The following is a 72089-nucleotide window of genomic DNA, read 5'->3' as shown; positions in this document are numbered from 1 at the left end:
GCCCAAGCCTCTCTTTTTCTGTGTATCCCTTTTCTTTCTTCTTTCAATCATGTAAAAATATATATACGAAATTGCAATCATGATTGAAAGATTTTTTTGGAAAGCATGATTGAAAGATTAATTCTGCTTGCTTGTTATGAGAGTCTAATATCTTGTCTAAATTCAATTTCGCCAGCCTCTCATAATCAGCATTGCCAAAACTGTACTACTCCCTCCGTCCCAAAATAAGTGTCACATTTACTTTTTAGGTTCATTGAATATTTAATGTATCTAGTCTGTATAGAGACCAGATACATTAAATATTCAATGAATCTAAAAAGTAAATGTGACACTTATTTTGGGACAGAGAGAGTAGTGTGTAATTTTCTGTGTGAGTACAATGTCAGGGTTTGGCATGTAACCTTATACCTAATTATTCAATTTATTACTTTGATTTTTTTTAAAGAAACAATTAAGTGTACTTGTGAGAAAACTGAATTAAATTATTGTAAAAATTCATTCGAATTTGAACCATATCAATTTATTAAAAATCAAATTGAATTAAAATTATTAGTTTAATATACTGTTTTAAAATTTTGAATGTACTGAATCATTAGAAGTTTTTTTTTAAACCGAACCATTAAATTATTTTTAATCTTAATTTTTTGGGTTGGGTTCAGTGTCAATTCGGTTTAGTTTTAATTTCGATTCAGTTTTAAAATTGTTTGTGCATTATAGTTAGATTCACTAGTTCGATTTGGTTCAGTTCAACATGTTCTTGAATTTTTTGAACAGTTCTAATTAAACAATAATAATAAATAAATAATAGTAAATGTGACATTTTTTCCTAATCAAAACTTAACAAATTAATTCATATTATAATATTGAGTGTGACATTTTTTCCTAATCAAAACTAAACAGATTAATTCATACTATAATATTGAGTGTGACATTTTTTCCTTATCAAAACTAATAATTATCTAGCCCCAACAAAGATTGAACCCAATACAAATTTCTATCCACTAGGCCAAACATCTATTTTTGTTTGTACATTGCAACAATAATATATATATATATATATATATATATATATATATATATATATATATATATATATATATATTGAAATTTCAACTATTAAAAATTAAATAACTAATAAATATAATTGAAACTTTAAATAATTTAGCTATTGTTGACACAATAAATAGTTGTAATATTTAATAAATAAATTATTTTATAAACTAAATAATTAAAATATTAATAATTGAAATATTAATGACATAATTATTTGTTCAAATAAATAGTTAAAATATTAATAGTTTAAATAATATAAAATAATTATTTAATACTTAATAAACCTGTTTAATCATTAATAGTTTTAATATTAAATATTAATAGTTGAAATAATTTTTTTTTGGGAAATAAGATATTATATATATATATATATATATATATATATATATATATATATATATATATATATATATATATATATATATATATATATATCCAAAAACAATCAAGTACAACGCGACCCCGAGGGTCCAGCAAAAAACCACAGTAACTAGATCAAATACGGAGCAACATGCTTCCGCAACTTAGGTTTCCTCCAAACTCTATGGACTATTCTATCTATAATCTCCTTTTCTATATTCATGTCATCGTCAGGATACACTATATTCTTCTCTCTATACACTCTAGAGTTCCTATACAACCAGCACTTGTAAAGCGTTTCCGCAAAAGCAGTTTTCAACAAAACAGTGCGCCAACCTTTAGTAGTATTCTCAATCATCCAATCCATCTCTTGATCCCAACCAAGGGGGGAGAGAGCAATATCCAACCAATTCAACACACCAAGCCAAATCCTTTTCATTATGCTGCACTCAAAAAACAGATGATGCAAGTTCTCTTTGCCTAGACAGAATTCACACTTATCCTCTTGAATGAAACCGAGATTACTCAACCTATCTTTAGTGGCAAGACGTCTATTACACGACATCCACAAAATAAACAAAGCTCTTGGAGAAGCTTCATTGTCATACAACAGCTTCCTCCACGGCACTTTCGGTTTCTCGTCATCAAGGTTATAGTAAATCTTTTTAGTTTTGAACAGACCTTGATTAACCATCTGCTGCCAGTGATTCCAACCATTAGCCACCTTCCTTGCTCTCAAAATTTTCCTCAGGTTCCACGAACAAGACGCTTTAATAGGGACATTCATCACTTGATCAGTTTTTACATAGTAGGTGTGGACCCACCTAACCCACAAACTATCGAATTTCCTGCACAGATTCCACAGCAGCTTGAGGATGCACGCCTTATTCCAACTAGCCAGGTTAATCACATTCAAACCCCCTTGGCTTTTAGGCTCACACACTTTACTCCAAGCAATTGGAGCTTTTCGGAACAGCACCCCCTTGCCAGTCCATAAGAAGGTTCTACATAAGGCTTCAACCCTCTTGATAACTCCTTTGGGCAATGGAATACATTGCAGCCAGAAGTTAGAGATGTTGAAAATCACACTATTTATTAGCTGGAGCCGACCAGCATAGCTAAGAAGGTGTGCGCTCCAATGATTAATACTTGCTCATATCTTCTCCACAAGGGCGAGACATTGGTTATTATTTAGCTTTTAGCTAGACAGAGGCAGACCCAAGTACCTGAAAGGAAGAGTGCCAATACTGAAACCGGTAATGTTAGTAAGTTGCAGCATAGTGTTATCATCAATATTGCCACAGTATAATTTGCACTTAGCCGGATTAACAAACAGCCCTGTGGCCTCCGAGAACGCACAAAATCTGTCCATGAGAAGCTGAACACAAACCGCATCACCTCTAGAGAACAATAACAGGTCATCGGCAAAACTCATGTCAACAAGGCTTAACTTCTCACATTTACTATGAAAATTGAAATTTGGAATCCTTTTGAGATCATCCAAACTCCGATGCAAATACTTCATTACGATTACAAAGAGCATAGGGGAAATGGGGTCCCCTTGCCATAGACCACGCCTAGCCTTCATGCTATTAGTATGAGAACCATTGACACTAAATTGGTAAGTGACAGAGGTGATAACCTGCATAGTCCAAAAAATGAACCTCCTAGGAAACCCCAACTCCACCAAAATAGTTTGCAGTGCATGCCATTCGACTGTATCGTAAGCCTTCTGGATGTCCATCTGAAGCATACACCGCGGCATGCCACTTTTCCTATTGTACCCTTTGATCAGTTCGTAAGCCAGCAGCATGTGGTCTTGAATTTTCTGACCAGGGACAAAGGCAACCTGATTCCTACTCACTATGTAATTCAGCACTTTGCCTAACCTGTTCGACATAATTCTGGATATAATTTTGTAAACAGTAGTGCAACATGAAATAGGCCTAAAATCACGTATGGTTTTGGCATTCTCCTTTTTAGGGATCAAAGTGACCAAAGTTCTATTGAACCTTTTATCCAACTTCCCCTCCTGGAAAAAATCCATCACCACCTTAATCACATCCCCTTTCACAATGTGCCAGGCCTGCTTAAAAAATTTAGAGCCAAAACCATCAACTCTAGGAGCAGTCAAATCACCAATGCCTTTTAGAGCAGTTTCAATTTTGCCAACTGCCACAGGCCTCACCAGCATCTCCCTTTGGCCCATATTCAATTGACTACCCCTCTTGAGAACAGTGATATCCATTCCTGTAGTAGAGCTCATAGCAGCCCCCATGAGACTACCATAAAAACTCAACACCTCCAAGACAATTTCTTCCTGAGTTGAGGCAATACTCCCATCATCCCTATAAAGTCTTGTGATAAAATTCGGCTTCTGCTTGCTCTTTAACATAGCATGGAAAAAAGCGTTGTTTTCATCACCAAGTCTAATCCAAGAAATCTTTGATCTCTGTTTCAATATGGCTTCATCAACAACTCTCAAGGACAACAGTCTTTCATAGCAAACCTTTTCCTGCATAAGATAGTGAGCATTAAGTCTGTTCCGAGCCACATTCCTCTGAGCATCTAAAAGGTTCTGTCTAGCATTCTCAATCTGGCTATGCATACTCATCAGCGGTTTACTCAGACTTATAATGACAGGAATGGTTCTCATAAGTTTCTCCCATAACCCATCATTGTTACTGAAATTGTGCCAGCAATTAGCCATAGCATCACTATACCCCTCCATATCAATGACTGAGTTAATAAATTTGAATTTTCGCTTTGGAATCATGCAGTTATCATTCCTCAAACACAACAAGGCATGGTCAGAAATACCCGGTTCTAACACATGAAGACTCATATTGGCATTTTGTTGCAACCAGGCAGCATTAGCAATTACCCAATCAATCCTAAAGTAAATAGCCCCATCAACATGTTTATTCCACCAAGTATACTTGTCCCCAGTGCTATCAACCTCAAACAGCCCATTAGCATCCATCATCTTCCTAAGGTCCACAAATTCAAATTCTTTGACAGGTTTAACACCAAAACGATCCTGAGTACCAAGGACATTATTGAAATCTCCTATACTAGCCGTCTACCCGTGCAATGCACGGTAAAATTTTATATATATATATATATATATATATATATATATATATATATATATATATATATATATATATATATGATTTAAGTATTTTCTAAAAAGTATATATTTTACTAAAAAAAACAATTTAATAGTTTGAATTAAATGAAAAATAAAATATATACTTATTTATAAGATAATTAAAAAATGTAAATTGTATATAAAAAAAGTTGATATATTAATTAATTTTTAGAAATCAACTTATTATCTTACATATGTAAATAATAAAAATCAAAATTAAGCTATAATAATTAGAAAAACTATGATAAACAAAATAAAAAAAGAATAATAAAAAAATGAAAAGAAATTTTGGATTAGTTGGATAACTAAAGACGTATTGTAATAGAAGGTGGAATTCCTTATTTTTCATGTGTGAGAGTTTCGTTCTATTTGTTTTAATGGATTATGATAGTTTATTTTATTTTAAATAGTTTAAATTAAATGAAAAAATAAAATCCATATTTATAAGATAATTAAAAAAATGAAAATTGTATATAAATAAAAATTCATATACTAATCAATTTTTAGAAGTCAAGTTATTATCTTACATACGTAAGTAAATTTTGGAGTGAGATAGCTAGAGACATTGCATTGTGATAGAAGGTGGATTATGATAATTTTTTTGTCTTAATGAATTATGATAATTATTTTAATTAATTAATTAATTAATTATTTATCTTTTTTATATAAATTTAGAAAATTTTTGAATTAGGAAATAGAAATATAAAATAGATCAAAAATTAAAAAAATAAAATAAAAACCATATATTAAAAAATAAAAAATGTTTCTAAGTTACTTTCTCATACAACTCGACTTCTTCAATATTAATAAAAACATTAATAAACAACAGTAAAATATTAATAAGATATTAATTAAAAAAAATAAAACTATGAAAAGAACACTACAAAATAAAACATAACCAAAATTAGACAATAAATTAGAAAATAATATTAAAGTAAGAAATAAGAATAGAAATCATTAATTTAGAATAATTTGTAAAGATCAATAAGATCATTTACAACCTATTTGATAAAATACAAAAAAAATAATAATAATAAAACCGTAGTAAATATTAGAAAACAATAATAAAACTAAGAGAACCCAACAAAATAAAACATAACCAAAAATTTTAAAAAATTATTAAAATTAGAAAGAAAAATAAAAATCATTAATTTAAATTAATTTGAAAATTTCATTTACAACCTATTAGATTAACCAAATATATCAACTAATAAAACAAAATATTTTTGAAAATTTGTGATAAGTCTATACCTAGAAAGTGAATTAGCTAGCGACCATCAATAAAATTAGAAGAAAGTAAAATAATATAATGTTAAATAATAATTAATAAATAATAATAAAATAAATAAAGAGTAAAATTCTCTTTACATGACAAAAAATATATTTTAATTCATCTTGAAACTCATTCTATTTCACAACTTGATTTATTAAAAAAGAACCTTTACTAAGAAAATGTATTTTAGAATGCTTCAAAATCACCTGCAAATAAACACAACTAAAATTAGTAAAAAAAGTAAAATTAAAAATAAAATAAAATAAAATAATATTTAAACAAATAAAAATAAGTAAATAATAGAAATATAAAATAGAGAATACAAAATTACCTTAATATAAAGTGAAACAAATAAAAATAAATAAATAATAACAGTTACCTTAATACAAACTGAAATCTAGTCACCTAAACAAAAGAAAAAATGAAGTAAAATGAAGTGAGGTTGAGATTATCATAATCTAAACAACTGTAATGGAATAAACATACACATTCATATTCATATAAAGAATGACAAATTGTATCTATAAGTGTTGAAAGACATAATAAATATGCAGTTGTATTCGCAGAATGTGTTGATAGTCTTTGTTTAGCAGAAGATTACTTAGATTTCACCAAATTTGTATCTTTAAAAAAAATATGAAATAAGATATGATGTGGTCTACGTAAATAAGTAGAAGAAGTTTTGAAATAGAATTAAAAGACATGAGTGTGTAGAAGGAAGAGTTCTGGAAATTGATACATAAATTTAAATCCATCATAGCTCATTTGAATGATAATGCATCCGAACATGTGAGTAATGCATCCCCACGTTCTATATACATTGTTATGACATGGGAGATGGAGAGAAGTGGTTTTTTGTTAGTGGGTTATGATATGGTTATGTTTAATGTTTTAATGGGTTTATTTAAATTCAGTTATTAATTAATTAATAAGTAAAATTAATAAAATGAAATTATTTCAATTCAATATTTAATGTGAGGGTTAATTTAACGTGATGGTTAGTTGAAAAGTGAGAGTTAATATTTTATATATTAATAATTAATTTAATAATTAATAGAAACATTGGTGAATGGGGCAAAAAGAAGAGAGTAAATGAATAGTTTTTTTTTTGTTTTTTGTTAATTTTAATATTTTTAGTTAATTAATTTATTATAGATTTTGGCGGGAAATTTTTTGGGGAAGAAGTTGTAGGATTATAATTTAGTATGATATGATACCACAATGAATCAATGAATCAATTGGGCTGTGCTACGAATCATCTTAAGGATAACATGATTATTATCCCAAAGAATCCAAATTCTACCATTATCATGGTCTTTGTAATTGTCAATAAAGGATCATTTATTACCAAAAAGATTCCTAATATTAACAGCATTTTTCTTTTTCACACGAGTTTCAACAAGAATAGCAATGTTTGGGTTAAGCCTAAAGAGACAGGAGTTAATCTCTCTACACCTGGCCACCTTATTTAACCCCCTAGTGTTCCAAGAAATCATCATGTGATACCCTTAGAAGTAACCACAGGGTCAGTTCCAAAACCTAAGTTACCAAACCCATTAGAGCAGAAAGAGAATGTTTGCCAGAACCTGTCTCAGACTTCTTGCCACTCCGTCTGCACTTTCTTTCCACTTCAGTCCACTTTTCATCATATGTTGGAGTAGCCAACACAACATCAGCATTTGGATTGTCTTCTATGCCACCCACACCATCAGTTTCACCTTGCACAACCTCAGTCACCACTGCACTGGTACCTTCATTGTGGGGATCATGAGTTGGTTTAGGTTGCCATTTCTTCACAACAACCTTGTTCTCTTTGTTGCAAACATGACCAATTTTCTAACATCTCTCACAGAATTGGGGCCTCCACTCATACTCCACTTTCTGAGTCTTTAGAATACCTTCATGATCTCGTATTAAGATCTCTTCACATAACTTCTGAGTCACGTCAACCTCAACAAGGATGCGAGCATACATGACGCGTAATTTCCCTGTTGTGCATTCATCAGTGTACAGAGGATTACCAATTACACTCCCAATTTTCTCTAAGCTCTTACCCCCCTGAGGTATAGAGGCAATTGTGGAAGTTTGACCCAAATTGGAATTGTTCTAAGCATATCTCTCTCTATTGAGAAATCCTTCCTCCATTCTAAAATCACCATTGGCAAGTTGAAATATTTAATAGACTAAATATTTAATAAATTAAATAGTTGAAATATTTAATAGGCAAAATATTAAATAAACTAAATAGTTAAAATATTAGTAGTAAACATATTAAATAGTTGAAATATCTACCATATAAGAAAAGTTATAGGTGTGGAAAAGCCTTTTCTAACCTTTGCTCATTTTGTAACACATACTCATTTTCTTGGTTATTAGGTCTTTGTGCATTAAATTGACTCATTATATTATTAAACAATTCTACCCCTCTTATTATATCTTTCTTTCACACATTTTGACTTAATTTTCCCTACTTTTTTCTCTCATTCTTTTTGTTTTACTCCTTTTCTTTGCCGATTCTCGCTCCGTTCATTGCTTTCCCGTTCATTTTGCATATCGTTCTTGAGTTTGAACATTGTTGTTGAATGTTTGATGAACACGGTTTGTTGTGTTGAGCACTGAGGAAGATGATGAACACGATGATGGTGATGGTGATGTTGTTGGGTTCGTGATGAACGGTGTTTAACGATTTTGGACGAATGAGTTGAGTTGGTTGAAGATCTATGAAGATGATGACGAAAGCTGCGATTCTGAATCTCAGGTGAGGTATTTCTGGTTTTTGTTCTTGATCTATCTTCCTCTCTCACGATTCTGAATGGTTTTGATTTTAAGGAAAATGATAAAGAAATTGTTTGAAGATCTATGAAGATGATGACGAAAGCTGCGATTCTGAATCTCGGGTGAGGTATTTCTGGTTTTTATTGTTGATCTATCTTCCTCTCTCACGATTCTGAATGGTTTTGATTTTAAGGAAAATGATAAAGAAGTTGTTTGAAGATCTATGAAGATGATGACGAAAGCTGCGATTCTGAATATCGGGTGAGGTATTTCTGGTTTTTGTTGTTGATCTATCTTCCTCTCTCACTATTCTGCATGGTTTTGATTTTAAGGAAAATGATAAAGAAATTGTTTGAAGATCTATGAAGATGATGACGAAAGCTGCGATTCTGAATCTCGGGTGAGGTATTTCTGGTTTTTGTTGTTGATCTATCTTCCTCTCTCACGATTCTGCATGGTTTTGATTTTAAGGAAAATGATAAAGAAATTGTTTGAAGATCTATGAAGATGATGACGAAAGCTGCGATTCTGAATCTCGGGTGAGGTATTTCTGGTTTTTGTTCTGAAGGGTTTGTAAAATTGGAAAAATTGTGAACTAGGGTTTTGGTTGTTTTTGCTCTGCGGCTGTTTTCTGAAAAGTACTCTCTCTTGAAATTTGTGCTATGATTGTTTATATACTGCAGAAATAGTGTTTGTTTCTGACTTGGTTAGAAGGCCTTTGATAAATTCTGTATTGGGCTTTCAATTCTCATTTTCTGAATCGTGATTTGGTAAGTGATATCACAATTTACATCTGCTCCCAGTTGTACTAACATTGATCTCAAATTTGTGCTTTCAAATTTTTTCAGGAAAGTTCTATTCCAATAGCAAAGGATGATGCAAATTAACCTCCTGATGCACAATGTGTTTATTAAGGTCTGACAGATGCAAATTAACCTATTCTATGATGCTTTCTATCCCTTTTGGTTTGAAAATCCAAACAATAAAAACTAACAAAGCCATCTTAAACTGGTGAATAATTGAAACAAGCTATGCACACAACACATGACTTAAAAGCACTCTTTTATGCTGCTAATATCATAAGCTTTATCACAGGAAATGTTTTTCTTTTAGAGAATTGAGAGCTTTAACAGGTGCGGGAAAGTTCGGCTACCTGAAGATTTACCGGCGGGCTACAAAAAACTATTATCAATTTCATTACTTCAGGAGAAGCTAATAGGTTGAAGAATTCCTTTTCAGATGTTACAGATAATGACTTTCTCAGTGAGACATTGCATAAAGGTGAGATTTACCATACTCCAAAATATAAACTTGTTTTCAATTATTATGGTTTATGGTTTTATGGCTTCTTTCAAGTCACCATAAATTCCATTATTTATTACATTTCACCTTTCCACTTTCCTTATTATAGCACATTCCAAGGTATAATCATTGGATAGTGCAACTGTCATTAATTGTGACCTTTCCACTTTCCAAATCCTATAGCCTTAAAACACTACCATTATATATACATGCTGGATGTCAATTCGTTTTTACACTATCCTCACACAAACCCTTATCACATACTTCACATTCCACCTATTACCAGAATGGAGCACATGCAAAATCCTCCTGTCAATGTAACTGTTAACCGCGTCGAGGGTACTGGGAATGTGAAAGTGGACGTTCCTGAAAGTTCAAATGGAAATTTAGTTGTTCAGCCTGATGTGAAGCCATCGGGAATTGGTCATCTCCTACATGGAGTCGCGGTGGCTGCTCAAAGTAGGAGAAATAGGAAGAGGAGGAGACGGAGATCTAAGAGAGTGTTTGTTTCACATCCAATCTTTGCTTCTTCTGATGAAGATGAAGCACCGTGGGATTGGTCAAACTTCATGTCAGCCAGGGCCTATCGATTTGATGCTTAGGGTGGTGTCTCAGATTATATTTCATTTTCATTGTAATGGTCGTAGTATTTTTATTGATAAAACTTCTTTTATGTGTTAAAACTTAAGTATTGTGTGGCCCTATTTGTTTGGGTGTGTTGTTACTATTTTGACAGACTATGGCTTAACTCATTTTCTATTGAAACAGTTAAAGAAGCTTCTGCTGGAGTTACAAAGTTATATGACTTATGAATATTATTTATAGGTTATCTTATAATTATATTGTTCTACTAATTATTTCTGTTTTATAGGTTATACATGTATGATCAATTCAAGTCCCTATGAGCCTTAGAATTAATGAACTGATTTCCTATTCTGTTTAATGATTTTCTTTACGATACCGTTGTTCCGACTTCCTTTAATACGTTGACACTAATAAAGGCAATTTTCCACTGTGACTTGGATAATAAGGAAAGTTTTTGCATGACCATTGCCACATGTTTCCTGTAAATTATCATGTTGTTGTCACTTAACTGTATGTAGTTAGGGTTCAGTCAACTACTCGACAGTTACACGGGACACCAACAAACAGACTATTTCAGGTAAGAGTTTATCATATTCTTTTGGTATCTATTCTTTATGTTCTTCACATTGCTCAAAGAAAATTTATATTTGCACTTAATTGATAAATTCTGAAAGGTTGAAGAAGAGGAAGAAGAGGGAAGAGGAAGAAGAGGGAAGAGGAAGAAGTTTGACAAAGCGTGTCTGGGGAAAGGAAAGGAGGAGGACCAACGAAGAAAGCTGTGTGAATCTAATTTGCATCAATGCAAAATTCCAATTCCATTTTTGACAATTCAAAATGTTTGTTGGCCACTGTGGTGTCGTTTTTTTTACCTCCCCGTTTCACTTGGGAGGACGGCACGCTAGACCCTTCACGCAGAATTTGGAAGGAGAATGCGTCCGGTGCGGGATGAATTTTGTTTCAGTTCTTCCTACGATATCACACGAACTTTTTAATTATCCTACAAGTAGGAAAGGGGAAAAAGATCTCAAATAAACCCTAGGAGTTTGCTAAGTGTGGGGATTCACCTAGACTAGAAATTTTGGAGTCCGGGAGGTCGGTTATACATAGGGAAGAGTTTAAGCACCCTACATATCCGTAGTACTCTACGGGAACCTTCTCTGTGTCTATGTGATTGTGTTTGTTGCTTATTATTGGGAAAGTTTCTCCTTTGTGTTAGGAGAAGGAATTGAATTGAATTAAAAAGAAGACAGACAGACTGACTATTTTTGATTTTTTATTAGCTCGCTGAGATTCCTTGTGAACCTCATGCCTACATATCCCTAATAGAAGTCAGAGCTTTTTGTAGTTCGGAGAACTAATTAGGGGATTTAATGATTTTTTGGTGCCTTGCTTGAAGCTCAAGGTTGAAGCTTGAATTAAATCTCTATTTACAGTAAAGAGACATGAAATCATCTTTACAGAGAGGTATTTCTACTATTCCACCACAAACATTTTTAAAGTGACAGAAAAGCTAAAATTGTTTCATTAAGAGAGGGAGCCTACTTGGTTGATCAATTATGACAGCCAACATGCCTCTTGAATGAAATATTCTCAACCAAATTAGGGAAAGTTGTACAAGTCTGGGATGTAGCCAGAGCATGCCTTTCATGAGTCCTAAATGGGAGAATGTTTGAAATGATTGTTTGTTTGAAATGATTGTTTGTTTGTGGTGAGATAGGAGAAGTACCTACCTATGAAGATGAGCTATGTCTATCTATTGTTTGAAAGATTTGATTTTTAGCTGGCTTGTATGAGGCCCAAGCTTGAGGCTTTTGATTGTTTTTATTACTGACTCTGGGAGATAACTCTACTGGGGATTGACTTAAACTAAGAAGTCTTTGTGTTCTGTACAAAGCCCAGAATTGAGGCTGACTCTTTATTGAGAAATATGACTTTTACTGACTGAGACTGGTGAGATTATCTTTTTAAAGAATGAATGGAGGTTGACCCTTTCCAGGGGTTTTACTCTGCTGGAGAGTTTGTCTTTTGAAAGTTCAATTTTTGGAGGCTAACCCTTTCTAGGGGTTTTGACTCAGCTGGTGAAGTTATCTATTAAAAGAATGATTTTTTGGAAGCTAACCCTTTCCAGGGATTTTGGATTTTTAAAGGAGTGATTTTGGAGGCTAACCATTTCCAGGGGTTTATGAATGATAGCAGAAAGATTATCTAATTGAGACTTCTTGTTTAAAGCCCAAGATTAAGGCTGACTCTGATTGAGGATAGATAACTATGGATCCTAGACTCTGCTAAGGAAGATTAATGATGATAAGGGTGACAGAGATTGTCCATGTCTCTCATTCCAAATGGTGTACTCAATATGAGATTGAGACATTCTTAGCTTGTTTAAAGTCTGGTTTAAAAAGGAAGAAACTCACCAAGATAGGCTAAAAGGTGACTAAAGACCTGTTCCTATGTTTATAAGAAACCTGATGGGTCCTTGTATACAAGCTCAAGAGGAAGCTGGGAATGCTTTTAAGAAGCCTGTGGGTCCTTGTACAAAGCCCAAGAGGAGGCTAATCGAGGGTCATCGAGGGTCCTTGTTATAGCACAAGAGAAAGCTATGTGGTTTTGAACTTATTTTGGCTCTAAGCAAATGGGTAAGAGGTTTCACCGGGAATAATTTCTCTTGGGTGGATGTGTCCTAGTTTGGGTTCTAAGGATTTTTTCAAGATGTTTCACCGAGAATAATTCATCTTGAGGGTTTGAACTAAAAGATCTCTAATTAGGAAAGAGCCTTCACCGGGAAGACATTCTCAATCCTAGGCCATAGTCCTATATATATATATATATATATATATATATATATATATATATATATATATATATATATATATATATATATATATATATATATAGTTTAACTGTCCTAAGGTTTACACTCAGACGTAGTTCTAAACAATATATATACAGTTTATATTTGACAGTAATTTAAATAAGGACTGTAAATTGAAAACTTGTAAAGCCTAACCTGGATGGAGTGGAGGCCTTTGAAGATGTATGTACAAAGCCTCACCAGTAATTTTGTTGTTTTATTGATAACAGTTGAATATTTATGATAAACAGCTAAAGGTTTTTGAAAACAGAAGAAGTGAAGATGGACATAGGTCACATAGGTATCTGAAGAGTTTCACCGGGAATAATGTCCTTCAAATACCAGAAGAATGTTTTGAAAACAGAAAGGAGATTTTGTAAATACAGTTTTGAAAACAAACTATGAAAAGAAAGAAGGTGTTGGGACTTACACTCTAATAGAGACCCAATAAAAATGATTTACTGTTTATGAAAAACAGTCGAGAAAATACAAGGTTTTGTTGTCTGAAAACCTGGATCGTCCGTTTGATCGGAGAATGAAAACAGTTTTGAAAATTGACAAATGTCAACTTAATTAGGGTAAAGACAAAGTCTATACCTAATTAAGACCTAAATGATTGGGGTTTTGTTACTAAAATACTTATGAGATATTTAGGTTTTGAAATTTTAAAGAAAATATGTATTAAAAGTATTTTAAAATACTTAAAAACATACCATTTTAAACCTAATAAAAATATATCAAATAAATAATATTTTTGTGATTTTTTTGATTATTCATAAAATAGGTATATTAAAAGACAAGTGTGTGAAAAATGAAGAGAAAGTGATTTAATATGATAAGTGAAATAATTATGTGAAGTTTGTGTAGAAAATGAAAGAAAATAGTGGTAAAAAAAATTGGGTTTGTCTCCTCCAAGGTTTGAACACACGCCCTCTAAGTCACCAGCTCAAAATAACACCACTGGGCCAACGCGCGCTTGGTGATTATAACACACACCCATTTGGTTATGTTTTCTGTAACACCCTGGATTTCCGCTTACCCCGCAGGGCTTCCGGCCTACCAAGCATGTCACCAGCTTAATCAATAATCCCCCCTAGGTCCGCTTATCGGCTGCCCAGGAAATATTGTTTTTGCCTTCCGCAGGAATCGAACCACGTACCTAGGGGTTAAGTACGTATTCATAGCAATTCCTGCTACCACTTGAGCTACTAGCTCAATTGGTAGCAGGAATTGCTATGAATACGTACTTAACCCCTAGGTACGTGGTTCGATTCCTGCGGAAGGCAAAAACAATATTTCCTGGGCAGCCGATAAGCGGACCTAGGGGAGATTATTGATTAAGCTGCTGACATGCTTGGTAGGCCGGAAGCCCTGCGGGGTAAGCGGAAATCCAGGGTGTTACATTAAAAAGGCGCCTTTTTAATGTAACACCTCGATATCCGCTGCACGCATCAACCGTGTCGGCCAACCGAGCATATTACCGGCTTAATCAATAACGGTTGATGCGCGCAGCGGATATCGGGGTGTTACATTTTCAAACAAGTGGTAAATCATTGAAAAATAAAAGAATCAAAAAGTCTGGGGCGAGGGGGGTTCGAACCCCAGACTTGTGGGCAAGAGAGTACTAAGAGCGCATGTGAGGCCACTAGGGCAAACGATGAATTCGTTTAGTAAACGGATTCAACTAAATATATTTTAAACTAAAACCCTGATATTTAAAAGAATGGCGCCATCACCATCTTCGTCTTCAACCTCCAGCTCAAACATTTTTGAATTTCTGAACTCTCTCAATTCTCAACCATTTGCAAAGATGTAAACATCAAACTTGTTCTAAATTCTCTCACGGTTTCAAATATGTAACTAGCATAAGCTATAATTAACTATAACTAACGAATTATATAAAAGACATGAAGAACCCTAAAAATTGAAAAATGAAATTAAATGGCTATACTATAAGATAAATAAATGATGATAGAGGGTTTTCAATCCTCTGATGATGCTGAATGAAATGGTGTTGAGATATATCAAGAAGAGTACTTAAATATGAGTGTTAGAGTTTGAAAAAATACCTCTGAAAATGGAGGTCTATGGCTATGTTGGAGAACTTCTGGCTATGGCTGAATGGTCCTAAAAGCTTCCTGGGGACTCAGTGATGCTAACTGAATGCTTATTGTAACTTGAATGCTTCAGAATTGCTCTACTCGACACCTTCTATCTGAGCTTCAAGTGAACATGGAGGTTGGTGATTCTATGGTTACAGATGTGCTGCAGGCATCTGAATAGCTTCACTACACCTCTAGGAACATGTTGATGTGCTTAGATTTGTTTGACACCTTCTGAATTCTTCTATAGACCTCCAACTGCTTAAGCTCCAAAGTGAGAGTGACTATGGTGTTTCTCCACTTACAGAAGTGATCCAGGTGCTTGGATCACCTCTAATGAACCTCCTTGAGATGTTAGAATGCTTACTTTCAAAAGAAGAGCTCTGGTTTGAAGAATTCGATTCTTCTTGCCAAAGAACTTTTGAAAACCATAAGCATGAGGGAGAGAAGGAGAAAGAAAGAATTGGAGTTGCTTTGGTGTGATTAATATGAAGGATGGCACTTGTATTTATAGGCAAAGAGTTTTGTACAGATTGAGGGAGTGAGCTTGCTTAATGAGAGAGTTTTGGTTTCTTGGCCATGAAGAAATTCAAAGAATCTCCAAAATGCAATGATGGCCAAACCGAGCTAGCTCCTTATCCATTGATTCTATCTGATCTTGAGGAACATTTCTGATATGTAGAGGCTTTCTATTGGCTTAGGAGAAGATTCCAATTGATGAATCATTACTTACCATAAATTCTCAAAAGTAATGATTACATAATCACATGTTCTTGCTTTTGGGAATCTTCTTCCATTCTTATGCCATGGTGAAAATGGATGCATGGTATGTTTGCAGATGTGTTATGGGTCGTGTAGCATCCATTAGTGAAGCCATGTGCACAAAATTGCAAAGTTTCAAATTGTTCATGACCTATAATTTTACCTTATGAGGCCAACTTTGAACAAGCATAACTCCTAGCTCAAAATGAATTTGGAGAAGGTTGAGCATAATTTGGAAATCCCTTAATATGTACTTCAATTCATTAGTTTGGAGTTCTTCCAAAATCATTTGGGAAATTTGTGTAAAACAGGCCCAAAGTTTGAAGAAAAACTAGGTCAAAATACTTAGAAATTTTCTAAGTTTTTCATGACCTATAACTTCCAAAGTCCATATCTCTTAAATGATTGATCTCTTGAAGAAATTTCCTTTGTGAGAAGTTATTTTATTTGATGAGATCTACAACTTTCATGTTGGAAGTTTTTTGAGTTGTGTAGGTGAAAATTTGAGATCCATGAACTAGGTCAAAAATGCACTTAGTTTGACTTTTGTTGACTTTTTGATCCTTGATGAATTTTCTTGATTTTCTTTGGCCAAATGACTTCAATAACCATATATTGATGATATTGATCCTTAAAGGTCATGGTTTGACCAAAAAACTTGGAAGTCAAAGGTGATCTTGTACAGTTGACTTTTTCCAGATGAAGTGAAATCTTGGACTTTTGTGATTAATCAAGATCTCCTCCACAAATGAATGATGTGAATGGATTATATTGAGGTGATAGAAGTTCTTGAGCCATGTTTTGAGTTTTGGATCCATGTCTTGATTAAAAGTCAACTATCTTGGTGAATTAGGTCAAAAAAACCCTAATTGTCGACCAAATGAAATTGATGACTGTAGACCTTGAATTGAAGTGTAATGCTGTATGGATATTGTCACATGGATTATTTGAAGATGATTGAAGCCATTGAGTGATGTCCTGGGGCTTTCCAGGGTTTCCCAAATGTGGTCCCTGATTATAGTCCTTGATAGGCTCAAAACCCTAAATTGGTGATCTGAGCAAACCTAAGCCTTTATATTGGTGCCAACAGATCACATTGCTTTTGATTTGATTTTAAAATAACTGAATTACTTTGTCTTCGCAGGACACTGCTCGAGATATTTTGAAGAATGCTTTGGGTGTAGTGGTTATTGATGATCGTGAGTCCTATAACTTTCCTACTCCATTGGAGGTGTCAAACCAGGAGGACGTTGCTGTTGGCAGACTTCGTCGTGACCTATCTCAGGATTCGAATCAACGGTATAACTTTTTCTTTCACAATAGATTAGTATCAGTTTCAATCAATTTATGTTTTCTATATCATTGTGGGTCATACAGTGTTATACCAAAGTACTGATAAATAACAAAATATAGTGTTATATCAATTCTCAATCGTTTTTTATGTTGATTAGGTTGCCTTTATGAATTGTTTTGGTGACTGATGATGATGCTGGTTTTAGGAGTTTGGAGCTTGAAACCTCTGAGGATGAATGGTGGAAGTGTCGAGCTAGATCTCTTAGGAGAATAACAATGACGTGCATGATTTGAAGTACAAATATGTTGGAAAGATGAACCCAGTTTTTTAATTTAACTTAACATTCCTGATTCTTATAATTTCTTACACGACTGGTTTTTTTTTCATATGTAACAATTTCTTTTGTACAAGCTTTAATTTATGGATTATTGATTTATGCATCAATTGGTTTTTGTGTATGAAAATAAAGATCAATAATATTTTATGGTGGATTTAATGATTTGTTTATAATTGGTTTCTGTATATGCAATCATTGGATTAATGATTTATGTAAGCCTTACACGACTGGATTTTATGGATCTGTTTATTGTATGATAATAAAAAACTATATGAAGAACTAAAGTTAATATATCCATTTAATTGTTTTCTATTTTATATCATTCTCTTTTTATACTCCCTCCGGCCTGAATTATAAGCAAATATTCTCTTTTTAGATTTATTGAGTAATGAATGTATTTGGTCTACATAAAAGACCAGATACATTCATTATTCAATGAACCTAAAAAGAGAATATTTGCTTATAATAATGGCCAGAGGGAGTACTTTTAAGTCATTCTCCGGTGACGTATCCGCGGTACACACCAGTACTCGTGTGTTGCGAGCACACGGGTGACACATCAATACCGTGTAAACGCACGGGTAATCAATCAAAACACGGGTAACCAGATAAAACTTCTATAATTCATTTTGATATCAATAAAAACTTATCTAATAAAGTCGGTCCAACCCACACCAGATCCCGTAAGGACGCACAGGTAACACAACAGTACCGTGTAAACGCACGGGTAAAAATACCAACTACCGTGTGAACGCACGGGTTATTGCACATTTTTTACAATATTCAAGTAATTTTAATTTTGCAATATTAATTTATTAAACTTTATAAATCCTTTTATTATTATAACTCTATCAATCTTAAAAATACTTTTTTCCTTCTATTTTTTACAATTGTTTTTTTACAAAGTATGTGTTTAATAATTTAACTTTTTAGTCAATTTAATAGTTTTGTTTAAACAATATAACTTCTATATTTCAATTTCATAAAAAATATTTTTTTGATTTTTTAACTTAATACTATATATATTTGATAAACACGGTCCAACCTAATACTTAATACTAGTTACTAAATAAATATTTAATATATAATAGTTGAAATATTTAATAAAATATTAAATATTATTATCATTTAATAATATTCATAAAATTAAAATTAAATAATATTTGAAATATATTAATAAATACTATTTAATATATAATAGTTGAAATATTTAATAAATTATAAAATTATATTACTATTATATTAAATAGTCAAAAAATTTATATTAAAATTTTATAATAAATAAATATTTTTTGCTAATCCAATAACAGTATATATTATAATTTGCTATTATTATAATAAATAATTTGCTGCTATTATAAACATTTTAAAAATATATTTAAATATTTTATAAAATTTCATGTAAAATAAAATTCAACATAATTTTATTCAACACGAAATATTTTTATTATTATTTTATTATATTTAAAATTTTAAACAAAACTTAACTTTACTTTATAAAAACAACTTACTACTTTAAAATAAATATTTGTGTTAATATGTGTTACAAATTACAACAAAAGAATAGAAGTAGTTTGGTGGAGTCCAATGCATGCAATGGGTGCAGGCGTTTTTATAACAGAATTTTAACGTAAGAATATGAGATATAAGGACTCAGACAAAAAAAAGTACAGAGACCAAATTCATAAATTCGCTAACTTACAAGAATCAAAAGACTATTTAATCACATATATATATATATATATATATATATATATATATATATATATATATATATATATATATATATATATATATATATATATAAAATTTATTTTTAGACACACACTTATTTATTTGGTTGTAAGAATATTTCTGGGCATACATGTGAAAACATATAGTATAAACTCTCAAGAAGAAATTATTGAGGACACGAGTTACCCAAATTGTTAGGTCGAATCTGTATAAATCACCGATGCATTTCTCTTTTTCATTATCTCTTTACAATTTAATTCTTTATTTCTTTCTACTACATTTTCATCTTTTCATCTCTCTGTTTTATTTTATTTTAATTTTTATGACGCATATTCTCTATTTTATTCATAAATTTGATTTAAATATTTTTATATATCAAAATTTTTATAATTAGGCATCGTTTCCACCTACACAATTAAAGTTTATTGTGTTTCGAGTCGCTTGTTCAACACACGGCTTATGTTGTAGTTAGCTCAGAGATGGTCGTCGTTATTTGTGCTAAGAAGTCTGCAAAAAATTAGCCTTTAGAGTTTTGCTTGGCTTAAATGAGATGTCAAATTTAGAGATCTCAACAAACCATTTTATAATTCGTCCTGTTAGATCCGACATGTGGAGAAACTATGTAAGGGGTAAGTCGGTTCGAACGACAATGGTGTGCGCTAAGAACTAACATTGTAACTTTCTCAATGTCGTTACTAATGCTAATTCGATCTTATCTATTTTATGGTAGTGTGTTTCCGGCCATACGACCGCTTTAAATATGAAGTATATTGTGTTTTGAATGGAGCATGCTTCTCGGATGAGGGAGATACCAAGTGCTTCGGAAAATACGACTAGGTGGAGGAATAAGGTCAACCAATTTGCTGATTAGACAAAACTGGCAGTTAAAAAGGTGTGATAACAGCGATACATACACTTGTTGCTATTATGCGGTCCGCTCGAAGCGTGCTTTTTTCTTCATCAGCCTGTAGAATGGAAAAACGTATTAAGCTAACCTCAAGACAAACCTTATTAGGATCGCAAACATCCCATTCAATTTCATTATCTATTTCTTCATCATCAGAGCCTCCATTTTGATCACTGCTAAGTAAAGCCCAACAATTTGTCAACTCTAACCCCAAAGGCGTGTTTCTCAAGGTTAAACCTCATACTATTCTACCAAACTCTTTGAACACATTAGAGGGGTGTTTGTCATGTTGTTCCTCTTTGGTGGAGTTGTTTGAGATTTCGAGAAATTTCCTGTCGAATGTTTCTTGTCCATCTCTTCCTTACTAGACGATCCTCCGTCAATGTGGGAACAAAGAAGTTTGTTGGTATTCTCAAAGTAGATGCTCGGGAGCTGACTCTGATAGTCATATCAGATATTATAATCTTAGATTGTGTGAGATCATTGTTAATGAGATGTAACTTTCAGAACTTGATGAATCTTATGTGGAAATTTGTCAAACGAGAAATATGTGTGATGCATGAGCAAGTTTTTCCAGTGCGGAGGCGAGAGCATTCAATATGATGGAGCTTAGAGAACCTGCAAAGTTAACATTTCAATGTCTAAATCAAGGAAGTTTTAGAAATTGTGTTTGTCTAATTCAACTTGTGATGTGGAAATTCATCTTATCATATCCTAAGAACAAAGGATGTTTGAGAGATTCATATCAAATATCTCTATCTCAAGCTCCACTTATCTATTTATCCAATTAGGCAAAGTACTATATTGAGTCTTCGTAATTGAAAAAGCCGGATCACATTTGCGCATACTATTCTTAAAGTCATATGGGATGATGTTAGATGGTAAAACTTCTAGAGGCTTTTTTTTTGGGGAAATCAAAATTCATTGATTAAAACCAAAACAATTATGTACAAAGCGATCTCTAAAGATCCAGCAGAAACTACATATAAAAACTCAACTTAAAGTCCTAACACCCAACCCTATCAAACCATAAGGTGAGAAATGTGCTCTTTGATCTTAGGATATCCCCAACATCTATAAACTATAACATCTATAATATCTTGAACTATCTTTCTGTTATGTACCGTCGAGTTAAAACAACGTTCGTTTCTATACTTCTAACAAGCATACGTGGTCTCTGTGAAAGCAATTTTTAACACACGGGCTTTCCATCCCTTCCCCTTACTAGTTTGAATCACCCACTTTAGTTCATCCTTCCATTCGCCAGGATCATGCTTAATCTGAATCCAACTCAGCACCTGATTCCAGATTGGTTTAATACCTAGGCACGCAAATAACAGATGATCCAATGTTTCTTTTTGGGAGCAGAACACACATTCATCATTGTTTATCAGACCCATATGACATAAACGCTCTTTTGTTGCTAATTTCTCATGGCATGCCATCCAAACTACAAAGCAGGCCCTCAGTCTTGCTAGATTGATCATGAAAAGAGTTCTCCAAGTAACCTTTGGTTGCAGCTCTACCATTTCATTGTAGATCTCCCTTACTTTGATTTTCTGCTGCACAACATGCCAACAGTTCATATTTTGAACAATTTGTCTTGGGCTTAGGATTGCTTTCAACATCCAAGAGCACCCAGTTTTAATACCAACTGTCATGGCAGTCTCCTTCTTGATGTAGTATGTATGTACCCACTTCACCCACAAGTTGTTACTCTTTTGGCTAAGGTTCCACAACAGTTTTATCAGCTGAGCTTGATTCCACTTTTCAATCGATATCATGTTGAGACCACCCCTGTTTTTTGGCGCACAAACAGTCTTCCAAGCAATGGGGGATTTTCTCTTCATGTCTCCTTGTCTGGTCCATAAAAACATACACAAATAGCAATTAAACTTCATTATTATACTCTTGGGCAAAGGCAAGTAACTCAACCAATAGTTTATTTTTGCAAATAAGACATTCCTTATGAGTTGAAGCCGACCAGCATAACTCAAGAAGTTTACGCTCCAGTGTTTGATTCTACTGACTATATTCTCAATCAAGCACATATAGTGATGGGTGTTCATCCTTTTACTTGTGAGGGGGATCCCCAGGTACCGAAACGGGAGTTTCCCCTCTTTGAAACTAGTCACTCTGCTGATCTCCTCCTTCATACTGTCATCCAGCCCCCCAAAATAAACTTGGCATTTATTGGGATTCACTTTGAGGCTTGTGGCTTTGGAGAATTCCGCAAACATATTGATTGACAGCTCCACAGACTTCATATCTCCTCGCGTAAAGACTAATAAATCGTCAGCAAAACTGACATCTATGATGCTAGCTTTTTCACACATCGAGTGATAGTTGTAATCGAATATTTTACCAAGCATTTGCATCTTCCTATGCAAGTACTCCATCACAATAACAAAAAGGATAGGTGATATTGGATCCCTCTGGCGAAGTCCTCTTTTAGCTTCCATAGCTCTTGAAACTTGCCCATTGATGTTAAATTTGTATGTGACTGTGCTGACCGCAACCATCATCCACTTAACAAACCTCCTAGGAAACCCAATCTCCTGTAGGATCTGCTCCAAAGCCCCTCAGTCCACGGTATCATATGCCTTCTGAACATCCATTTGAATAAGACACCGTGGCGTTCCTCCTTTGTTGGCATAGCCCCTTATCAGTTCAAACGCAAGCAGTATGTGATTATGAATGGTTATTGCTGACAATACTACTCAACACCCTACTCATACGGTTGGCCATCACTTTCGAGATGATCTTGTATAGCGTAGAACAACATGCGATAGGCCTAAAGTCCTTCACGTGCTTTGCCTCTGGGAATTTAGGAATGAGAGTTACAAGCGTTCCGTTCACCGATCCATACATGCTACCATTGTCAAAGAAATCCAGAACAGTAGTGATGCAATCCTCTTTAATTTCTAGAGGCTTTTTCCAAATGCATTTGTAGTGATAGCCACATAATAAATTTTATCATATTATTTTGATTAAACAGCATGGTGTAGTAAAATTTATGTTATTTAATTTAATATATACAACATACAGAACTAACCTCTATTGTTAAAAAAAAAAAATAGTTTCTTAAAATCGATATCCTTTGAGCAGGAATTGATTTCCAGGAGCACTTAAAAGAGAACTAACCCTTAAGAAAACAACTAACTTTTTTAAAAAAGAAAATATCACAGCAACGATATGAAAAGTGATAACACGTTACCTGAATTAAAGCTTTGACAATAGGATTGTGATGATGAACAAAAATCAAGATGAAGGCGTAATCCACGCTGGATAATTATTAAACATAAACACGAGCATTTTCTCTTCTTAGAATATTCCAATTCACGTTCAAAGATTCTAGATAAATTATTTCCGTACCAAATTATAAATAGATTTTTTTTAAAAAAAACCTATAATAATTGTTTCATAAAATACTATTTCCATATTTTTATTATTTTAATTTTAATTTTTTAAATATTTCTTTTTAATATCATTAATAAAAATTAAATTTACAAATCATGTCATAATTTCTCTTTATCATGTAAAATTAATTATGATTTTAATTATATAATAATAAAAATGATATATAATTTAAAATAAAGTAAATATAAAAATGTGAAATATTTATTTATAAATTGTAAATGAGGTAGTTCAACTCGTATATATTAATTGAATTAAATGAGTGTAAATTTTTTATCTAATGTGATAAAATCATTTATTTATATTTATGGATTAATTTTATTTTTTAAAATTAATAATTAAAAAAATAAAATTATAGAATCATAATAACATATTAAAAAATAACAATTTATTTATTAATTGCATCTCAAATATATAGAAAAATCAATATTTTCAAAAAAAATCCATTTAAGGAATTTGATAAAAATTCTAGAAGTGATGAAACAATATTCAGAGTAAAGGTTAAGAAACAAAATAAACAAAATAGAGAAATATTATTTTGGATATTAAAATTAGTAATTTTTCTAATATAAACTTTTTTTGTTGTTGTTGATATATGTACTTAAGGATTAAGAAAGAAAACAAAATAAATACAATTTAATTTAGTTAAAAATTCCGTGTGCCGCCACACCACACACCAACACAATACACACACCAACCAAGTTCGCCGTTTCCAACTTTACTTCAATTTTAGGACAAACAACATCGTGAATCTCGATATTTAAAGTGTTCCTCTCCGCCACCTTTTCAACTTCTAACTACATTTCATTTCACAACACTGTGAGTTTCTCTTCTTTCGATCTTACCGCAAAAAGTAATCCCAATGCAACCTAAACCTTCCTTTCAATTTTGCGTCTTTTTTATTTTTTTATATTTTTTTTGGTTGTATATTTCATGCTGAAAACGGGTTGAAATTATCTCAATTCCGAGTCAACTTTTCTATTTCTTACTATTTCCTATTTGCCCTTTCATTCGCCAATTTGTTTTAATAACAGTTTTTTTAAATAGTTGTCACTGATCAATTATTGATTTCTGACATACAGTGTTGAATTCTTATGACTGCTGGGATTATTTTAATTTTTTTTTTAATAATTTTTAGCCATGTTGAGTTTTTGTGAATTTCTAGGGTTTATTTGTTTACTTGTTACAGATTTTTTTTCCTTTGAAATTTAGGCTAATTACAGTATTATATTATGTTATATGTTATGGTGTTTCAATTTGGGTTTGGATTGGAAGGATAATTAATATCTTTATAATGATATATTTATATTTAAATTTAAATCAGGTCAGCCTTAGCACTGGTTCTGTTTCTGTACCGAGCTGCCTTGCCAACCTCTGTAAATGGGCTGTTTCAACTCTAAGCCGACAACACAGTTTCCTGTGAAGGAAGATCCTGTGATTCTTGCATCACAGACTGCTTGTAAGTTTATTGGTTTTGAAGTATAATGATGTTAATATGTTATGCTTTCTGTATAGTTGTTAGATTGTCAGTTGTTAAGAAAGATCTCTGAAATTAATGTTTGAGTAGAAGTATTCTTCTGGATAGAACATTATGGCGAAAGTTGATTCATGTAGTTGATTCCACTTAGAGGGATAAGGCTTGGTTGTTGTTGTATTAGATTATGAATTGTGGTGATTGGATCTGCTTACCGAATTCTGAGTATAGTGTGAATTTAAATTTGGTCTTGCACTCTTGCTGAATGGATCTTGAAAGTATAATAATGATATAACTAAAGCTCTATTTACTTTATGAACATGTTTTCTAAAATTTATGTTCATTTTAAATGGTTAACAAGGAGATGGAATGGAAGACTTGTGTAGTAACAATTGTGATTGAGAGGATATGGGAGATAAGCTTCAAAGAAAGTGTTTTTTGTAAACAAACGAAAACAATGTTTTGACATTTTAAAATTTGGAAAATGTCAGATTTGTTTTAAAATGTTGTAAAAGATAATGTATGTGTATTCCCTTGTTATTGCTGGTTTGCAAGACAGATCACATGATATATCTCAACATGGGAAAAATGAAGGAAAATGAATTTCACTGTGTTTCGTAAATATAGGTTGTGTGCTATCTGTGGCTGTATAAATGTTGGGCACGGTTTTAATTGCATTTCTTCTTCTCATTGTGGAAGTAAGTAAACCAAAGAACGTTGTTGTTTTTATATATTTGCTCATTTGTTCTGTTTGCGTGCTTGCAATCCATTATTTTCCATCCTGTCATCATGTCAACCTGAAAAGGCTACCTTCTCTCCCATTTTCTACAAGACTTTACCTGTTTTGACACAATTTTAAATCTATGCATTCAACAAGCTCTGATAGTTTAAGAAACAAAAATGAGACTTGTTGGTTGCTCTATTGAGATTGATTGGAGTTGGGACAATTGTATTAATAGTTTTGTTTGTTATTCACCAGATGTTTCCATCTTGAGATAGATTTGTTATGGAGTTACTCTCTCTATCTTTGTCAAGTACTCGAGTTTCTGTATTTTAAACTTGTGTATCAATTTTTGGTTTAGTCACTGTCAGCGAGGTTGAAGCATTATTCGAGCTTTTTAAGAGCATCAGCAGTTCTGTTGTTGACGATGGACTAATAAGCAAGGTACTACTTAGAACTCTGCCTAAGATATTTTGGGAGTATATGAAAATAAGCTGAAAACAATTTAGTAATATGCTATAAGCTATTGTCACAAGCTTTTGCAAACACTTCTATATGCTAATGCCATAAGATAAGCCTTCCAAATGCCTCCCCTACTCCCGATGACATTTTTGTTTATTTTGGTTATTTGTTGTTCATATTGAATTTCTAGCCTGTAATTTGATTATGCGTATTCTTTCTTTACAGGAAGAATTTCAATTGGCAATCTTCAAGAATAAGAAAAAAGAAAATATCTTTGCGAATCGGGTACTATTACCATTTCTTTGACTTTCTTAATACTAATTACCATAATTGTTTGTTCCCTTCAATTTTCTGCAAGTTTTTGTTGTTTCTTTCCTTTTTTTCCTTCTAGAAGAAACTCAATACTTCTTTTAAAATGAACAAGAAGCATAATTATTGTGAACCATTTGAATGGCTCCAGTACATGTCAACTTTATACATGTAGATTGTTTTTCTCATCTCCCGATTCCTTTGAAGATAGAAATCAATGTTTGATTAGCCATGCAACTTTCTTAAATATTGTTGGTCAACATTATATGCCATTTTTGTGACATAACCTTTTCAATTGGCTGGATATCTATTGATACGATGTCAGAATTTTATAATTGCAGATCTTTGATCTATTTGATGTCAAGAAGAAAGGAGTTATTGATTTTGATGACTTCGTAAGATCTCTCAATGTCTTCCACCCAAATGCAGCAATAGAAGACAAGATAGAATGTGAGTTAATAATTGAATCCTCAACTTGTTGTAGTCTACCTTAAATTTCTCACTTAGATCTTGCTGTACTGATATATTTTGTTGGGATTTTCCTGCAGTCTCATTTAGGCTCTATGATTTGCATAATACTGGTTTTATAGAGCGTCAAGAGGTAAGATGTGGATTATTTGTTCATATGTCTTCAATGAAAATGACGTGCTTGCTAATCCACCAAGTTATGTTTTAATTCCACAGTGAAAATTTCTCTTCTGGTCTTGTTCTTTACATTGCTTTTTCTATCCCTTTTTATGGTGATGTCTGACAGGTCAAGCAAATGTTGATCGCACTTCTTTTCGAATCTGAAATGAAGTTGGCTGATGATGTGATAGAAACAATTCTCGACAAGGTATGTTTGTAAAACTAGTAGATAATATCTGAATGTTATATACCAAAGTCCATCTGCAGTTTTTCATCGTCAACTTTAGCTTGATGTAGTATTTTTCTGGCCAGACTTTCATGGACGCCGACCTGAACCAAGATGGCAAAATAGACATGGTCGAGTGGCGAAAATTTGTTTCTGAAAATCCATCACTGCTCAAAATCATGACCCTACCCTACCTAAGGTATGTGCAGAATCATTTTTATGATACATATGATATGAATCTATTTTATCCTTTAACCTGTTATTTTGGTGATTGATGCAGGGACATAACAACTTCTTTTCCGAGTTTTGTATTTAATTCTAACGTGGATGAAATTGTTGCTTGAGAGCATATAAAAATATAGGTTTTGCAATTATTGAGAGAACACAACATTAGGTTCTCAATTATTTAGAGAATTGAATGTGTTTGTAAGAAGAGCTCAAACAGAAGTGAATAGATGACATGCTTATTATAGTTAGCCTTTCTCATTGAGTTGTAATTTGTAAATCACATTCTCATTGAAATTTGAGTCAGGTTTCCAAGTTCATGTGTTCATAGTATGGAAATACATATTCAAAACATAAGTCATACAAAGCATATAATTTAAGATAAAGTTTCTCCAGTATTGCAGTGAGTGACATTTGGAAAGATCACAATAAACTTCTCGTGTATGAATAAAGAAAAAAATGTGGCATAACTTTTTCTGGTTAGTCGCAAATCAAACCTATTGCATTGATAGGTAGAATCACATTCGTGTGTTGAATAAGGAAAAAAAAATGCAGAAGTCATTATTGAAGTAGATTGGAATAAAATAGGACTCCACCTGCCACCACATGGAATTGAAAAAAAAAAAATCAAATGGTGCCTATACAATATTCTTTTGCTCAATAATGACTTCTAAATTAGATTGTAAAATATACTTTTTATACTTATTGACGTGACTTACAAAAAATATTAAAAAAATAAAATAGTGCCTGCATTGTTTTAAGCATATGGTGTCACAATCAATATGGTGCTACAATGACATTTTTCAAACAAGAAACTAGGATATAGGAATATGTGTTGTTTGGAAAAAAGTTTAGGTCTTGCTCCTTGAGAATAGGTGTAAAATTGGCCAAAGGTTGTTTGAACAAAACTTTAGTTCTTGAGAGTAGGAGTTAAATTGGCTAAAGGTTGACAAACAAGATCAAAAAATAAATTGATGATAAAAATGATTCATATTTGAGTAAGTTTTCGCAAAAGTATTTTGCAAGTTGAATAGTATATTTCAATTGAAAAATAAGTTTAGACTCAAAAATTAACTTTGAATCTTTCTAATTTTTACCTACTACTTTCAGCAGAAAAATAAGTTTTTTTTACTAATACTTCCAATTTTTTACTACTAGCATGTTTGGATTGGTCCCAAAATCAATTCTAGATATGTGAAATTAATTCTGAGTGATTTTGAAATGTTTATTTTATCAAAAGTATAATTGATTATGACTCTTGAATTTATTTGAAACTAGTATATCTACCCGTGCGAGGCACGGGTTAAAAATTCTTCTGTTAAAAAAACATTTTATAATTATTTATAATTTACAAATAAAGTTATATTAACATTATAATCTGTCTTTTGTTATTAGTTATGCACACAATTTTATTTATCAATAATAAACTATATTTTGTTTATAAAATATCTTTCTTATTTAAAAGATAAATATTTTTTATCAATAATAAATTAAATTTTGTTTATAGAATATTTTTTAAGAATATAATTTGTTAATTTTTTTTGTAAGTTACCAAAAAAATTATTTAGTCTTTAAATATATAATATCAAATTAGAAATTAAAACAAAAATATTTTTAAAGTTGCTCGATATAAAATAAATAAATAAATAAATAAGATTTCATTTTGACCTTCATTTCTGAGAAACCATCTATATGAAATCAATTTTAATTTAGATGTGAGTAAAATGATAAAGATTAGAATCACAATGGATTCATTTTGTTCCTTTAATATACCTCTTGATATTTTGAAATGAAGTTTAACTTTGAGATGGGGGCAATCACAATCACAACCAACCTTAATTAGAAATAAATGAGGTTTTTATATTTATATATAAGATAAGTAATTGAAGAATAAAAATAATAATATTTTAAAATTATAATATATAATATGTATATAATAGATTTCTTTTCATGTTTATAATTTATATTTTAATTATATAAAAAATTTAAACACCAATTCCAATTTTTATGAAAAACTACTAAAATAATAAAACACTAATAATATAAGAAAATGAAAGAGACGTCAATTTAAAGTGGATAAAAGGGAAAAGGGACGTTCAGGATTCTAAAAAATTTGATTATTATTTTTTTAAAAGAAAACAAAAGACCAAATCAAAGCTATTATGATTTATTTATTAAATCAATAATTAAAATTTATTAACAAAATAAAATTAAATGAATAACAAATAAATAAAACAAAACCTATCCTATGAAAAGGGAAAGGAGCGCCACATTCCTTCAAATCTTTTTTTTAAAATTTTTTAATTAAATTCTTTTAAATTTTTAGTAAAAACAACAAATAATCTAAAAATAATTTTATTTTTACTTTATTTCAACTTAACCAAAAAAAAAACAAAGAACTGCTCATGGTAAAAAAAATTATTTTGATTAATTATTATTTAATTAATAAATATTCACAACTAAATAAAAATCAAATTAAAATAAAACCAAAAAACAAAAAAAAAATTAAATCTACAAAAAAGAAAAGAGAGCGCTCCATGACTTCAATTTTAATTAAGATCATCTTTAATTAGCTTAAAAAACAAAGACCAAATCAAAAGCCACATTGATTATTAATAAATTAAGACCTTCTTTAATTAGCTTAGAAAACAGAGACCAAATCAAAAGTCACATTGATTATTTTATTAAGTCCTAACCATTTACTATTTTTATTTTGGTGTATCTTTTTTTGTCTATAGTATTATATTATCAAGCAGAAAAATTATTAGTATTATTGTTTGTTATTATTTGTGTATGCAATGATATTACTTGTGTATTTTTGTAAATCTATTTTTTTTAATGAAAAGAGATTGTGTGAGTTACATTTTGAAAAAAATAAAATATGAAAAGTAAACAAAATACGGGTAGACATGCAAAATATGTGTATTCTCGGTCATAAATGTCAATTTAATTTCAGAAATTTATTGTTTTTTATAGTAAAACAACACAGGTTAAAAAAATATACTCTAGAAGAAGATTTGAAAATGTTTCAAAGAATTTAGATAAAATTTTCAAATTCAATTTATAATGTTATAATAATTAAAATATTAATAATAAATATTTATTTACCTATAGAAAAAAATTTCAAAAAAATTTAAAATTTTTATTTATTTTTACTCTACTCATCTCCTCCTGAGAGTTAAAAGACACTTATTTTGTCTCTTTTGTTAAGACCAAATTAAGCTATTCAGATAGAAAGGAGAGATTTTGATTTTTTGGCTACAAATTAAAATCTTTAAAAAAAAACATCATCTTTATAATGGTAGTCAATACTATTAAGTACTATTAAGTTACAGTTTCAATTCTGCATTGAACAACAGCTCTGCCTTCAAGTTCATATGTTACCATGTCTCTTGTGTTTCTATTATTTCACAAATTAGCGTAAGAAAATCATAATTAGACCATGCGAGACTCCCTTTCAATACTCCGATTGACGAAATCGTTTGCCAGAAACTTGTTCTTTGTAAGTGAATCTCTCAAGCTATCTTAAGTTGATCATAGTCAAGGTTATGCCCACTTAAATTTTCTGCAGCTCAGAAACTCAAGATTAGGTGTAGCACATGAAATCCAGGTATCACAAGATCTTCATGGCACAACGCAATTTTAAGCCACGTAAACTTCATTTTTCATCAAAAATCAATACCACTGGCTACATGCTCTGCCTTGAGCAGCAGGATAAAAATCAATACCAGTGGCTACCTGCTTCGTCTTGAGCAGCAGCAACTTTCCTTGCTATGTATTGAAGCTTTGGTTGCATCCCGTTAGAACCTTCAATCGCATCATCTTCTATCCTCTCGCTTTTATAGTTTGGATTTCTCCGCCGATAACTTGAAGCCGCATACTGATTCAAAATAGATGCATTCCTAACCACCCTCCGTTGTTCGATTTCTGCTGCCACCCCACAGTTATTATAATGCATTGCAGAACCAACAAATTTTTCGGGCCTTGCAGCAAGACCTGTAGAAATTAAACCATGAATGTACATCGGATGAGTACCAATATAATTCCTAAAATCTATGTAAAATTAGCCTATTTAATACGATAAATTTTTAACTCGAAGGTATTTGTGTTGTGACAGTTTAATGCCAATTTGTAAATACTCAAGTTAGTAATCAAACCTTGAACATTTTGAGGAGTTTGTAAAGGAAGTCGGGTCATCGAAAGAATAACATTACTCCTATCTACAGGCGGTTTCTCAACTTCTTTGATGCAACATTTGGATAAATCCTCTGCAACCTCAGTCGTATTCTGCATTGTGTTATCAGAATACAACACACACGTTATGCATTTACAGACATTAGGCAATTTCAAAGCAAAACAAAGGGGTGTCTTTTAAATTGGCATTTGTCAAGATTAAATAACGGCATTGGCCAAAGAGGAAACTGGAAATTAAAAAAAAAGCAAGAAAATTAGGATACCTAGGCAACGAAGACGCATGTTGCCGCTCAGGTGGAGCAATAGTTCCCCTTTTCAGTAAGTAACAAAATAAATTAAACAAATCGGTATGAAAAAGAAAAGCTTAACGACAAACCCTTGCAATGGCATCAGGAGATGGTGTTTCAAGAAAATCAGTCATGATATCCAATTGATGGACAACATTCTTCCCAGGGAAAAGAGGTTTTCCGGTTAAAAGTTCTGCAAATATGCAGCCAATGCTCCACATGTCTATAACTGGTCTATACTGGAAAATAAAAGGTTTTCAATAATATATAGTGAGATATACACAAATGAATAAAAACGTTAAAAGATCTTCACTTAACTAACTTGATCAACATACTGTCATACTATTTGATAAGACTAAAAATTAAACATTTCAATAATAAATGAGCTTTTGAAAGAACTTTGCATAGAGTGGATCTTCTTCCATAAATTTAAAGTTCAGAGTTCCACAAATAATCTATTTGTTTAACAAAAAGATAAACTAAAGTCAAAATGTTTATGTCTTAAAGTCCAAATAAGCTCTTCCGATTGGTGTTAATAAACAAATTTGCAAGTGTTGAGATGAAGATAAGTAAATACACTATACTTCAATATTCTCTAGCAAGTTGAATCATTTCATACCGCAAGTGATATGTCTACTTGTGTACTTTTATCAGGAAGGATGGATTTAAACTACAACACATAACCATGAATCACAATTTAGATGTATACTAAAACACATAAACCAAACCTGAAACCATGTAATTGATTATCAATGTTGCTGTAAATACAAAGACGCACGAAGATATCGAAAGGACATTATAGGACTACCACAGAAAAAATTTGAATGTATATTGATTGTGAAATAATGGATACCGACCTGTATCAGATAATCCATTCCAATTAGCCCTACCTGAACTGATATCCTGTGACAGCTGCATAATCAGAGCCGAATTCCAGTTTGTGAGCTACTCGATATTATAACTGCAAACAAAGAAGCTACAGCAGTTCAATGGGTTGTGATAACATCCAATTGATTTCGAGAACCTGCAAAGCAACACCGACAATGACGACAACCTGCACAAACCGACATTGTTTAACGATCATCAGTATAAAATGTTACATAGTATTTATGCGACACTAACACCCCCAAGCAAACCAGCATTGCTATAGTGCTGTTATGATAATATACATAGTGTAAATTAAACATGTTCGCATTTTATGTACGTAGATACACTCATTCATTAGTTTCCTTTCTGATTCCTTCAATTTCTGCACCCAATTTTTCACATGAATTTTCAGATTCAAGAATTTCAATTGAATGTAAAACAATAAAAGCAAAAACAGAACCTCGAAAATATGAGCAGAGTCAGCGTCTTCTTCGTTGGAGAAGGATGCTTATGAAACAGAGAAAGAGATCCATCATGACTGGAAACTCGCAAAATCAATTATGAAAATAGAGAGCCCTTGTTATGCTAAATTCAAATTCAAAATAAACTTTCAAAATTTACAATTACAAAGCATAAAAACTGATTCATACCTTAGCCTAAGAAATCCAGTCCAACCAAATTTAAATACTCTAAAACCACAAAGATTCAACAAAGAAGAAACGCAAATAGAAGAAGAAATTAGTTGATGTCATAAACCCTAAATTCATCATAAACCCAAAAATGTTCATCATCATTTTCCCATTTGACACAAACCCTTCAGAAATGTAGAAGGAGACAAAGGATCAGTTTCCTTCACAAAACCAACACAACAACTTTCAACGGTTCATCAAACATCATATATTCATCAACTCATCAAAACTTCAACGATCCAAACCTTTAAACATCCACGCAACACTTTTTCTGCAACAGAATCGCACAAGAATCAAGAAAAAGAAACACAAATAGAAGAATAATTCGGAGGAGAAGAAAACCGAATCGAAATCACGGAAGCAAAAAATTAGAGAGTGTACCTGAAATTTGTTGTCTCCGATTTTGTGCTCACTCGCCTCTTTCAACAAATCTTGGAGAAGCTCAAGCGTCACAGAGTAACGGCTGAGTGAGAAACCTAAATTCAAATTGGAACCTTATCGTGAAAAAAATCGAGAAACAACCATAAATTTTGGCTGCTATTGTGCGTGGAAAAAGAAAAAATTGGAAAATGGGGAATGTATCCAGTCATATGAAGGGGTTGGAGTGTTTCACATGAAAATTAAATAAAAAAAAATATAAAAAACTAATAATAAGTAATAAAAACAAAAATAGAAATATTACTCTAAATGGAAACTTTAAAAATAGCACAGCACCTAGAATGATGACACTTGGCAGACTTGCCAAAGTTCTCATCTTGCTTTTTTTATTATGAATGATTAGAATTTGTACATCCTATCTCTAGAATTGATTTTAAATTATTTTTACGATAAAAGTTATTGTTCAACTCAACATAAATGTATTGAAAGATAAATTAATTCTTCAAAATTCAATTATATTAAAATTAATTCTATTAAATTCATGCTATAATCAATTTTTTCAAGCCAATTCAAACACACCCTTCAACATTCAACAGCTCGTTAGTCAAAACAATAACAATTTACAACGTTTTACTTCATCGAGTTATTCGAAGTGACTCAATTACATTAGGGTTTACACTTTGGCATTTCAAAATCTCCCATTTTTACGCTTAAGCAATTCACCAAATTCCTCTCACAAAACTACCAATCTCTCTGTTGCATTTATCATCACAGGCATGGTGGCATGGTGCTTCCTTTTCCCAAGCACATTCTATTCCAAAACCCCTTTCTCAGGAAGCTATCACCTTTGCAAACCATTCTTAATGGGCATATCCATTTCCACCAATTCAATCATTTTCCGCAAAAGTTTTCAACTTCCACTTCCGACCACTGTGAGAGATTATCATGGGAACGTTCCACCCAAGAAATTCTACTGGAAAAGCTTAAATTTTCTCTGAGGAATCACCACTCACAAGAAGCATTGGAAACTTTTCATGATTTTAGAAGACTTTATGGTTACCCTGAGGTTCAATTACTGAATAAGGTTATTGTTCAGCTGTGTTATTCTTCAAATCATGTTTTGGTGAGAAAATCATTTGATTTGGCTTTGAAAGTTGTTCAAGAGAATTCAGGTTTGATTCATGTTGATACATTTACCAAACTTGCTTTGTCTTTGGCTAGAATGCAAATGTCAATGCCTGCATCGGTTATACTTAGGTTAATGCTTGAGAAAGGGTTTGTGCCATCTATGCAGTTTTTGTCTTTGATTGTTTTTCATATTGTGAAGACAGAAAACGGAACACATCTTGTATCTAATTATCTGTCTCAAGTTTGTGATTTTTATAGTTCTTTGAAGGATAAAAAAGCGCAGAATGCGACCGTGTTGAAGCCAGATACTTTGGTGTTTAACCTTGTTCTGGATGCTTGTGTGAGGTTTAAGTTGGCTTTGAAAGGACTATATCTGATTGAGTTAATGCCCCTGATTGGGATAGTGGCCGATGCACATTCAATTGTGATAATTTCGCAGATATTAGAGATGAATGGTTTGAGAGATGAAATGATGGAATTGAAATGTTATATTGACGGAGTTTCGGCTGCTTATGTTCGGCACTATCGTCAATTCTATGATAGTTTGTTGAGCTTGCACTTCAAATTTAATGATATTGATGCTGCAGCTAAGCTTGTTTTGGATATGAATAGCTCACATAATTGTAACAATAATGAAGAATGTAGAAATCATGTACAAAAGCCTTGCTTTATCGCGCTTGGATCGCCTAACCTTAAGAAGGCCTTAAAGATAATTATAGAGCATGAGCTATTGCAGAAAGACTCTGTGCTTAAATTGGAAGGTAGAGAAGGTCTTGTTTTTTATAAGGGTAGGAAACTTGTTCTTAGTAATAGAGCTTTGGCTAAGTTTATTATTGGTTGCAAGAAAGATGGTAGAGTTGGCGAACTTTCAAAACTTTTACTTGACATTCAAGGGGAACAATATTCAGTGGCAGGGTCCAGTTTATCTTCTGATGTGATTGCTGCTTGCATTCATATGGGATGGCTCGAGTCTGCTCATGATGTTTTGGACGACGTAGAGGCTGCAGGGTCTCCGATGGGCCGCGACACATATATGTTACTCTTGTCAGCTTATCAGAAGAAGGCAATGCAGAGAGAAGCAAAAGCACTGCTAAAACAAATGAAAAAGATTAATTTGCACAATGAATTATCTGATGATGTTATCCTCAAACACACCCTTTGTGAAGAAACATCAAATTCTGTTGGTAAATCAGATTTGGCTGTCGCGTTGACTCAACTATTGAAAGATAAGAATCAGACGGTTGTTCCTTTTGTTTATAACTTCAACTCTTCGATCTTCTTTTTCTGCAAAGCAAGAATGATAGAGGATGCTATGAGGGCATATAGAAGAATGTGTGAAATGAAAACTCGACCGACAAGCCAAACTTTTGCTTATCTAGTGCGCGGATATTCTTCTCTCGGTATGTATCGTGAGATTACGTTCTTGTGGGGGGATATCAAGAGATTCATGAAGAGCAGCTATTTAGTTGTGGATAGAGATCTATATGAGTTACTGCTGCTAAACTTCATTCAAGGTGGTTACTTTGAGAGAGTGATGGAGGTCATTGGCCACATGAATGGCCATAACATGTATACCGACAAGTTGATGTACAAAAGCGAGTTCCTTAGACTTCATAGGAATCTTTATAGGAGTTTAAAAGCGTCCGATTCAATAACAGAAGCACAGAGCAAAAGGCTTGAGCATGTTCAGGAATTTAGGAAATGGGCTGGTATTGATTAAATGTGCTGATGATGTGTCTGCATCTTTTCCAGCATTGTGAACGTTTTTCTGCTTTGCCTTGAAATATATCTAAGAATGAATTTCCTCATTCTTTTGATGTATACTACTTTCAAAATGATGTTGGGGAGGAGAACTTCCCTCGTCCAAAAATCTACACTTTGTAAACATCTAGTCATACAAGCAGTAAATCTCTTAGTCAAATTGATTTGAAAACTTCAAGTTTCACCGAGTAATTCCAAGATACACCCCTGCCAGGCTTTTTAAAAATTAAGCTGGCCAAATCAACTTGAATTTTATATCATACTTTTAAATCTTATTCAAACAAACTTTAATTGAGTTTACGTAATCGTTCTTGAACTAAGTTTGCTTTATTGTACGGGAATAGAATTTGAGTAAGATCATGAAAAGTTACCTTCATCATCAATTTGAAAAGACTTACATAGTTACATGTGACACAACGCAGAAAGGTACCTTCATCATCAATCTGAAAAGACTCACACACACACCTACAAATAAAGAATCTAGAATAGAAACACTGACATGCTTCCACCATTTCAAACCACAAGAAATGTATTTAAATCGAATAGGTGTCAGTGCTATCTCAAATTCACTTATGATATCCATTAACAACACTAGGGATCTATGTCGTAGAAAAAGTAACACTAGGGATCTATGTCGTAGAAAAAGTAAGTGCATGTAACGTTTAAGAGTCCAATCACTCTACAATAAGGGGTTCATTATCTAAATATCCTCATTTAATCCATTTGTACAATCATTATATGTGTATACTTTATTTTACTATGGCATTTGAATGTCTTAGCAAATACACCCCTTCACCGGGAGAAGGAACCTACAATAAAAAGGCATTGAGATCATATATCTACAATATAAGAAAATGAATTGGTCTGGAAAAGACTAATTTGCCCTGCTGGTTCCACAAGCTTCCACGTGGCGTTCTATTTTTCCAACACATTTTTCCATTGCTTTTTGACACTGAACATAACAATCATATTTATTGCTTTTACTTTTTCCAAACTTTTACTTTTCTTTCTCTCTTTCTTTTTCACTCACTGCTTCCTTCTTCCTCCTTCCACTTCTTCCTCCTTCTTCCTCTTTCTTCCTGTTTTCTTTTTTTTTAAAATCAAATAGAAACAAGCGATAATCTCCTACATCAGATCTATTTTTTTTGTATTCTTTTGTGCAGCAACAACATCTATAAATGACTCTGAGATTTTGGTTCTTTACACCAAAGCGGTTGTTGTTGAAGGCCCCCCCCAACCACTGGAAGGTATTTTACTTCTTTCAGTTTTAAAATCTTGCATTTTCAATATTTCCTTTTTATTTTTAGGGTTGAGTTAATACTTTTTGATTTTATGTGTTTAGATGAATAGTCATTTTAAAACTAATTTTTAAACATATATTTTCTCTATGGTATGATAAACAGTGTTTGGCTTAATGTTTTTTCTTTGGTTAACAACATTGTTTACATGTTTTTCTATAATTTTAGACATGTTTTTGTTAACTAACATAAGGTTAGTATACTTTTCTTCAACAAAAGGGATTTTGGTTTGAATTATTTTTCTGGTTTTCGTTGTATGTTTTAGTGTTAATTCTATGACAAAGATGTGATTTTTTTTATTGTTGCAGTTATGGTGTTTACTAATTTGTGAATATTTCATTCTTTATGTGAAAAATATCAATGATGTTTTCATATATGTGATACCAAAGAAGATCCATTTGGTTTTTAACTTCACTCTATTTTTCAGGTTCTTTAGGTTTGATCTATGGTTTCTAACTTCTTTAAGTAATTTACATTACTTTTAGTTTTTGTATTACAATTATAACTAAGGTGTTGTTTCATGTACACCAGTAAGTAAAACTCACAATTTTTTGAATAATTTTTTTAAGAGGTTTTTTATTATTGGGTTATGTGAAAATATAGGCTTGGGAAGGACAAATTTATGCCTTCTGAATGAGAAGGACAGGCTCATTGATCAGTCACATCGTTGATATTTTGAGAGTTTTCCAATGCCTACAACAGTAAATTAGGGGTTATTTTTTACATCTGAACCAAATTTTTAACAACTTTTGAACATAGCTGTAATAGGTACTACAAGTAGTCAAAATCAACAAAGTTAACTATCTTAGGAGGGATGACTTTTGGTTACTTTCAATGAATTGAGTTATTTCTTGTGATGTTCTATTTCCAAAATAAAGTGAAAATATATAAATACATTTATTTGATCATTTCTAAAGTTATTTCTTTCTATATATATTGGATTGAATGTATTAATTTTTCTTTGATTTCACTTTTTTTTTATTTCTTTAATAAATAAAAAATATAATAAAATATAATATATTATTAAAATTAAAATATAAAAATTAAAATAGACAAGTTGTAGTGCAAAGACGTGTCCCAGTATACTGCAGCTCACACTAGCAAGGTATTGTCACAAATGACTATTACTATTCATATAGACCCATCTAACTAATTTTTTTTAAAGACATTATCAAGGTTCATTTGAACCATTGAAACACTTACTACATTACAACAAATCTAAAAATGATTTAACTTAGTTAGAAGTATAATTTCGTTAGAAGTATAATTTAGTTAGAAGTATAATGTTTGAATTTTTAAATTAAAAGTTATTTAACTATTATATTTAATTTGTCAAAAAAAAAAACTATTATATTTAATTATTAATAATTTAATAAATTTATTTGATGTTTTATGAAAATATACATTAATATCTAATTTGATAATTATAGATTCAAAATCAATTTTGATCTATCATATAAACAAATAGGATATCCAAAAAGTTGTGTATTTGATTTTTAATTTAAATGAATACAAATTTTTTTAATATTATTTATATTTATATTTTTTTAATGAACATTAGTTAATTATTCACTTTATAATATCATGTTTTTAATATTTTAATATATTTAATTTAATATATTGAAAGTTGTATTTAAAATCAGCCTTTATACAACACCAACCTTTGTATTTTTTACTTTAACTAAAATTCTTTATGTTACTTTTTTTTTTTTTTGACAAACTTCTTTATGTTACTTTTAGTATAAAGACTATGACTGATTTCACAATTCTGTCACATCTAATTATACTAGGTGATATTATGACCACTGACATACCTTTGGCCATACACTTTTCAATAATTGAATGACATAGAAAGTTGGTTCAACCCTTCCAACTTGCATCAAAATATTATTATAAGGATTAAAAATATTTTACACCAACCAATTAATATCTATTCTTCAACTTTTCATCATAATTATTTTGTTTGAAAACACATATCACCTTACATCCTAAATACAATACATATAATACATATACAATTTATATTAGGTCATGAAAAATTAATTTTAAAAAAACTGAATAATAAATGAAAATACAAATTAAAAATAAATTAAAGATAAACAAAATTATAATCAATAGTACTAAAATTTAAATTTACGATACTATTATTTTCTTCCATTTATACCATAAAATTGTTATTACAATATTAATAACTTTTATTATTCTTTATGACATTAATTATCTTTTTTAATAACATTCACTATTTATAATTTAATTAATTACATTAATTTCTTTCTTTCCAACAAAAAAAATTAAAGTGATATTTATAAAATAATAATATTCTTACGCTAAACTCTAAAATTGATACTTATTTAGTTATTTTATTTATCAAAAAAAATAATTAGAAAGAAATAGAGAAAATATATATTTCAATAACAGATCTTTATATAAAATAACATATTTTTTGAATATTTCAATATTTATTATATAATATATTTACTTTTGTTAAATAAAATTAGTTTGCTTGATGTTTCAATTTTTTAATTATTATACTTACTTGAACCATGTTTAATTTCAACGTATATCATATTTTTTAGAATAAATTTAAAATTTTAATTAAACTAATAGCCGTATCAAAAATATATTTCATCTTAATATTTATCTTAATTTTTGTCAAACGGGTCTAATAAAAATAAATACACTAATTATATAATATAAAGTAATGAATATTATACACCAATTAAAGATAAACATCAAACAAAATTAATTATGATAAATTAATACATAATTTTACATAATACATGATTTTACATCTTCAACAAAATTATATATTAATGCAAGAAGAAAGCATAGCAACATCATGAGATGTGTGTTGTGTTGTCACGTCACAACAGGAATAAAACCTAGCTATAACCATGTGATCATTACTATTAAAAAATGCATTGATGTCCTCACATCACATTGAAATTTTATTTTTTTTATCTGTCTTTGATCGATTTCACTTCTTTGTATTATTTCTTTTATTCTCACACCAATTAATTTATTTACACTAAGTAATAAAAATATTATATTTAAAAAATCATCTTGCCTTTTCTTTTTGGTAAACATGAATATACTTATTATTACCATAAATATCAAATATGATATTAAATTAAAATAAATCACACAATAATTATAAAATAATTAAAGTTAAAAATTAATGTTTCATTAAAAATTAACAAACCCGTGCATACGCACGGGTACATTTTTGGGTGGGATATGATTTTGGACGCGCATTTGTTTGCAAACTATCCTAAAAATGTGAAATTGAAAAAAAAATAAAGAATAAAAGTATATTTAATTTGAAATAGTTATACATGTAAAAGATGAAATGTAAACAATAATATCAGAAATAAATTGATTTAAGATAAAAACTATTGTAACTTTTATTAAATAAATCAATCGTTTTAGTTTTTTTTATCAAATAAGATAATTATTATATAAGAGATTATACAATTTTAAAATATATATTGAATCTTTTTTAATAAACTATCTTAATATTTTTCACATATTTGAAAAAGATGATCCATAAATTTCTATGAAAAATATAATAATTTGTATGTTTGCTCAAATTTTGGTGCTGGTACCCGTTTTCTTGACATAACTGATTATTTTAATGGATAATTGCCCGTAGATTATCAAAATTGTTTTACCAAAATTGTTTACAAAATATAATATTAAAAAAAATATATTACAATAGAATAGAATTTTTTTGAGTAAATTACATATCATTTATAAAATATACATATAGAGAAAAAAGAATAGATGTGATATAACAATTTATTGAAAAAACTAAACTTTTATGTTAATTTAAGTAATCATAAAAAGATGCAAATAAAAAGTTGCTAAAAATTAAAATGTATAAAAAAACATTTAAAGATCATAACAAATATTTAAGAGAATTAAATATATAAAAAATAAATTAAGTACAACAGAAATATCCAAGATTTGTGCTTTAAGTTAAACCAAAATCATGTTATGACAACTATGAGTCCACATGCTACAACTATGGGTCCACTATTATTTATATTTTATGTATTAAATTGTCATAATTAAAAAATAATAATTTTGTTGAAGATGTAAAATCATGTATTATGTAAAATTATGTATTAATTTATCATAATTAATTTTGTTTGATGTTTATCTTTAATTGGTGTATAATATTCATTACTTTATATTATATAATTAGTGTATTTATTTTTATTAGACCCGTTTGACAAAAATTAAGATAAATATTAAGATGAAATATATTTTTGATACGGCTATTAGTTTAATTAAAATTTTAAATTTATTCTAAAAAATATGATATACGTTGAAATTAAACATGGTTCAAGTAAGTATAATAATTAAAAAATTGAAACATCAAGCAAACTAATTTTATTTAACAAAAGTAAATATATTATATAATAAATATTGAAATATTCAAAAAATATGTTATTTTATATAAAGATCTGTTATTGAAATATATATTTTCTCTATTTCTTTCTAATTATTTTTTTTGATAAATAAAATAACTAAATAAGTATCAATTTTAGAGTTTAGCGTAAGAATATTATTATTTTATAAATATCACTTTAATTTTTTTTGTTGGAAAGAAAGAAATTAATGTAATTAATTAAATTATAAATAGTGAATGTTATTAAAAAAGATAATTAATGTCATAAAGAATAATAAAAGTTATTAATATTGTAATAACAATTTTATGGTATAAATGGAAGAAAATAATAGTATCGTAAATTTAAATTTTAGTACTATTGATTATAATTTTGTTTATCTTTAATTTATTTTTAATTTGTATTTTCATTTATTATTCAGTTTTTTTAAAATTAATTTTTCATGACCTAATATAAATTGTATATGTATTATATGTATTGTATTTAGGATGTAAGGTGATATGTGTTTTCAAACAAAATAATTATGATGAAAAGTTGAAGAATAGATATTAATTGGTTGGTGTAAAATATTTTTAATCCTTATAATAATATTTTGATGCAAGTTGGAAGGGTTGAACCAACTTTCTATGTCATTCAATTATTGAAAAGTGTATGGCCAAAGGTATGTCAGTGGTCATAATATCACCTAGTATAATTAGATGTGACAGAATTGTGAAATCAGTCATAGTCTTTATACTAAAAGTAACATAAAGAAGTTTGTCAAAAAAAAAAAAAAGTAACATAAAGAATTTTAGTTAAAGTAAAAAATACAAAGGTTGGTGTTGTATAAAGGCTGATTTTAAATACAACTTTCAATATATTAAATTAAATATATTAAAATATTAAAAACATGATATTATAAAGTGAATAATTAACTAATGTTCATTAAAAAAATATAAATATAAATAATATTAAAAAAATTTGTATTCATTTAAATTAAAAATCAAATACACAACTTTTTGGATATCCTATTTGTTTATATGATAGATCAAAATTGATTTTGAATCTATAATTATCAAATTAGATATTAATGTATATTTTCATAAAACATCAAATAAATTTATTAAATTATTAATAATTAAATATAATAGTTTTTTTTTTTGACAAATTAAATATAATAGTTAAATAACTTTTAATTTAAAAATTCAAACATTATACTTCTAACTAAATTATACTTCTAACGAAATTATACTTCTAACTAAGTTAAATCATTTTTAGATTTGTTGTAATGTAGTAAGTGTTTCAATGGTTCAAATGAACCTTGATAATGTCTTTAAAAAAAATTAGTTAGATGGGTCTATATGAATAGTAATAGTCATTTGTGACAATACCTTGCTAGTGTGAGCTGCAGTATACTGGGACACGTCTTTGCACTACAACTTGTCTATTTTAATTTTTATATTTTAATTTTAATAATATATTATATTTTATTATATTTTTTATTTATTAAAGAAATAAAAAAAAAGTGAAATCAAAGAAAAATTAATACATTCAATCCAATATATATAGAAAGAAATAACTTTAGAAATGATCAAATAAATGTATTTATATATTTTCACTTTATTTTGGAAATAGAACATCACAAGAAATAACTCAATTCATTGAAAGTAACCAAAAGTCATCCCTCCTAAGATAGTTAACTTTGTTGATTTTGACTACTTGTAGTACCTATTACAGCTATGTTCAAAAGTTGTTAAAAATTTGGTTCAGATGTAAAAAATAACCCCTAATTTACTGTTGTAGGCATTGGAAAACTCTCAAAATATCAACGATGTGACTGATCAATGAGCCTGTCCTTCTCATTCAGAAGGCATAAATTTGTCCTTCCCAAGCCTATATTTTCACATAACCCAATAATAAAAAACCTCTTAAAAAAATTATTCAAAAAATTGTGAGTTTTACTTACTGGTGTACATGAAACAACACCTTAGTTATAATTGTAATACAAAAACTAAAAGTAATGTAAATTACTTAAAGAAGTTAGAAACCATAGATCAAACCTAAAGAACCTGAAAAATAGAGTGAAGTTAAAAACCAAATGGATCTTCTTTGGTATCACATATATGAAAACATCATTGATATTTTTCACATAAAGAATGAAATATTCACAAATTAGTAAACACCATAACTGCAACAATAAAAAAAATCACATCTTTGTCATAGAATTAACACTAAAACATACAACGAAAACCAGAAAAATAATTCAAACCAAAATCCCTTTTGTTGAAGAAAAGTATACTAACCTTATGTTAGTTAACAAAAACATGTCTAAAATTATAGAAAAACATGTAAACAATGTTGTTAACCAAAGAAAAAACATTAAGCCAAACACTGTTTATCATACCATAGAGAAAATATATGTTTAAAAATTAGTTTTAAAATGACTATTCATCTAAACACATAAAATCAAAAAGTATTAACTCAACCCTAAAAATAAAAAGGAAATATTGAAAATGCAAGATTTTAAAACTGAAAGAAGTAAAATACCTTCCAGTGGTTGGGGGGGGCCTTCAACAACAACCGCTTTGGTGTAAAGAACCAAAATCTCAGAGTCATTTATAGATGTTGTTGCTGCACAAAAGAATACAAAAAAAATAGATCTGATGTAGGAGATTATCGCTTGTTTCTATTTGATTTTAAAAAAAAAGAAAACAGGAAGAAAGAGGAAGAAGGAGGAAGAAGTGGAAGGAGGAAGAAGGAAGCAGTGAGTGAAAAAGAAAGAGAGAAAGAAAAGTAAAAGTTTGGAAAAAGTAAAAGCAATAAATATGATTGTTATGTTCAGTGTCAAAAAGCAATGGAAAAATGTGTTGGAAAAATAGAACGCCACGTGGAAGCTTGTGGAACCAGCAGGGCAAATTAGTCTTTTCCAGACCAATTCATTTTCTTATATTGTAGATTATATATCATTTTGTTCACATTTACCAATCTTCATGTCACCGTCGCTACTATATTCTACCACTTTTAATATGGAATAAATTATCCCTTAAAATATATATTAATCAAATAATTACCAATTTTAATTTTGTTGTACTTTGCATCGAGAAATTGCATTATATTTTTTGAAAATAACAATTGTATTTTAATAAAATAATAATTATATGCTATCAAAAGAATTGTTTTAATTATTTGATTCTATGCGATCAATTTTAAATATTTTAACTAATTAAAATCAAATTTTTCCATTATTTTTTATTCTACTGTTTTGAGTTGATGATCATATTTATTTTAATAGTAAATAATTGATGATAATAATCAGTAATGATAATATTTGTTTTATACTATTATTAAAAAAAATATTTTTATATATGAGAAATTGTTTAAGAGAGAAACACTTTATCTTCAAGGGAAAATATTAAATATCATTAACTTAAATAGATTTTATGTTATACCAATAAAGGAGAAAAAAAACGTTATCTTCAAATTTATCCCCATAATAAAAACAATTATTCTAATAAATTTATTATTTTTATTAAATGAGTAGATAAATTGATCTAATTTTCTCTGGGATAAAAAGCAATACTCTCGATGAATTATGATAGTGATGTAGTTGGATACCAACTTGTATTATAAGTATACATATAAATTAATTATTAAAATTCGTATAATTGATGCATATATTAAAAAAAAATGCATGTTTCATAGATATTTAAACATGTTTATAAAAATATATGTCATTTTAGTTAAATTTCTAAGTTTTTTTTATTAAATGATCTTATTGATCTAATTTTTTTTAAGGGTACCAGACATTTCTCTATACATTCAATTATTATTTTTTCACGGGTACCATATTTTTTTTTATACATTCAATTATTATTTTTTCACGGATACCATATTTTTTTCTATACATTCAATTATTATTTTTTACGGGTACCAGGCATTTTTCTATTAAAAAATATAAATTTAAAACAAATGCGCGTCCCGTACCAGAACCCGTGCGAATGCACGGGTTTGTGACTAGTTTTCAACAAGTCACAATCAATGACGTGAATGTCGCATAATCAACCCATGTGATCAGCCTCGAAATTTCACATAAAAACACTGGCGGTCGCTACGGGTATGTGTAAAGCTGACCCATATCATAGAATTCCACTATCATGGTAATAATCTAAAGTCAAGTTTCATCATAACCATCACAAGGCGAACCAAGTCATTATAACTAAACATTCAAATTGGTGAAGATGAATGAGATGTAAGAGTTACGTGAAGTACATTTCATTCTTACAAAATCAAATGTTCAATTAAAGTAGATGCGACACTCGCGAGATCTATTAACGAAATTCTAAAGATGATGAAACGTCTTAAACCATCTCGTTGCACGTTTCTTTGCGCTTCCGTTGCATCTGCAGCAACCTACGTATAACTGTTGTTGACGAGATCAAACACATTTTGCGTGCCAAACAACACACACATCTGAATCATCCATCGTTTCTAATTCTTTCCATCAAACACCCGAAAATTTCGTATTCAAACTACTGTTTCCACCGCTCATCTTCGATATTGTGCAAGAAATCACTCAGATCTCACCAAACACTCGTGTTTCTCGATCCCTCAAAATCAAGAAATGTGATTCTGATACAATTTTGATCTTCAATTCACTGTGAATTGAATGAATCTGAAATGAAAACAATTAGATACCTCTCGTACACTCATGTTTCCCTTACCGTGGATCCTAACCGGAGCTCTAAATTCTACTTGTTGGAGCACAAGGTTGAAGATGATGATGGAAGAGAGAAAAACGAGCGAAACTGTAATTAACTTTTACTCAATTGAAAATAGTTACAATGAATGATTAATATTCTATTACAAAGCAAAAAATGAAATATATACTAAAATCATATTGGGCCAACTAGCTAAAGCCTAACACGGATGGCCTTTTCCTATGGTTCAGTTCATTTTGGTTTGTTTGATTAAACTATACCATAACCCGCCCTAATACATATAACAAATATGTACAACATAAAAAATGATAAATATTTATATCTGAAATAGACTCATGTAACCGACTAACAACCTCATCTTAAAGATAGTCAGTCGTCTCTCCAAGAATGTGATAGATAAATGTCACACCAGCACAACCTCTTGCTCAACTATGGAATCCAAGATCAATGAACAGATCTATGTACCCCACATCAATGTAGACATGCTCAACTTTGAAAAATACAGTAATACTTAATAATTCGGTACCGATCTTTATAAAATTCGGTATAAACCTATCAAACCCAAAAAAAAGGACTTGTTCGTGAATATATGGTAAACTCCTAAAAAAAATATGAAATGTTATTAAATATTTGAAAAATATGAAATACTGAGTTTTACGGTACAATTTCACCTTTTTTTTCACTAGTATCTAGTCTACTGGACCGCCTAATTTGGTTCGGAATCAATTTTTGCAATCAAGCGATTTCATCCTCCTTCGATCGCAGTTGTGGAGACCGAACCATGATCCTTCTTATCAAATTCAGCGTCAATCACCTATGAACAATTTCACTTATTTTTATTCAAAAGGTGTTTTAGTTTATCATCTAAGATATGGGGGTGCCAGATTGAATTTTAGAAGTCCCAGATTGAATCCCCGACCAGTTCTCTTGAAAGCGTATCTCAAATGGGCCAAGGCCCAACAATGATTTTGAAGTAAAGAAGAAAAGAAATATATAAACCAACAAAACTCGACTTAAAAAATACCAACAAGTTTCTTGGTGAAAGTACAGTGAGAAAAAATGGAGATGGAGAAGAAGATGAACGAGGTGAGTGAAGAAGCAAAGGAGAAAATCTCAGAGAGACTATCCTCGTTCGAAAACCTCTGGTTCCCACGCGCTCAACAACCCACCGCCACTCTCCCATCCCAACGCAAATCCATCTTCCTCGACCTTCTTTCTCGAGACACCGCCCTATTCCTAGAACGCTACGGTTCCAACCTAACATCCAACGAGTTAACCGAGTTCGATTCAATGAAACAAGATTACGAGATCAACTGGCACGTGACGCGGTTACGGAGTCTGTTGAGTCCAACGACGGAGGAATTGCGGAAGAGGTCGGTTAGGGCGAAGAACAGGCGGCGTGCGTATTTGGATAGATTGATGATCGGAGGTCAGTATTTCTCTGAAGAAGCTATGAGGGATAGGGAGCCTTATCTTCATCATGAGTATGTTGGCAAGTTTCAGGATCGAGTTGGACGAGGCATGGCTAGGCCTGGGGAGAGATGGTCTGATACGCTTTTGAGAAGGTGTGAGGAAGCTGCTATTGTTGCGAAGATTAGAGGGGAGCAGGAGAGGATTGGTGTGCCTCAGAGGGATTGGATTGGTAATGAAGGGTTTGAAGAAGAAGAGGAAGAAGAAGAAGAGGAGGAGGAAGAAGAGGAAGATGTTGAAGAAAACGAGACTGTTGAGGTACAAAATTCCTTTAAACTATCAATCAGTTTATGTATTTTTTTTTTCATGCTGGCCAGGTAGTATTTTATTTTGCTTTTGAATAGCCTTATTTCGCCTCTCAGTTCATGTTTGTAGTTATCAACATTTACAGTTGTGTCTTTTGTTTGTTTAATTGGTGGTGCATAAATGTTAGGCTCACAATTGTTAAGACTCCTTCTTGCAAGTTTGTGATGGATTGGACCCAACTGGCCCATGTCGTGATTGAACCCGTCAAATGATTAAAACCTATCTCCACCAAGCTAAATCCAGCTCTAACTAGGGGAACTTAGTCCCAGCATCCTTCCATCTTTAGTAAATCTGAACCTTGTGATCTGTTGATATGCCCTTGGTGCATAACTTATTAACTGTTAGGCTCACAATTGTTAAGACTCCTTGTTTCAAGTTTGTGATGATGGATTGGACCCAATTGGCCCATGTGGTGATTGAACCCAAACATGATTATAATCTATCTCTACCAAGCTAAATCCAGCTCTAACGAGGGGAACTTAGTCCCAACATCCTTTAGTCTTTAGTAAATCTGAACCTTGTGATCTGTTGATAGATATGCCCTTGGTGCATAAAGTATTAGGCTCACATTTAAGACTCCTCGTTGCAAGCTTGCAATGGGCCCGACAGATCAATGAGGTGAATGAATTAACCCAACTATGATTAGCTGAAACCTAGTTGAAGCCAACACCAACAAGGGGAACTTAGTTGTGCTATCCTTGACTCTTTAGTAAATTTGAACCTTGTGATCCATCCATCAATCTACTCGTCGATTTTGAACTTGTTATTTTCTTTTTTTGTGCTTGGTTGTGAACCTGCAACGTTGTACGAGACTGAATGTTGGACGGTTAAGAATCAACATGAGATTAAGGTAAGTGTAGTAGATATGAGGATGTTGCATTGGATGTGTGACATGACTAGACATGATAAGATTAGAAATGACAATATTAGAGAGAGTGTTGGGGTAGCGCCTATAGTAGAAAAGATGGTGGAAAATAGACTTAAGTGATTTGAGCATGTAGAGAGAAGACTTGTAGATTCTGTGGTAAGGAGGGTAGATCAAATAAAGAGGAGTCAAACAATTGAAGATAGAGGAAGACCTAGAAAAACTACAAGAGAAGTTATTAAGAAAGATACCTAGATTAGCAATTTGTATAGAAGCATGGTCTTGAATAGAACATTATGGCGGGAGTTGATCCATGTAGCCGACCCCACTTAGTGGGATAAGGCTTGGTTGATTTTGTGCTTAGTTGTAAACATATCTCATGATTTGTGAACTCATCATCCGTTTTGAGCTGTGATTCAATGTTCGTGTATTCTTGTTTGGATGTTTAAGGTAGAACGTTGTTAGTATTTACTAATGCATATAGTATTGAGTTGTTTTAATCAATTTTTAAACATATTTTTTTTGGTTATGTAAACGCTTATCTAGTCAAGTTCACAGAGATTCCATGTAGACTCTTGAGTTTGACAACCTTGGATTAAACAACTAGGATAATAGATGCAGTAGCAAGGTATTATTCCCAAGCATGAATTGAGTCTGGAACAAATGAGCAGCTCTCTGGGAACAATGGCACTGGTGCCTCATTAAATCAAAGAGGCGGGGAATAATTTAGAGGACGGTGGCTCTGTGTATTACTGTGAAAAATCATAAATATGGTTAAAGAAGGTCGAATTACCGATTTTGATGGTTGGGATCTCTTAGGGTGAATAACTTGGGCTTAAATTTTTTGAGATTCTGTAAACTCATCCTTCTGAGAAGCAGTTAGCTTTTATCAGCATGGATGTTATAGCTGTGTGCTGAATCTGCTGATTTTATTTGTTGAGAGAAAAGTACGGCAGATTTGTTGTGGAGCTACACATGTCAGCCTTGATCCAGAGGTTTGGAATAAGATGCCTGGGTTATATATACTTTTGCGCAGTCAAGCACCCTGAAGTCCTGGTGGCTCAAGCATTAGTTACCAAGGAACAAGCTGTGTGGTACTTTGGGAGGTGTAAGACAGAATGTGAAGAGCAGGGTTCTACCTGTGATCCCAATGAAATGAAGATAGTTGACGAATTATAAGAGCTGTGGAGGAAGAGCTACAGAGTAGAGTACATGACTTCTCTAAGAATATCCTAATCTCAATTTCATGCATTATGGACAGGTTTTTTTGGGTTTCAAGCCTTATTCAGGTAGAGACTAATACATGCATGGGAACCAGAGGATCAGTTCCGTGGTCTTCCCCAGCCCAACATAAAGCTGAACATCCCTGGACTCTGCATGAAGTGGTTCTGGCCCACCCTACTACTAAAGACAGATGCACAAGGAGGTGATAATCTGTCATGCAAAACCTAGCGGCGGCAGCTCGCAGTTGCACCCATCATGAAACAGAGAAGTACCACCTTCTATACCTAAAGTATATCAAAAGACAAGAAGGGAGGTACTTCCAATGTGGCAAGCCCTTGGGAGCTGAGGCTGATTTACCATGAAACCCCGGCTGTCCATAAAAGAGAGCATAATAGTTACTCCTCTCAAAGAAATGTACTAGTGAATGAGGAACCGGAAAGACTGACTAACTCAGGGGGGCGAAGCATTATTGGAAGATCAACAGTAGGAATTCTGATGTCAAGGGATTTCTTAATTGCGAAGGTGGAATGTAAAGGGAACGACGATTGATAGGACATAGCAAGTTATAGATTTAGTTTCCGTTGGATATTGAAGTTAAAAGGAAACTGGGGTTTGATTAAATAGTATAGGAGTTTGAAGGGAGGGAGATTCATATTTAGTTTGGGAAACAAAGAAAACAATTGGAAGGAGAATGCTCTCCTTCCTCTCTACACGCAGTTGTAAATAATAGAATAGAATTGTCCTGTTTGATAAATAATAATGTTACTTTATCCTATTTCACTACTGTGTTATTCAAATCTGTTAGATATTTTCAACTGCAAATGACCATTTAGAATATACTTCATGAACTTGTTACATTTTATATCATCTATTAGTTGTATTGTATATTTTAATCTTGTATCTTACTTGGAGTAAACAATGACATGGTAAGATGATATGTCAGAGATGTAAAATCTTATTCTTAGTAATGAACAGTTTGAGGTTGCTAAAGCTATGTTGCTTTTTAATCCATTATTTCTTATCTTTTGGGCTTTGAGGAGTTCGAGTATAATGGTAACCATATGTTTTATGGACTGATCATCTCTTTCGTTTTTTTCCCTTAGCAGAGACGCTTGCCTCATCCCAATGTAACTGATTATGCCACATCTGATCCAGCTAGAGCAAGGCAGGATCCAACCTTATCATCAGAAGAGCTGGAGGACCGGATGAATCAATTCACTTACATTATGCAGCAGAAGTTTCTAGTAGGAGAAGACCACGAACATGTAGATTACTCTAAAATAGATAATGATGAAACCCTTGACGACCACTGGCAGAGGGAAGCCAATGTTGATGCAGAAGAGAGATATTTTGCTGACGATTAAGTTGCATCAGCTTGATACTGCAGAACCCGATGTGTAGATATTGCTTAACCGTTCTTCATTTGGCCTTGTTCAAATCTATACTGTACTTACAGTTACATTAGCGGTTTGTGTATATAACATAAGTAACATGTTGTTGGGTAGCGTTTTATTTTGTAGAAGTCATTTTTTTTTTAGATTAATATAATATTGCTACTAATTAGCTTATGATCTTAGAGAAATATGGTAGTTAATTGTAGATGGAGTTATAGGTTGGGAAGCTGCTGCAAAGTTAATCATTGGGTGGTGGTGAGTTGGGGTAGAACTGACCCACTGGATATGCATATGGCACCAAAATTAAGGGTGCATTTTCATAACAATCTAATCAAAAAGCAAATTTCTTTAATATGCTGCCCAAAAACTGCAAACTTACGTTTAGATCTAATAACTACGTTACCTTTTGATAAAACCATGAGTTTTCTATGTAAAAATAAGAAAATGTCCTAAAAGGTGCGGTAATAAATGTGCGTTCTAGTAACAATACGTTGTTTTGGGTTTAACTCAAACATGAGTTTCTAAATTTTAAGTTTTTTCGGGAACCCAAAAACAAGTAGCTCGAAGGCAACAAAGATAAATAACACAATTATTTTATCTTTGATTTACTGTTAATTAGACTACTTTCAGTCTACCCACCTAGGTGATTTTGTCTATCACAAGAACTTAATTCACTAATCAAAAACTTTGATTACAACGGCAACCGCAAAGACTACTTGTCAATGTCTTCTCAAGGATTCAGATTCTGACTAACCTTAGTCCCTCAAGAAAACCAACTCTACCCGTTAGTGACTTTTTGAGGATTATAACTAAACACTTGGTTAAAATTACAAAAGTTCGTGTCTACAATATGTTTCTTGAAAAGCTGATACACGGTTACAATGCAATAATATTTACAAATAATGCAAGTTATAAAGCTTTTAAGTTAATAACGATTTTGCTCTTTGTGTTGATGCTCAACTTTCTGTTCTCAGTGTTTCTCTCTTTTTCCTTTTAATGTGAACGTTGTATATCTTGTTTGATGCACAATAATAAAGTGACACTAGCAATAGCGAGATGAAGGATTAAACATATTGAAAAAGTTGGTATTGACAACACTCATTTTTACAGAGCAGCGTAGAGGATAATGATTTCGTATTGTTATAATTTTTCACACTATCTTTCTTCAGTGACAAAATCTTGAGTCAGAGGCTTCTGATAAAACTTGTTGAAGTTATATCAGAGTGTCTTCAAAGTTTTGAGAACGTTGAGACTTCCGAGTCTTGAATTAAAGTCATTCTGGATAATATCTTTTCATGATTTGACTTGATGCTTTCATATATAGATTTGCTTGTAAACACATCTTGTATTGCAATATTGCTTCATAGTGCATTTGATGTTTAGAGTTCAGAGATGCTCGTTCAGAGTCTAGAATTTTCACTAGTCCAGAGTCCGCAACTTGCTCGTACAGAGTCCACAACTTGCTCGTTCATGGTCAAGCTTATCATCAAATCTAACATGAATATATTCTTCAACAATACATGTCTCAGTGTTGTTTACTCTATAGCCTTTTGAGCGTTTAGAATATCCTAACATGATACATTTATGTGCTTTAGAATCAAACTTGTTAAGATTCTTCTTAGTGTTCATAATAAAACAATTACATCTAAATGGATGGAAATATGAAATATTGAGTTTCTTATTTTTCCATAATTCATAAGGAGTTCTATCCAGAATAGGTCTGATAGAGATTCTATTATGATTATAACAAGTTATGTTAGCAGCCTCTACCCAGAAGTGTTTTGCCATGTTAGTCTCGTTGATCATGGTTCTAGCCATCTCTTGCAAAGTCCTATTCTTCCTCTCTATAACTCCATTTTGCTGTGAATTTTTAGGGCAGGAGAAATCATAGGAAATGTCATTTTCATTAAATAGCTTCTCAAACTGTTTGTTTTCGAACTCACGTGTCGCGAACAGCCAAAATCCACATACCATGTCTGGTGTTTTAACTTTACTGCGAAGGATATGTGCAACATAGATTATTTGTTTCTTAGGTACCCATTACTTCTTGGGTCCTTTCCTGTTAGTTTCCTATATTTTTTGACAACTTTGGGTTAGGGAGCAGAATAAACATATTTGTAGGAATTAAAACGATAGGGATTAGCTATTGGTTTTGCCTTTGGTTTAGGAGGAGGTTTATCCTTAGGCACAAAACCATTAGAAACAAAATGAGAGTGGAGCACATTTGGTTTAGCTTCTTGTTCAGAATTAGATTCTTCATCAGAGGCATAACCAATGACTATGGTCCTGTTTCTACTAACATCATATATCATTGAAACCATCATGCTTCTAGCTAGAAACTTTTGGAAAGCCTTGTCATACTTGCTTATGACATCATTAGTGCTTTCAGAAGCTTCTGGAGGAATTTCCTTCTCAAGTTTAGAACTCATACTTTTGAGAGCAGAGTTTTCATCCTTAAGAAAAATATTTTCTTCATTTAAAATGGAGAATTCTTCCTTAACCTTACTATGTTCTTCAAAAACAGATTCAAGAAACTTTTTTAGTTCCTTGAATTTGATATGAAGTTCCTGATGTTTTCCATAATCTCAAATAAAGAATAAGTTAAATCAGAACGAGAGATGTCAAAAAATACCTCTTCTATGTCTGAGTCAGATTCTAATTCAGCTTCCGGTTGGATCTTCTCATTAGATCCTCTAATGTTGGCCATCAGCACCACATTAGCTTTATATTCTTTTGAGTCATCTTCTGAAGAGTCAGAATCATCACATGTTGCCATAAGCCCTTTCTTATTGCCTTTGAAGAACTTCTTCTTAGGATTCTCTTTATGGAGCTTTGGGCACTCGTTCTTGTAATGGTCGGACTCTTTGCACTCGTAGCAGGTAACTTTTTTGTTACTACGAGACTTCCTTAGTCCAGCAGTAGACTTAAAGCGACCATATGTCCTTCTTGATCCTTTGAACTTGCTGCCTTTCTTCCTCTTCTAGAAATGGTTGACCCTTCTGGAAAGAAGCGATAACTCGTCTTCATCTTCATAAGAATCTTTTGATGATTCTTCCTCCTCTTCAACTAGAAGAATTTTAGTCTTTTCATACTTTCTGGCGCACTTTAGAGCAACATATTTTCCTCTCTTATGAGGTTCATCTTGTTCCAGCTCTATCTCATGACTTCTTAAAGAACTAATAAGTTCTTCAAGAGATGTGTTGTTCAAATATTTGGCAACTTTGAGTGCAGTTACCATTAGCCTCCATTTAATTGGAAATCTTATGATAATCTTATTTACGTGAATTGAAGTAGATACTCTTTTGTTCAGAACCTTTAGTCCTGCAATAAGAGTTTGAAACCTTAAGAGAATGTTCTCAATAGTTTCATCATCTTCCATCTTGAAGGCTTCATATTTTTGAATCAAGGTAAGCCCCTTGGCCTCCTTTACTTGAGCACTGCCCTCATGAGTCATTCTCAAAAAATCAAGGGTTAAATAGTGTTCACCCCCCTGCCAAATAAGCGAGATTCGGTTTTCCCCCTTATTAAAAAAAAATTTAGCCTTCGCCCCTTAGAAAACAAGATTCTGTTTCCAGGAACCCCCTATCCCTTGTTTGGCTGACTGGGTGTGGTGAGTTGGCGCTGAATCTGTTGAGGTGGCACAGAATCTTCATTGTTTGCTTAGGTGGCGTGGATAGGTTGCAAAAATCCCAATTAATTGATTTGCAAAACCTGGGATTCGAACCCAGGTCATAAAGCATATGGGGTGAACCTCCAACCATTGAGCCATTCACGTTTTTTATACTTTTACTTACAATTAAAACCTTAAAATTTAGACTTTTTTTATAAACTAACATATTAATGTTTATTAACATTTTAATGTTATATATATATATATATATATATATATATATATATATATATATATATATATATATATATATATATATATATATATATATATAAAAAAAATAAAAACGCTTATAATATAATAAAATAAAAATGTTAAAAAACGTTAAAATATTAATAAAAATATATAGATTTAATAAAAAAAAGCTGTACATACAAAAACTTTTTAACATTTTATAAAAACGTAAATAAATATTTTTAACATTTTATAAATATTTAAAAACGTTAATAAAAATAAATTTATAAAAACGTTAATAAATATTTTTAACATTTTATAAATATTAACTTTTTAAAATTTTACAAATATTAATATTATTTTATAATAACTTTAAAAAGCTGTACATATTATTTTAATATTATTTTAAAATAAAAATGTAAATAAAAACGTTAATAAAAATGTTTTATAATTTTTTTAACATTTTAAAAAAACTGGGCAATTAAAATAGATATTAAAATATTTAAATAGTTATTAAAATATTTAAATGTATTTTATATAATTATATTTTTTAAATAATTTTAATTAACATTTTGTTTATATAATTATATAATTATTAAAAAAACATTAAAATATTTAAAATACATTTATATAATTATATAAAAAAACGTTAAAATACATTTAAAATATTTTTATTAACGTTTTTATTTACAGCTTTTTATAATAACATTTTATAATTATATAATTATTAAATATATTATATGACATTTTATATTATATAATTATTTACAGCTTTTTATAATTATTAAATATATTATATAATCATTTACAGCTTTTTATAATAACATTTTATAAAAACGTTAATATATTATATAATTATTAAATAATACAGTTTTTTTAATAACAGCTTTTTATAATTATATAATTATTAAATAATACAGCTTTTTTAAAAACTTTATTAAATGTATTATTTAATAATTATATAAAAGTTTTAGATTTAGAAAAGTTAGTTAAAAAACTGAATGTATCATAAAAAACTAAAACGTTATAAAAAATTGTTAATTAAAAAAATTTTCAAGCTTGCAGCAATAAATGTATAAATGTATTTTTCAAGCTTGCAGCATGTACTAAAACGTTTTACATTTATATACAAAATAGTTAAAAAAACTGAATGTATATAAATGTATTTTTTTAAAATGTTAAGCTTGCAGCAATTATATACAACTATTTGGCTATTAAAATCAACTTAACAAGCATGGCCTAGTGGTAAGATTGGAACATTGTATCATAAGTGACCTGGGATTGAATCCAAGGTTTTGCAACTATTAATATGCTATTTTTCAAGCTTTCCAAATGCAGCAGCCACGTCAGCAGCCAAACAAGGATAATGGCGCTCCGTCAGCAAGATTCCAAAAGCCCAGTCAGCCAAACAGGTGATAGGGGGTTCCTGGAAACAGAATCTTGTTTTCTAAGGGGCGAAGGCTAAATTTTTTTTTAATAAGGGGGAAAACCGAATCTCGCTTATTTGGCAGGGGGGTGAACACTATTTAACCCAAAAATCAAATATAGACTTAGCAGAGTCTCTATTTGTTATCTTTTCATATTCACTATAATAAATCACATTCAACAAAATGGTTCTAACTTTATGATGATTCTTATACTCTTTCTTTTGTTTGTCGTTCATACTTCTCTTTCAACCTTGTTTCCACTTGCATTAATAGGATGGTCGTATATATCAACTACCATATTCCATAGATCAACATCATATCCGAGGAAGAAACTTTATATTTTGTCCTTCCAGTAATCAAATCTTTCTCCATCAAATATTGGCGGTGGTGGAATGGCCCTAGTGTTTCACAGAGAAATTTTGGATCTTTATTTGACAAGGTTAAGTGTTTGATAACAATCAATACGAGAACCGAAGCTCAGATGCCAATTGAAGATGCGTGAAACACAATAAAGGGCGTTCGAATTGGGTTTCAAGGTTTAAAATCAAATTCTTCCCAAAACAAAACACAAGAACAAAAATAAATAACACAATTATATTTATCCTGGTTCACTGTTAACGAAGTTACTCCAGTCCACCCACCAAGGTGATTTCGTCTTATCAATAAAGACTTAATCCATTATAAATAAATTGATTACAGAAACCACAAAAAATACCAAATGTCACTTGTTACAAACCACAAAGACTAACTGTCAATGTCTTATGAGAATTTTGACTAAAGCCATAGTCTCTCAAGGAACTATCAACTTCACTTGTTTAATACAAAGGTTTGTGTTTACAAAATTGCTTCTTGAAAGCATATTACATAAGTTTAAATACTATCAAATAACACAACAATGTTAAGAAAATATTGAACAAAAGCTCACTTGATGCAAGCTAACGAACAAAATTTCACTTACTTACAAAACTGTATAAAGAAAATGATCAAAGTGATGTGTGCAACGTTTCAGCGTAGTTTAGTAATATTCTTCGATATTTGAATTCTTCTTCGAAGTCTTCCTTTTATAGCCAAGAAGAAGTTTGTTGAAGGCTAGAATTAGAATACTTAATTCCAGATGTTTTGTTCCAACGGTCAGTGAGAGAATGGTAGACAATATAGTACAGTAGTGTCGTCCTTGCGCCACCCTATCTGGGTAATAGAAACATAGGTACCTCATACTATTTCCTCACGTGAACCAAATTTGATCTTTATCTTCTAATCTTCTGAGGCTTATGATAATAGATGTTGAAGCATGTTTAGAAGGACCAAAACTTGAGTTACCAAAACCTAAGTCTTCAGAGTCTTCAGAACTTGTTCACTCAGAACCTTGTCTTCAAAGTCTTCAGCACTTGGTCTTTGAATCATCAAATCCTAATTCTTCAGAACTTGTTCATCCATAACCTTGTCTTCAGAGTCTTCAGCTATTGGTCTTCAAAATCTCTTGTCTTCATAATCTTCAGAACTTGTTCTTCCAAAACCTTGTCTTTAGAATCTTCAGAACTTAGACAACATAATCTCAGAGCTAGAGGAGGCCCCGGAAGCTCTTTCACGAGAGTCACGATTAGAATCTCTATCACTAAAGTTCATCAGAACGGTTGTTATAGAAGCATTCTAGAACTTGAACGAGTCTTTGTAAATACACTGGTTTCTTCTAGAGTCAGAGTGTGTCGAGTTCAGAACTTAATAATGTCACACGCCTATTCTTTAGAGTTAGAACTTGTTAGCAAAAGCTACACACTACACAGAAATCGTTAGAGTACTAAATTATTCTCTAAGATATCATATAATGTTATCATCAAAACATAAGACCAGATGCAGAACCAAATCTAATACTTACAGATGCTTGTCCTCATGAGTAAGGATTTCCATCTCGAGTTCTCATAGACAAAGGTTTAACATCAATATTTGAAGCCAGACTTTTGCCTTTGGAGATAGAGAATCCAGATTGTTCATATGGTAAAGGTTGTCATAGATATTGAAAATGAGAGACTTAGAAAAGGTAGAGTTAAAATGATATTGTTTAACCGTGAAATCCTTTTCTTCACAACTAATTGCAGTAACAATGAGGGAGGGAGTGATATAGACATAGAAGTGGATAGTCATACCATCTTGCCCCACAAAAGCATACGCCCAAAACTCTTTGACAAGATTAGGGTAGATGGGGCCGTTTAACATGTAGAAATAGTTTCTCCATTTTTGTCTAAGGACATCCTTCACTAGATCAACACCTAGATTTTTCAGTTCAATGAAGTTGACCAACTTTTCATTGATCACAAAAAGAAGTTTTTCATCACCACGGAAAGTATTTGAAACCATTGTCAAAAGAGGTAGAAAGAAGATATTTGAAATACAAATAATTGAGAGTGACAGATGAATGAAATAGTGAAAAGAGAATGAGTCTTTAAATAGGAAAGAAAATGAAGAGTGAGAGACACTAAAAATATTTAGGATAAGACTCAGTACAGATAATGGACGGATGAACTTAAGAATTTTTTTAAAATGTCCACAGTAAATAATAATCGCATCAAGAGATTAATGACTTAGGAGAGCAAATTAAATGATTTCATCTGTTTCTAAGACTAGTTGTGTTCGCGGGTTGGGCTGAGTATAATTTGATTAAATCCAATACCCTACCCAATCAATAGTCTTTGGTTTGGGTTAAGTTCAACTCGTACTTTTAAGACTAAACTCGAACCAAACCAAACCACTCATCAATGGGTTGGGTTGGATTGGGTTCCTGGGTCACCTACTAAATATAATTTTTAAATTCTAAATAAAATATTAATTTAATTACACATTTATTTTACCAAAACATTAAAAAAATCATAAAAATATGTATTCAATCTGAAAAAATTTCCATTTTAAGATTTTTAAAAATAAATATGAATCTGTCTTCAACAAGGGATCTTTAAGATATCAGCCCATTATGACCTATATCAACGAATTTTAAATGAAAAATACCCTTCTGAACATTATCTCTTATAAAATGAAGTTTAATTTCATTATGCTTTTCCCTTGAATACAAAATGTGATTCTTGGATAAATAAGTAGCTGAGGTATTATCACACAGGATAAAAATGTTACCTTCTTTAATTTGATAATCTTCTAGCTGGATTTTCATCCAAAGTATCTGTGTGCTGCATTCAGAGGCTACTTAATATATTCATCTTTGTTGTGGGCAGAGCTATTGAAGATTGCCTTTTGGTGGACCATGAAATCAAATTTTCACCAAGAATCTGACACCTTTCACCGTGCTTTTTCTTTCAAGTCTATCTCCAGCATAGTCAGCATCATAATAACCCACTAACTTGTACTCCTTTAATTTTCTATATATCAAGTCAAGGTTAGTAGTGTCTTCTAGATATCTAAAGATTCGCTTAACAACTATTAAAGTGAGATTCTCTAGGATCTGATTGGAACTATGCACATAAGCAAACACTAAATAAAATGACAGGTCTAGAATCAGTCAGATACAGAAGAGAATGAATCATGCCTCTATAAAATTTATGTTCTACATGTTTACCCGCTTCATCCTTCTTGAGAATGCATGTTGGATGCATATGAGTATCCTAACATAATATACTTTTGTACCTTGGCAAAAATATGAAATACATAGACAGTTTAGATTTGGGTAGATATTATTTATTATTTTTAAATATAAAATATAGTATTTTAATTAATAAATTATTTTAAATACTTATTATATTTTTTAATTTGAATTTTTTTTTTTAAATTACAAATTTATATGTGATATTGCCCCATTAAAATTTTTTAGCTTCATCCTATTTATCCCTCCCAAAAATTTACAAGACATTAAACTTCTTACTCTATTGTGATCTCTCCTGACCTACTTCAAAGAAATTAACCAGGCGATATTTTTATAAGAACATATTGTAATTTTTTTGCAAGGTTTAACAGGATATTGAGTCGAAATTAAATTATTTAAAGTTGTCAATTATGAAAGATATTTTTAGTAAAAAAAAAACAAAAGCTTTTGAAGATAACTGTCAAATAGATAATGAAAATGAAACAAATTGAATGAAGGGAAAGTGTAATCTAAACCACAAGACTGCCAGATTGTATTCTTTTAATATTTTGCTGTTGTTTCATAATTTGTCCTGTTACTTTTGATCAATATATTTTGATTGAAGAACAAGCTAAAACAACATGGACATTGACATATGAAGGCACCATGCCCTATCCCGAAATAACGAGACCAAAGATAGATGAAACGGATAAGGACAACAAATTTAGGTTTTTGTAATGTGAGGCTATGAAAAACAATGGATAAGAACAAAATAAGGCCACTTCATACACACATGGACGATTCACCCCTTTTTTAATTTCTTATCAATCTTATATAAGTTTAATTATACATTGAATCTTATTTGATTCTCATTCTTTTCATATTAGGCAGCTGCTATATGTTGTCATTTTAATTATTAAGTTGTGTAGTCAAATATCTCTGATTAAGATATGATAAATATCTTTGTAGATAATTGTATTTTTTTTTTAATCCTTGATAATTATATTTATTGATATGGAATAACATGACACTGTTCTACATGAATAAAAAAAAGGTATCATGTCATTGTCAAATCATTTGATTGTATTACAACTTGGAGAGTGAAAGTCGGCTTAAATAATACTTTTAATGAGTAAAAGGATAGTTAAATGAGTAGTATAAGAAAAATATTTGAATATACATAAAAAAAATAATTGAAATTTTTCTTTATAAAAAAATTTAGGTGAAAGCAGTTTAAAACTTAAAGAGTTTTTATAGAGATACTTACATAATATTTATTAAAGAGACCCTTATATCATCGGTAAAAATTCAACCTACAACCTCTCAATAATATTGAGAGTCAACTTGGAAATGTTAACGAGTGTTTGTGGGACATTGGTTATGAATATTATTTAATAAAATAAAAATATAAATTTTTTATCTAAAATATATGTATTCAATGCATTAAAAACATAAATAATTATATTTTTTAAAAAATATTGTGTGTATTAAATATATTGAATTTATAATTTTTTTTATTAGAAATATTTAACCGACACTTGTTAACATGACGCTTAAGTTTAATTTGTTAACATGACCCTTAAGTTTAAGGTTTTGAATAAGAAAACTTTGCATAATTTCCTTTATATTTTATTATTAATTAATTAACTAAAACAAAAATTAATCTTGTTAAATGATATTATAGGACTTTCCATTTGTTACGTATCTTGTTAAATCACATTGTAGCACTTTCCATTTGTTACGTTTCTTAGTGAAAAGGAAAGTTCAGAATGGCATTTTCGTAAATTTGGCACAACCATGTGACTGTTCTATGACTCACTGTTATAAAGGGTCGATATGTTTGCCACGTGTACGTGAGCTAGTATGCCACGTCATCGATGTCCCAAGAAACAGTTACAGTTAACAAAATTGCGCGCGGCTTCATAATACTTTAATTTTTTTGGGTCTTATAATTAAAAATAGATGAAATTTAGATGTACTAAGTTTTACTTAAAAATTTATATTTAAAAATCTAAAAATAATTTTCTCTTCTTCATACTTAAATATTTTAGGTTTAAGTATCCACAAATCTCTTTTAATAGTATTACACATTTACACATTCTTTTTCATGTGTTGTTTATTTTTTTAGTATCTTATATTATATGTTTTTTATTTTTCATCTTTTTATCTTCATTTTATTATCTTTCTTCAATTACGTTTTTAACTCTTCTCTTCTAATCTCTAATTTCTTTTATTTTATTTTTTTATCTTTTCTAATCTTTCATCTATTTTTTTCTTCTTTTCATTATCATATTTTTTATGTTTATTTTAGTTTTCTTTAATCTTTTATATATTAAATAAAAAATTATTATTCAAATATAATTAATTTTGTTGTTATTTGATAATATATAAATGATTTAATATAAAATTATAATGGTATATATATATATATATATATATATATATATATATATATATATATATATATATTTATATGTATAACTCAATAATTTTTTTCAAAAATTGAAGCAATCAAATCAATGTATGAATTTAGGAAAAAAATTAAAATAACCATGTTTGATAAAAAATATACAAGAAAAACCATGTTTTCAGATAAATTACCAAACTGTCTAGGTTTGGAACTGATTGGAAGTGAATGCGCCAGACCATTTGGCGCATATATACCCAACTAGCCAATCCATTTGGCGTAAACCCTAAAAAAAATTAGGGCAAATGGGAGTAGCCAATCCAATTGGCGCATGCACTCCTATAACAACACATAGGCGCCATTTCATTTGGCTACTATGTGTTGTGTCTTTTTTTTTAAAAAATTTTACTTGTTTCCTGTATTTTCGCACACCGGTTCGGGTATATATCTGATAAATCGATTCTGGAAAGGGTCTGAAAAATCGATTTTGGAAAAACAGAAGAATATGTCTGAATATTGTTTGCCTTGGCAATTTCGGTTATTCACTAAAGCACAATTTATTGATGAAAAACGGAGGCAAGGTTACAAGAGGCGGTAAGCGAAACTGATACGTTGCATTAAAAAAAAATACAGATTATACTAAACTTGCGACGATTTCGAGCCACGATTAGGGCATCTTTTGATATTGTGCCCCACCTGACGGCAAATGCTGCATTTTCGCTCCATTTTGTCGCGGACGTCCATTTCGGTTCTAATCCGTGTACTATTGGGACGCCCTTTTTTCTTTCGCCGCATTGCGTCGTTGTGCCAAACTACCTCTCCATCATACTCAGGCCAGTAATCCTCCTTGGCCACCACAGGAAACGCAACACTGTAAACTCTGAGCAATGTCTGAGTCTTGTAAATCGGAGACAGTAGTGATATAGCGTCGCAGTGGGCATACGCACATGCAGCTATGACGTGTGAGCAAGGCATACGAAAAGCTTGAAACCTTCCACAGTCGCACCAATCTTCGTCGAGAAGAACCCTATATTGTTGCCTTGGCAGTCCCTCATTGTGGTCAATTGTCTCGCGCACACTGAACGTGCGATTGAATCGGTCGAAAGAAGTCACCTGATGAGTGTTCGCTTTTGCCGATTGCTGTTGCATAAATTTCACGCAACTATCGCTTAATAGTTGACCAGCTTGCCTAACATCACCCCATCTCCTGCCTCTAATTCTTTTCTTCTTTTTTATAAGTATTTTCCTTAAATATTTTTTCCCGAAGTAATGTATAAATCTCATGCATCCAGTTCATATGGCGACCGTATCTCGAGTGTGAGTATGAGCCTAGAGCTCAGGATGCAGAAATCTGGACGACAAAGTGCTGCTTAATCCGGTACAACATAATAGAAATGCATCAAAGTGACCGGGTGATGCTTCAATTTGGGATGCGTCAACGGATACCCGACCCTCCTGTTGACTTGGGAGTGTGGCACCTAAAAAGAGTGAACCATCAATGGACACACCAACACTGGAAGGATTTTGCACCCGATCATCGCCAGATGTGGAAGAACCGTCGCCAGTATGTCCTAAACTTCCCCGTTAGTGACCATGAAATGAAACCTTCTCCTGAGTACATGAGTTGGTATCGTACAGCCACAACCCCTAACCTGTTTCTTGCAGCTCCATTCTATTTGATTGATCCCCGTGCACAGAACTACATCTTGCCACAACAACAACAACCGGAAGAAGAACCACAACAACAACAACAAGAACAACAACAACTCCGGCAACAACAACGACTTCAGCAGCGACAACAACAAAGCCTGCAACACCGCCAACAACAACTCCTACAACAGCAACGACAACAACAACTCCAGGAACAACAACAAATCCAGCAACAACAACAAAATATTTTCAGTACTCCATCCCGTTCCGCACGCAACATCCGCCAATCAAATATGTTCCAATCCCAATCTCAACCATTACAAGGGTATGAAGACCGCCATCCTTCCTCGGACCAATATCAGACCCACTCACAACCATTCGGATTTGCAACATTTGTTGGGTCCTCAAGGGGATTCGGCCAAAACCTAACTCCCGGTTCATCTAGCCTTCATCTTAGTCCCGACGATGGTCCTCATGGTGAATCCTCTTACCGTGGCACCCCCTCCGGATTTGCAACACCTTCGAACCAATTCGGCTTTAACCAAGGTAGTTCTAGTGCTGCGGGATGCTATGAACCGGAGGTCTTTTCCCACCCCACTCCACCACCACGAATAAACACATTTGAGGGAATGGGTAGCCGACTTTACAACAGCGGTTTTCCGGATAATTATGGGGGCGTCGACGAATTCATAGACAGCGATCCACGCGACATCCCAGTACCAGCCCCCGTGACACAAACCCAACAAGAAGCACAAGGGGGCAGGGGTAGGGGTAGAGCTAGGGCAAGAGGCGGTGTCAATATTCGCGGCGGAATCAACGATCGCGGTAAACGTGTCATTACAAGACCAGGTTGCGGAACGGATGGCTATCTTGGTGATGGACGTCATTGATCATGTTGTTGTATTTTTCATTAATCTTTGGTATCGTTTCTGAAATTAATTGTAACCGATGTTTAGTTTTTAAATTATATTGTAATCGATGTTTAGTTCTTAAATTATATTGTAATCGATGTTACAATTTTGATTTTCGTTTTCTGCATTACATTTATAAGGCGAAAAAAATATTTTACAAATTTATTTCTGTAAATATCATAACAAATAAAATAAAATAAAAAATTTAAGTTTAATATATTCAACTAAAATTAATTAAAAAAAATGAAAAAAAAAAAGCCCTAGAACTAAGGCGCCAAATGGTTTGGCTTCTAGGGCAAAAACCCTAGACTTATGCGCCATTCCATTTGGCGCAAACATATTGGATTTTAGGGCATGCCAATTCATTTGGCGCATGCACCCAAAATTTACACTTATACGCCATTTCATTTGGCGCATTCAGTATTCTGATATCCCAAACCTAGACAGTTTGGTAAATACCCCGAAAACATGGTTTTTTCCGTATTTTTTTTATCAAACCTGGTTATTTAAATTTTTTTTTTCTATGAATTTAATTTGATTTAATTCGATTTTAGTTTTAAAAGTCAATTGAACTCCACATTTTTTTTTTCTTGTTGTTCAAATGATTAAAATTGTCCAAATCACACCACAAACCTTTATATTAAACATTATCCATAAATAAATTAAATGTTGCAAGTACAAAAATTAAGACTTATATAATCGAAATGTTCTGATAAAATGCCGTAGATTCAAATAAGTATCTATATAATTAATTCATCCGATAAAACAAATCTCAATAATTAATTCTTTTTTATGTATAACGAGAGAACCACAACGAAATTTTACCGTTCTATTTTATCTATATTTATACATTTTGATCAATAAATAACGTTTTATTAATACTTCAAGTATGAAATAATTAACCCAATTCCAATAACGTACATACTTAAATATAAAATTAATTAATCACATTAGTTTTATATTACTATAATTTAAATTCATATCTCAACTTGTTTATCTAGTAACTAGTTGCCTAGTTGCAACCTACACGAATTGATATAATCTCTCAAAATCCAAACAGAAACCCTCATCTTTGTTTCTTTTCGCTTTTTCATCACACACAGAATCCAGAACAAGAATCTTAAAACCTGTTCCTTTTTATTTTCTTGCTATGTTAATGCGTCACCTTCACAAATCGGACTCTGATATCAGAAAACATAGCTTCAACCTCTCTTCAGATTCATCTCAAAATCAAACCCATTTTTCAATCCAAGTTACACCTTTTTCTTCTCCTTATTCACCAAACTCACCAACGCTTTTTCATTTTCACAATGAACAACGCTTCTCCAATAACAACCCATCTTCACCATCTCAAACACCTCCACACAAAACCCATTCACCCTTTACCTCAAAGTTCACAACTTTGAAGATTTTAACTCGTTTGCATTTCATCATCTTCCTTTCCTTAACCTCACTCTACTTTCTCATTTCACAACCAACTCTTCTAGATTTCGTTTTGGTCCTCGTTTTGTCCTCAGCACTTTTCGTTTCTATCAACCTAGCACTCCCTCGTTTACCCTCTATTCGATTGTTCTTGACACGTTCATTTAGCAAGAACCTTTCTTCAACTAATTCTCATCAACCTGTTATATGGTCAATTGGGTCAAAGCACGAGGAGTTAAAGAGCTTAAATTCTGGATCTTGGGTTCAGGTTTATAGTAACGGTGATGTTTATGAAGGTGAGTTTCATAAGGGGAAGTGTTCAGGAAGTGGTGTTTATCATTTTCATATGAGTGGGAGATTTGAAGGGGATTGGGTTGATGGAAAGTATGATGGGTATGGCGTTGAAACGTGGGCCAGAGGAAGTAGGTATCGTGGACAGTATAGGAAGGGTTTGAGACATGGAATTGGAATTTATAGGTTTTTTGGTGGTGATGTTTATACTGGTGAATGGTGTAATGGTCACTGTCATGGGTTTGGAGTTCATACTTGCAGTGATGGGAGCCATTATGTTGGGGAGTTTAAATGGGGTGTCAAACATGGACTAGGCCAGTACCATTTCAGGTTAGTTTTTCAGTTTACAATTGTTTGTTCCTTATCAGGATGGTTCCTGTTTGATTTGTTCTGTTGTTGTTTTTCTGGATTGAATAGGCAATTGTTGTTCAGTTAATGATTATGTTAGTTTTTAGAACCACATGTTTCATTCATTTACCTTGCCAACCAGAGCCAATTTTTCAGAGGTTCTGTGTAGATTCGTAGTTAGTATAACCATGACAAAATAAATAGAGGTTTTATTCAACTATAGTTTTATAGTTTAACAGCGACAAACATTTTATGAGGTCTTATGTAGCTATATTTTAACCGTGACAAATTTTAGGTCTTGTGCGGTTGACCTGCCTTGCACACCTTTAAAGACGGCCCATGTTGCCAACAATCGCATTTGAGAAGTTTAGGGGATATTAATTTGGCTTTACATAATAGATTTGTATTTTACTCTGATGTTCAGTCAGTTATTGATACTATTTACTGTCAAAAACCAGAAGGATTGGTCTAGTTTCTCTTTGGAAGGAGGTTTGACAGCTATTTTAATGTTATTATTGCAGAAATGGAGACATATATGCTGGAGAATATTTTGCCGACATGATGCATGGATTTGGAGTTTATCGATTTCAGAATGGTCATCGATATGAGGGTGCTTGGCATGAAGGAAGAAGACAAGGGCTAGGAATGTACACATTCAGAAATGGGGAAACACAGTGTGGTCACTGGCAGAATGGAATTCTTGATAATCCTAAAAGGCAAGACAATCATATTGAGTCTCCATGTGCTGTAGACCATGCCAAGGTTTCCAAAGCTGTCCAGGTAATAATCCTTTTCGGATTCTTGCACATATATGATTGAACAATCGGTGTTAATAGATACTTTACCCAAAAATTGTTCATCGAAACAGTTACGTAATTATGAGAATTGTTATATTTAGTACTTGTTTCATTTTGAACAGGACGCTCATTGTGCGGCGGAGAAAGCATCGAGTATATCAAAGATGGATGAAATGGTGAACAAAGTAGCAGCTGCAGCTAATAAAGCGGCAAATGCAGCTAGAGTTGCAGCTGTAAAGGCTGTGCAGAATACAATCCACAACAATGATAGTAATCAATGAATTGTGCTCACTCTTGTGATGGTTGAAGAGCATTTCTTCTTTCGTCCTCCATCATAGGTTACATTCAGAACACTACTATTAGATCTGAGAAAGCAAAGTGAATGCAAGGAAGAGTAATCTTAGAGATGCAGAAAGAAGAAAAAAAAAAAAAGAGAGATCTAATTTGATTTTGGTAAGTCATGTACCTTCTTCTCATCCTCCTAAGTGAGGTGTTTCTGTTTCTCTGTATTGGTATAGCTGTGAGGTGCCTGGTTGGAACCACTTTTTGTGTCAATGAACTCTATGGCAGATTGTGGAGCAAATAGATTCCTCACTTTTAGTGGCTTATTTTATGATTATAGGAAGGGTAAAGATAATATATACTGTAGAGTTGCATTGTGTATGGCATAAGTGCCAAAAAATTTACCAGAGTTTAGTATAGTGTAGGGTTTACATGCTGGCTTCCTGTTATAAAGTATGTTTGGTTTTAAGCAAGAGAGTGATTATAGTTCTTGGTGGAAATACAAATGTTTGGTTGCTGTTGTACATAAGTGACTTTACCTCTAAATTTATAATCAGAAATTTTGGATGGTATGATTAGATTAAGTATCTAGTCATCTATCTACTTTAAGGAAGCAAGCATAAAATCTCAAATTTATAAATCTCTAGAAAGTTGTCAAACCTTAAATCTTTCAACAACATGCAATCCTTCAACAATATTTATCCACTAATTTGGATGCTTAAAAAAATTTCCTAATTTTCTTTGGAGGAAAAAAGAATCTCTAATATTTATTTTATAACTTCAATCCACAATTCAATTTCTTGAACAAAACTCTACAAACAACTTTCCAATTAGTACCAAACTTGTAATGTCCCGGATTTTCATCCAAGATATTTGATTAAAATACTTGTTTAAACAAAAATAAAATGGTTATGAAATTAATCAAACTTTATAACCATCCAAATTCATAAGCGGAAAAATCACCACATTTTTAATTAAAATAAATAACTGAAAAATTCTAAATATAAAACGATCAAGTTTTAAGTTAAAGAAATGCTTTTATTTTGAAAACCCATTCTTCCCCGCAATCACGCACCAAGCAAGCATCAATTACTTTAGAACTCCACATTCGTACCTAAAATGTTGTTGTAAGGGTCAGTCATCCGTGTCAAAAATAAACTAAACAAGAGTTAAAAACTAGAAAAATACCGATACACCTCTCATGTCCAAGAGAAATAAATAAATGAAAAATTCACCAAAGTTATTAATATAGAAGTATAACCATAACCGAATACATGCAAAGTAATTAACTCAAGATTAACAACATCAACAACAACCACAAAGAGTTAGATGCAAAATATGCATGCTCTTAAACTACATGATCCGGATATTTCAGCCCGCCACTAAGGCACCACACAGATTTCATCTCATATCAATGAGGAAAATAACCCGCCACTAAGGCACCACACAGAAATGTCTATGTCATGTCATGAAATGCAATCACGTCACTAATACAATCACACAAAGATCTTTACCCGCCACTAAGGCAATCACACAAAAATCTTTACCCGCCACTAAGGCAATCACACAATGCATATGATAAATCATGCATTACAAAAACTGATAATATATAATCCCGGCCACTTATGCAACCACAATTTCAAAAATTATATTTACTCTTTATTTAAATTATTTTCATTCACTTAATTTATGATCTTTTGAAGTAACCAAATCAATTTAAAACACAAACTCTCTATTTAATTACCTAAATAAATTTCAACACAAATATATGACTATATTACATTATAAATTAATAAGCATTTGCTCACTTGCATTCACTCATTATTGGCAAACCAAGGTATTATATAATAAGTATCAACACATAGCAAACACCTCACTCCCATGTACACATATATCCCCTACTTTTATAACACGTCTAATATATGGCTCCAGCCAATATAAAACAATGAAATCAGAGTAATTTCATATATCTACAACAACCAAATAATACATATATGTTCCTAATGAAATTTAGTAAACTAAATATTCGTATAGTTTTGAAACTCAAATTCCCCTTTTAATTTAAATGAAGCTCAAATTTCATACTTTATCATTGTAAGACTAATTACACGAAGAATCTACTAGAAGAAAATTAACATACAATTCCACGTATTTTAAATTTAAGTTCTTAATTATTTAAAATCTCTAAACATTAAAATGTATATGATATCTACCTAATTCTTAAA

The 72089-nt window shown here is 31.5% G+C and overlaps 5 protein-coding genes and 2 long non-coding RNA genes across 14 annotated transcripts; 5 read left to right on the top strand and 2 right to left on the bottom strand.

The window, feature by feature from the left end:
* Positions 1–24550: 24550 nt before the first annotated feature.
* On the top strand, positions 24551–28270 carry LOC131628449 (calcineurin B-like protein 1). 3 transcript variants are annotated; one of them, XM_058899291.1, is made up of 9 exons: positions 24551–24725; positions 25236–25365; positions 26463–26545; positions 26789–26848; positions 27214–27322; positions 27421–27473; positions 27627–27707; positions 27812–27924; positions 28006–28270. In XM_058899291.1, the coding sequence occupies exons 2-9, from the start codon at positions 25287–25289 to the stop codon at positions 28067–28069; spliced, it is 642 nt and encodes a 213-aa protein (XP_058755274.1). In that variant the 5' UTR covers positions 24551–24725; positions 25236–25286; the 3' UTR covers positions 28070–28270. The 3 variants fall into 3 exon arrangements, with proteins under 3 accessions (XP_058755274.1, XP_058755273.1, XP_058755272.1); XM_058899290.1 differs by having other exon boundaries at positions 24551–24759; positions 25231–25365; XM_058899289.1 differs by having other exon boundaries at positions 24552–24725; positions 25231–25365.
* A 2972-nt stretch (positions 28271–31242) lies between these two features.
* Positions 31243–34604, bottom strand: LOC131628448 (mitogen-activated protein kinase 16-like). 5 transcript variants are annotated; one of them, XM_058899284.1, is made up of 7 exons: positions 34369–34604; positions 33949–34258; positions 33759–33836; positions 33051–33485; positions 32521–32670; positions 32108–32237; positions 31243–31946 (listed from the first exon to the last, which is right to left on the bottom strand). In XM_058899284.1, the coding sequence occupies exons 5-7, from the start codon at positions 32650–32652 to the stop codon at positions 31672–31674; spliced, it is 537 nt and encodes a 178-aa protein (XP_058755267.1). In that variant the 5' UTR covers positions 32653–32670; positions 33051–33485; positions 33759–33836; positions 33949–34258; positions 34369–34604; the 3' UTR covers positions 31243–31671. The 5 variants fall into 5 exon arrangements, with proteins under 5 accessions (XP_058755267.1, XP_058755266.1, XP_058755269.1 ...); XM_058899283.1 differs by having other exon boundaries at positions 33289–33485; positions 34369–34603; XM_058899286.1 differs by having other exon boundaries at positions 32521–32665; positions 33289–33485; positions 34369–34603.
* A 354-nt stretch (positions 34605–34958) lies between these two features.
* LOC131628430 (pentatricopeptide repeat-containing protein At4g17616-like) lies at positions 34959–37740 on the top strand. Its single transcript, XM_058899261.1, has one exon. It carries the CDS (start codon positions 35150–35152, stop codon positions 37211–37213), a length of 2064 nt encoding a protein of 687 aa, XP_058755244.1. The 5' UTR covers positions 34959–35149; the 3' UTR covers positions 37214–37740.
* Positions 37741–38035: 295 nt separating this feature from the next.
* LOC131628447 (uncharacterized) lies at positions 38036–39460 on the top strand. The gene is made up of 2 exons (XR_009291802.1): positions 38036–38501; positions 38980–39460. It is a non-coding gene; the product is annotated as an uncharacterized LOC131628447 (long non-coding RNA).
* Positions 39461–44531: 5071 nt separating this feature from the next.
* Positions 44532–45883, bottom strand: LOC131628446 (uncharacterized). The gene is made up of 2 exons (XR_009291801.1): positions 45491–45883; positions 44532–45012 (listed from the first exon to the last, which is right to left on the bottom strand). It is a non-coding gene; the product is annotated as an uncharacterized LOC131628446 (long non-coding RNA).
* Positions 45884–48676: 2793 nt separating this feature from the next.
* Positions 48677–53095, top strand: LOC131628445 (uncharacterized). 2 transcript variants are annotated; one of them, XM_058899281.1, is made up of 2 exons: positions 48677–49389; positions 52630–53095. In XM_058899281.1, the coding sequence occupies exons 1-2, from the start codon at positions 48721–48723 to the stop codon at positions 52888–52890; spliced, it is 930 nt and encodes a 309-aa protein (XP_058755264.1). In that variant the 5' UTR covers positions 48677–48720; the 3' UTR covers positions 52891–53095. The 2 variants fall into 2 exon arrangements, with proteins under 2 accessions (XP_058755264.1, XP_058755265.1); XM_058899282.1 differs by having other exon boundaries at positions 48678–49389; positions 52633–53095.
* A 14630-nt stretch (positions 53096–67725) lies between these two features.
* Positions 67726–70477, top strand: LOC131628444 (phosphatidylinositol 4-phosphate 5-kinase 8-like). The gene is made up of 3 exons (XM_058899279.1): positions 67726–68767; positions 69307–69565; positions 69705–70477. Exons 1-3 carry the CDS (start codon positions 67875–67877, stop codon positions 69861–69863), a joined length of 1311 nt encoding a protein of 436 aa, XP_058755262.1. The 5' UTR covers positions 67726–67874; the 3' UTR covers positions 69864–70477.
* The last annotated feature ends 1612 nt before the right edge of the window (positions 70478–72089 follow it).

This window comes from Vicia villosa, unplaced genomic scaffold (genome assembly GCF_029867415.1).
Source record: "Vicia villosa cultivar HV-30 ecotype Madison, WI unplaced genomic scaffold, Vvil1.0 ctg.000455F_1_1, whole genome shotgun sequence".
NCBI classification, from domain to species: Eukaryota; Viridiplantae; Streptophyta; class Magnoliopsida; order Fabales; family Fabaceae; genus Vicia; species Vicia villosa.
This window is presented reverse-complemented; position numbering and strand designations above follow the sequence as displayed.

What these genes read in the sequence shown, in the direction of transcription:
- LOC131628445 (XM_058899281.1), top strand. Translation starts at nt 48,721, where the DNA reads ATGGAGATGGAGAAGAAGATGAACGAGGTGAGTGAAGAAGCAAAGGAG. An exon ending in AAGAAAACGAGACTGTTGAG is followed by an intron (nt 49,390 to 52,629) that starts GTACAAAATTCC and finishes TTTTTCCCTTAG; the next exon opens with CAGAGACGCTTGCCTCATCC.
- LOC131628448 (XM_058899283.1), bottom strand. An exon ending in CTCCTGATGCCATTGCAAGG is followed by an intron (nt 32,238 to 32,520) that starts GTTTGTCGTTAA and finishes AACACAATGCAG; the next exon opens with AATACGACTGAGGTTGCAGA. An exon ending in AACTCCTCAAAATGTTCAAG is followed by an intron (nt 31,947 to 32,107) that starts GTTTGATTACTA and finishes TAATTTCTACAG; the next exon opens with GTCTTGCTGCAAGGCCCGAA.
- LOC131628449 (XM_058899291.1), top strand. Translation starts at nt 25,287, where the DNA reads ATGGGCTGTTTCAACTCTAAGCCGACAACACAGTTTCCTGTGAAGGAA. An exon ending in ACGATGGACTAATAAGCAAG is followed by an intron (nt 26,546 to 26,788) that starts GTACTACTTAGA and finishes CTTTCTTTACAG; the next exon opens with GAAGAATTTCAATTGGCAAT. An exon ending in ATGACCCTACCCTACCTAAG is followed by an intron (nt 27,925 to 28,005) that starts GTATGTGCAGAA and finishes TGATTGATGCAG; the next exon opens with GGACATAACAACTTCTTTTC.
- LOC131628444 (XM_058899279.1), top strand. Translation starts at nt 67,875, where the DNA reads ATGTTAATGCGTCACCTTCACAAATCGGACTCTGATATCAGAAAACAT. An exon ending in CTAGGCCAGTACCATTTCAG is followed by an intron (nt 68,768 to 69,306) that starts GTTAGTTTTTCA and finishes TTATTATTGCAG; the next exon opens with AAATGGAGACATATATGCTG. An exon ending in AGGTTTCCAAAGCTGTCCAG is followed by an intron (nt 69,566 to 69,704) that starts GTAATAATCCTT and finishes CATTTTGAACAG; the next exon opens with GACGCTCATTGTGCGGCGGA.
- LOC131628430 (XM_058899261.1), top strand. Translation starts at nt 35,150, where the DNA reads ATGGTGCTTCCTTTTCCCAAGCACATTCTATTCCAAAACCCCTTTCTC.